The sequence below is a fragment of the Myotis nattereri genome (genome assembly GCF_964212035.1).
Source record: "Myotis nattereri genome assembly, chromosome: 13".
Lineage (NCBI taxonomy): Eukaryota > Metazoa > Chordata > Mammalia > Chiroptera > Vespertilionidae > Myotis > Myotis nattereri.
Window position 1 is genome coordinate 39,371,160 of NC_138088.1, and position 71,596 is coordinate 39,442,755.

At 44.2% G+C, this 71,596-nt stretch overlaps 2 protein-coding genes across 4 annotated transcripts; both read right to left on the bottom strand.

Annotated features, from left to right (window-relative positions):
* Positions 1–1,771: 1,771 nt before the first annotated feature.
* On the bottom strand, positions 1,772–34,604 carry ALDH18A1 (aldehyde dehydrogenase 18 family member A1). Of its 2 annotated transcripts, none has more exons than XM_081104360.1 (17): positions 34,489–34,604; positions 27,563–27,777; positions 22,649–22,798; positions 22,459–22,563; positions 18,392–18,544; positions 17,925–18,015; positions 16,413–16,537; positions 15,517–15,661; positions 14,783–14,856; positions 14,467–14,560; positions 11,810–12,030; positions 9,677–9,814; positions 7,570–7,765; positions 7,345–7,466; positions 6,162–6,348; positions 5,113–5,208; positions 1,772–2,753 (listed from the first exon to the last, which is right to left on the bottom strand). In XM_081104360.1, exons 1-17 carry the CDS (start codon positions 34,574–34,576, stop codon positions 2,572–2,574), a joined length of 2,382 nt encoding a protein of 793 aa, XP_080960486.1. In that variant the 5' UTR covers positions 34,577–34,604; the 3' UTR covers positions 1,772–2,571. The 2 variants fall into 2 exon arrangements, with proteins under 2 accessions (XP_080960486.1, XP_080960485.1); XM_081104359.1 differs by having other exon boundaries at positions 18,386–18,544.
* A 7,587-nt stretch (positions 34,605–42,191) lies between these two features.
* TCTN3 (tectonic family member 3) lies at positions 42,192–61,849 on the bottom strand. Of its 2 annotated transcripts, XM_081104362.1 has the most exons (15): positions 61,473–61,849; positions 61,177–61,300; positions 60,742–60,860; positions 59,010–59,137; positions 58,683–58,791; positions 58,480–58,595; positions 57,722–57,757; positions 56,855–56,935; positions 53,924–54,049; positions 52,705–52,809; positions 52,171–52,265; positions 51,460–51,613; positions 47,304–47,441; positions 44,459–44,488; positions 43,414–44,337 (listed from the first exon to the last, which is right to left on the bottom strand). In XM_081104362.1, the coding sequence occupies exons 1-14, from the start codon at positions 61,720–61,722 to the stop codon at positions 44,477–44,479; spliced, it is 1,593 nt and encodes a 530-aa protein (XP_080960488.1). In that variant the 5' UTR covers positions 61,723–61,849; the 3' UTR covers positions 43,414–44,337; positions 44,459–44,476. The 2 variants fall into 2 exon arrangements, with proteins under 2 accessions (XP_080960487.1, XP_080960488.1); XM_081104361.1 differs by lacking the exon at positions 44,459–44,488 and having other exon boundaries at positions 42,192–44,337.
* Positions 61,850–71,596: the final 9,747 nt, after the last annotated feature.

The window sequence follows — 71,596 nt, forward strand, 5'->3', positions numbered from 1 at the left end:
TGAAGACTGCCTCATGAGGAACACAAGAAACTTCTGGTTTCTTGTGAAGTGCAGAGTCAAGCACACAGTTGGGCAACTGAAAGCCACAGTGACCTTCTCTGGTTTATTGGGTGCTTGCTATGTGCCCATGCTGTGCCAAATATTTAAATTACTACCTATGTGGTGGGAGGTGTCAATATTCCTACAAGGAAACAGGCTCACAGAAGTCAGGCGACTTTGCCCAAAGTCACTTGTTTAAGTGAGAGAGCAGACATTTGAATTCAGGTACATCACCCCAAGTATTCGAAGGTGAAAAGGATAGAAATCCAACTCAAACTAGCTTAAGCAAAAAAGGGAAGTTATTGAATTGAGTCCAGGGGTGGTTTCAGGCACAGATGGAACCAGGTGCCCAGTCTCTCTCCGTCCCGTGGCTCCCTTTCCTCTGTGTGAATACTTCTTACACAATCTCTCTACGTGGAAGGATGGATATTATCGGCTTTAGTCCTTGAGAATTAGAGTTTACAACTCCAGAGAGTTTTTTCTAATAACCGCAGTAAAAATTCAATTCCACCAGTACGCTGTGTGTCCAAGTTTAAATCACATGCCCAGCCCTGAAGCAATCGCTGTTACAGCGAAACATACTTCTCAGACCCAAGTCACAAGACAACCACTAAAAATAGTCGGGTACCGGGACATCAGCATCCCTCCCCTGAATCACACAGACTGAGCCGAATTACTGCCAATGCAGAGATGGTTCCCTAAGATAAGGGGGACAGAGCAGACAACACCTATTGCAATATAGCCTGCAGCTGTTTGCCAGACCAAACCCCACCCCATTTCTTGCCCTAAGAAGAGTAGCTCCAGTCAAGATGATACCGTCAGCCATTTGGAAGTAATACCTTCCTGTTTATCCATGTGAACTTCTGCCCCAAATTGGAGTATTCACTTGTGTTCTGCCCCCACACCCGGACTCTTGCTTGCACAGTCCCCTGCCCGCCACTTCCTCATTCCTGTCCTCTTGCTTGGGACCCAGATCCAGGCCTGCCTTCTTGGTGTCTTCCCTGAGGGCCTCTTTGGGTCCCTTGCTATTCTAGACGCCAGGGACATTTGTTGTTTGGCTGTGCGCTGACGGTGGTATTCGCCATGCAGTTCCAGGCGGGATTTGGTTGCTTTTTCAGGCAAGCTATGCCAGAATTCCCCACTCAGAGGACCGCAGGCAGGGTAACTTTGCTAGCCCGTCAGGGTCCGGATGAGAGGCAGTTTAGAGCCAGCCTGGGAACATGATCCACATGACGCCGTAATTCATAAAACATCCTCCGAGGATAAGCAGCAGCAGCATGGAAGTGATGGCCTCCATGAGACCAGAAGTCTTTCAGCTGTGACACCAGGGACCCCAAGAACAGGAGCTGGGAGGAAGGTGAGGGGTGAGAGCTGCCAATGTAACAGGTGACCTTGAGGTGAGGGGGGCCAGCTGGGGCTCTGGTCATCCACGTGGACACTGTGCAGACCTGGCACAATGGTGGCATGCTCGTGTCGCACGCCCCGACTTCAGACCATCGCATGCTTTTAGTCCTTCAAGTCCTGGCATTTTCCTCTCCCGCCTCTAGTCCAGTCTTCCCTGGCACCTGCCAGGCTGCTTGCACTGGCGCTGTTGAGGCAGAGGGGCCGGCTGTCTCCCAACCAGCTTCCAGGGGAGACAATGTGTAAAAACAAGGCTGTGAGGGCTGCCAGACAGGGAAAGGGAGGGAGAGGGGAATCGCCAATGAGGGAGAAAATGTTAATCCAGCACACAGGCTTTTCATAAGAACTTTATTTCTCAAAAAGGGGGAAGAATCCAAAGTATTAAAATAATCCTCTAATTTTATTTTGGAGGGAAAGGATAGGATGACAAAAATTCGTATAAAAATTTCAAGCATAATCGTCAGATACTTCACCCTGACACCCACATCTCCTGTCTGAGCTCCAGGTTCCAACTGCATCACAAGTATTGCCAATCTCCTGGACCCGGAGAGGCTGCGAGTATCCGGAATGCTTATAGTTACTCCACAAATAAATACAAAAGATCAACCTCCCAGTGGAGATGATTTGGCCCATTTTGGTGATTGTTTTTGATGAGAATGGTGCCCCACGTCTAAGTAGCAGACCTTTCCTTTTCGAAGATGACTACGAGTGTGAAAGAAATGTGGAAACATGTATTAGGTACGGCTGGCTCTGGTACCAACCAAATGCCAAGGGAGACTTTACCTCACTGAGGCAGTAAAAAGGGAGAAGCGGCCATAATTTTTCCATTGCTTCTTACATTGGAGACCATACCTTTGTTTCTATCACTGAAGAAAACTGGACCATGCAAAGCAAAGTCCCTATTTAGAGCAATTAAGAAAGTCCCTATCCATAATAATTATTTTCTAACTTAAAAAGAGGAAAAGAAAACGGTGAGCTGGATTGCAAGTCATTAGCCGAGACCAATGCTGCCAAAATGAGCCCACAGCAGGGAGGCCTTTGGGAGCGGGAGCTGCGACCGGCTCAGCCCGAGGTCCCGAAGCGAGCTCAGCGGTGAGGACCTCTCGGAACACACGCTCTCCTCTGCGGCTCTCAGTTGGTGTTGCTCTGAGGAACAGGGAGGTTCTCGTGAAGGTATTTTAAAGTTCCATGCTCGGAGAAATCCGAGACCACGTGGTCCTGCCCTCGCAGCAGCCACTTAGTAGTAAGCAGTCCCTCAAGTCCTACTGGTCCCCGAGCGTGGATCCGTGAGGTACTGATTCCCACTTCAGCTCCTGCAAAGAAGCACGGATGAGGGTGTGGCATTTCCCGCCTCTGCTTCCTGTCTGCTCACCAGCCCCTCGCCCGCCCCGCTGCCCACACCTGCCCATCCTCCCGGCCAGCTCAAGCTTCTGTCCCCGTGTTCTCTGGTCTCTGTACATCATGCCGAGCCGCCTTCTTCTCATGAAACCCAGCGTGTGGGCTCTCTTGTGCTTTACCAGAAGTGCTCTCTCTGCTACCTGTTCAGTGTCTGGACTGTGCACCATAATTTGGCATTGGGGCATTTTCTGGGTTATATGACAATGTTTAATATGGAGGTTTCATCTCCCTAAATATTCTTCAAATCCTAGAAAAGGGTGTGTTCTCAGGATCCCCCAGAATTCTTAGCACTAAACTGAATACATGGAAGGGTGGTGCTCATCTCCCACCCCTCTCGCTCCTGGCTCAGACACGGGCATCAGTTCCTGGGTCTGGCTCAGTGTTTTGCACCTCCCACGGGGAGGCAGGATCCCATGTCCTTCACAACTGTCCCGAGCGCGTACTGGCCCGGGGATAAGGTGGTGAATAACTGGTACAGTCCTGTTTTTGTGGAGCTTATGTTCTTGTGGACAAGGCAGCCAAGAACTCATGTGTGATGGGTGAAGGAAGCTGTGACAGACTGTGCGGGCCGGTGGGGGCCACACTGGGCAGGGTGGGCAGGGAGCGAGCGCCTCCCTGAGAAGCTGCGTTTCTGCTGAAACCTGAACAATGAGGAGCCAGCCGGGGAGGGGCAGGTGCAGGGTGCTGCAGGCAGAGAGGAGCGAGGAGACCCGAGTGGGGACGAGCTTGGGGTAGTGGTTGGCAAGGAGCCTGTGAGCACCACATTCAAATTCTGTTAAATAATGTAGAGACCATGTGACTCTGGGCGTGTTGCCTTGATCATCTTTCATGCTTTGATTTTTGTCATTAAAAAAATGAGTAAAATAATAGATCCATTATGGAGAGCTAAGGGAGACACTGCATATGATGCACTTTACACAGTGCTGGGGACACAGTAAATGCTCAGTAAGTATTATCTGCCAGTGTTACTAATGCATTTGACTCAACCAGAGCCTGAGCTTCTGCTCTGAGCTGGGGACAGAAAGACGATGGAGGATCTCTTGCTCTCCCTGCATCTTGACTTTCGCTTCCAAGCTGGGCTCCTCAGCCCTTAAACGTATGCTGCTATTTCTTCTTCAAGACCATGGAATACAAAATTCAGTGCAAGTGATGTGATATTAAATCAAAACCACAACACAACAGAGTCAGGGAACTAAAAACAAAGTGTCTAATGACTAAGAATAACAGTAAAATTCCCTTTAATAACCTTTAACAATTCAGTGAGAACTATTTCTTTAGGCAGATCATCTATTCAAATGTTCAGAGGGATTGCAATGCTTCAAGTGCTGAAACTATTTCTCAGATTAGTTTACCTGCCTTATAGGAGCTTTGTTTAATGGCACCCCTGAACACCAGGATGGTCTGAAAAAGCCCTAACTGGGGCTAGAGATTTTTTTATTATTATTATTTTTAATATATTTTTTATTGATTTCAGGGAGAGAGAGAGAGAGAGAGAGGACCATCAACAATGAAAAAGAATCATTGATCGGCTGCCTCCTGCAGGCCCCCCGCCCCAGCCCTCCCCTCTGCCATTGGGGATTGAGCTTGCAACTTGGGTATGTGCCTTGACCGGGAATCGAACCATGACCTCCTGGTTCATAGGTCAATGTTCAACCACTGAGCCATGCTTTGGTGAAAGATGGAATGGGAGAAGGGTGTCTTTCAGAAGCTTTTATTTCAGGCTGCTTTAGAAGGAAACCTTGCACCCCTGGGCTTACCTGTCTGTTTTCGATGCTGACATGTAAGCCCAGCATAGGCATGAACACCTTCTTAGTCCTGTCCTCATGGGGAACTCCTAGCTCTGAGGCAACCTGGCTGTGTCTCTAAAGGAAGCCTGCAATCGCAGTGCTCTCAAAGGGCCTTGGCACAGACACTGCTACCACCGGTGTATGGAGACAGGCTGTGGTCTGCCTGCACTGCGGTGGGAGCGACCGGGGCTTTGGGCTGCACAAGTCGGGGTTTGAATGCCAGCTGCATGACTCTGTACAAGTTACTTCACCTCCTTGAACCTCAGTTTCCCCATCTATGAAAAAGAAAATCCAAGTACCTACCTTCTTAATATGTGAAACACCCAGAGCATAGGACTTTATCAGCTACTATTTTCTCTCGTGTACCCACCCTCCCACAGCTCTCTCTTCTCTTGACCAAGCATGTGACCAGAGGTGAGCTGTCTCCTCCCCCCTCACCATGCTCCTTGGACAACAGTGTCCTTTCTCCCATGACCAGAGTCCTTACCCAGCCCGAAGCGGTAGCCATCGGAGAAGCGGGTGCTGGCGTTCCAGAACACACAGGCACTGTCAACGTGCTGCAGGAAGAACTCTGCAGTTTTCTCTGCGGCAGGAAGAGAAGAAGCTGAGTTAGGAGGACCCACAGAGAACACCTGCTTCCAGCCCCTCACCTGGAACTGACCGGGCAGGGTCCAGGCACCACGGGGCTTCCCCGCGTGTTAAACACGGATTTGTGAAAAACCCAGAGGAAGAAGGAAGACCGGCTTCATCAGTCACTGCTGTGGAAAGCGCAGCTGCTTGGGAGCTCCCACTGCAGAGATACCCTTGCTGCTGCCATGGCCTGTCTACACTATTTATTTAGAGGCTCTGGACCCAGAGTGTTTAAGTCTGAAGTCCAAGTTCACACCCACTAGCTAGGTGACCTTGGGCAGGTTTCTGAACCTCTCTGTGCCTAAGTAAAATGGGGACTGACAATGACCTAGCTTACAGTGTGTGGAGAGAATAAGATGAACTGACCTCCACAAAGCACTCATCGCAGTCTAGCACACAGGTGCTCTGTAAATGTTAGCTGTTACTATTAGTGCTGTTGTGATTCCCCAATAAGTGAACTGTAAATTCCCTGAGGGGGCCATACCGGCTTCCTTAATCACTGGGCCTGAAACCTAGGCATGTCCTGCAATACGTATCTGTAGAGTGAATGAATGACTATGGCACTGGTTCTGCCCTTACTCTCCTGAACCTTGGTTTCCTCAGCTGTAAAATGGGTTTATTCCAATAACTTAGAAAGACTGTTGTGTGGATTAAATGGTAGCACCTCTAATGCAGGAGTGGAGCTAACAGTCTCTTTCCCGCCTCCTCCCACGGGACTACTGTCACTATAGGATGAGGTAACAGATGTGAGAGCACTCAGCAAAGCAGCCAATGCAACCGACAGCCAGCGTTATCATCCGTTTGCTCAGTTCCGTTTCCTGCAGGCCAGGAGGCACTGAGAGGAGAACCACTGTGGAGACGGAGGCAGAGAGAGCAAGCGCCTCCGCTGCAGCATCTGGCACTGACCGTTCTCCGTGACGATGACGTCCGTGTGGGAGCTGCCGTACTTGTGGATGTGGTCGATGGCCTCCTGGACGCTGTCCACCACCTCAATGCACAGCTCCAGGTCCCCGTACTCAGTTCGGAGGGACTTCACTTCCGAGGGGCTGAAGGTCAGATAGGAAGCGAACTTGGGGCCTGCGTGAATTTTCACCTGGAACAGAGGAAGTCCAGGGGCAACAACAGAAACCCCTGTGAGAAAGCAAGCTCACACCTCTCCCGGGATCAACAGCAGGCCCGATCAGAGGCCACTAGCGTACAGTGAGGCCCAGCACAGTGAGCATGTGCCCTGACTCCCTTTTAATTTGAGGGGTGCATTCTCATTTTCCCACAATGCTCTCAGGTTCTCACTGGGCCCATGCCATACTGATAGCTGACTGGAGCCTCTTTTCCAGGAAAGGATGGAAGGGAAGAAACACGTGCTGCAGGTCAAAGCGACCAAGGCCTGCAGTCCTTCTCCTGGCTGCTGCACAGAACTCTGCCAGGACATCCAATACATCTGACGGAAAACCTAGGCTGTCCATTTTTGTCTGGGGAGCATCTAGGAATGTAAGATGGAGCGTATGTCTATGTTGGAAACTTACTGGTATTGGTTGTTTATAACTTTAATAAAATAATCTCAGAAAAAGAGGATATTACACAAATTGTTGACTCCCAAATACCACTGTATTAAGTAGATTAATACTGGTAACTGAAGACATTTGTGGAGGGGCGGATACAATACATTTTGGTTTGAGAACATTTCTACACAATCTTTTCAAATCAAATCCAAACAGGAATGTGTTCAGACTCACAAACTTTAAACTATGCCACCTGAATAAATGTTGCCAGAAACAGTCCATTCAGCAGGCTGCCATGCGGCCTAAACCCTTATCCCTAAACCCTCTTAGCACTTAACACATTCCACTCGGAAATGAGGCTATTTGCGTGTGGGATTCTTCCACCCACTGGGCTGTCAGAGACAGAGGGAGGCCTGCCTTCACCTTACTCCTCTCTGTGTACTGAGCACAGAGCTCTGTACACAGCAGATGCTCACAAATGCTGCCTCGCGAATGGCCTCACTGGTGTGGGGATGCTCCTGGTCCAGTCCCACAGGCTCAGTCCCCACGTGGGAGGCAGGAAGTGGTGCGATCCTGAGAGCTTGTCTTACCTGTTCCACTCGCAGCATATCGATGATCTGGTCAAACAGGGGTGTTCTCAGCAGGTCTCGGTGGATCAACAGAGTCTCCAAAGCGTTACAGGCAGCTGGATATTCACATTTAGAGTCTCTGACTAAAGAAAGAGAACAAAGAGTTGTTTCTATTAACACGATCTAGCACCACAGAGGACCTGACAAATATTTTGCCTGTAGAACAGGGGACCCTGTCCAGCTCACCCAGTCTGGAGGCTTTATCGACACTGGCCTCTGAATCCACATACATGTGGCAGATCCCTTCACTGTGCCCCATCACCGGGATCCCCTTGGCGGCTTTCTGGATATCTCTGACCAGCTGGGAAGAGCCGCGTGGAATGATCAGATCTATCATTTTGTCTAGTCGGCAAAGATCTTCCACTTCTTCTCTGGTATTCACCTGAAGAGATAGAGAATAAAAAGATCAAGAGAGTATCTTCTAACCCATGAAACATCCCCATTACAGTCACATGTCTGCACCTCCTGAGCATTAATCAGGCACTGTGAAAACTTGTTCCAAAATAAGACTAGTCCCTGATCGTGGGAATCAACGCTATCTAGCAAATGCTCACCAAACTCTGCACACTAAGTGCTTTGCTGGGCATGACCACAGGCAGGACCCGGTCCCTGCCTCCAGCAGCTCAGAATCGAGTAGGGAAGAAGGGGCTAGGACACAACCAGCCATACACTGCTGGGCAGATAACGTTTTAAATGCCAGGAAAGGTAAAAGTTCCACCTCTGGAATTAGAGGAGGACAAACTATGCCATGTGATGAGGATCAGAAGAGGAAGTGGCTGCCCTGGTGATTCTCTAACCACAGACTTAGTGACAAGTTGGGTCTTGCTAGGGAGTCATGGTTCTTCATGGCTTCTGCTGACAACCTCAACCCTGGGATGCTGGCTGGGCTAACGAAAGTGCTTATGTTAGGACACTCACATTGTGGGTATCTTTTTATCTTCTTGATTTTTCATTGTCCCCTATATGGTCCTGTTACTTATAGGAGAAATACAAATATACGTTTACGAAAATGCTCACAGCAACTTTAATCTGCATAGTCCAAAGCTGGAAACAACCCAAATGTTTGTCAACAGAAGAAAGGACAAACTAGTATATGCATGTAATTGGAATAGTACACGATAGTGACAGAGAAGCTACTGCTAGGTGCAACAACGTGGATGAAGCTCATGGGCATCCTAATGAAGAAAAGAAATACAATGTAAAAGAGTGCACTGTGTGATTCCATTTATATGAAGTTCAAGAACAGGCAAAAGAAACTGAACGTGAAAGAAGCAGAAGAGCAGTTTGGTGGTGAGGGGCACACTGACAGGCAAGGGCACTGGGAGCCTGGGGTACTGGAAATGTCTTGTATTTTGATACGGCTGGTGGTTATATATGTGCATGTACATACGGACAAAATCACATAAGATCTGTATACTTACTGCATATATGCTGTACATCAACAGGAAGGAGGGAGGCAGATGCCTCTGAATTAAGCTAGGAGGTGGCAGAGCTGGGATTTGGATCCACCACCATGTTGCCATGAGAAAAACCCAGACTCTCATCCGTGAGCATGTGATGCAGCCGTTTTACAGGCCCTCACCCAGCAGCCCAAAGAACCCTGCAGTGTGGGAGCGAGTAGCCTCGACGGAACAGAGAAGGATCTGAGCCAGCCTAAGCCCAAATCTAAACTACCACAGGCTGTGTGACTTAACCTCTGTGCCTATTTTTTTCTATCTATAAAATGGGCCTAAAATCGATGATATTTTTCTCATAGGGTCATTGAGAGGATTAAATGAGAGATAAGAAAGTGCCTTGCCCATAGCAGGTGTTCAATAAATTGCAGCTCTTACTAGCTAGTTCAGAAATTCTACTTGACAATTGAGGAGTATAAGACAATGGTTAAAATAACAACAACAACAATAATAATAACGATAACAGCATGACCTAATATTTACACGCACCCATGATGGTTTATGACAAACTTTCATAAAAATTGATCTCATCTGACTTGGCCTAAATGACTCTGCCAGTGCGCAGAACCCAGGCCTCACACTCTAGTGCTGGTAGGGCTAATAGGCATTCTTATGAAGTCAATGGTGCCGGGACACAGTTATGTGAGAGCAGCCTTCCGAGCCACTGAAGACCCATCTGGCACTGTCCAATGTCAGTAGACAAACAGGACCTGCTGCCACTTCAATTAAGGCCGCCCATGGAAGTGGCTCAGACTCACATGGCCTAAGCTCTGCTTCAAATACCCAAAGACCTGACCTGGCTCCTCTGAACCCGACATGGCTCATTCTCAGGGACCTACCAGCTGTACGGCCTCCTTGACTCCATGGATCGAGAGAGCCTCCTGGGTCAGGACATGAAGAATCCGGTTGCTGTGTGCAGCCTCCTTCCCTCCTTTGAGTAACAAGCCATTACCACTTGCAATAGCCAAGGCTGCCACCTGTAGATCAAAGGGCAGAGCAGTGAACCAAAGGGAAAAGCAGTAATAGTGACAGCAACGTTAGCATGCACTGAGCACTTTTTCTGTGCCGAGCACAGTGTCAATCACTTCATAAAGCCTGTCCTGTATAATCTTGGGGACAGGAGACCCTGACTGGAACCAAACCACCCAGATCTTAGAAACTAAACTCTGAGTCTTCCTTAGCACCACCAGCAAAGTAACCTGAGTTAAGAGGCCAGGGTCACACGGCCTCTCCTTAAGGTGGCCACAGTGGAGGACAGGGTGCTCAGCTGCCTCCTGACCCAGGTGCTTGCTCCACCTGCTGAGCAGAGGGTGGGCAGCACTGCTGGCCACATCTTACGCTGGCCTGTCACGGTGCTGAGAGCTCTGAACGCCTGGTGCTGAGAACCTGGAGAGGACCAGGCTCCCGCCAGCTCTGGCGGAGATGCTGGGAACGGAGCACAGCCTGTCTGGGAAGGAAGAAGCAGGCCATCTGGGAGGAGGATCAGCCACTCACCTGGTCACCCAAGGCCTGGAGCTTAACCTTCTGAGTGCTCTGGGGTAAAGGAGGACCTACCTGGGTTTTTTTTTAAGTAGCGAAAGACACTTTCCTAAAAACACTGTGTGCCTGAAACTGTTCACCTCCAGATCAGTGGCTCTTAATCTTTGTTTTTTGTTGCTCATGAAGCCCTTAAAAAAGTTATGTATGTTCTCCAGATAAATGCACAAACCCACTGAATTCTGCATACAACTTTTAGGATTCAGGATTCTGTGATGCTATCCAAGCAAGGAACCTTAGTGGGCCAAAGAGGAAACCTTTACCGTGCGAAGTGTCAGCTAGTGTGGCTAAAAGGGAGCAGGGAGACTTCATGGACCCGGCTGCACAGAGACTGGGACTCGCTTCCACCAGCAGAGGGGGCTGTGCAGTTCTCCCTGGGGCACTGCGGAGACAGGTGAGAAGGGGCTGGGTGCTGAACAGCCTGGTTTTAGGTCCTCAGGGAGAATCCTCCACAGAGCATGCTGGACTCCCACGGTCACTGATGCCATGGAGTAAAGAGTGCTGCTTGTTTGTTTCTAAACAGACTTTCTCCCTGAGACTTCGCGGCTTGTCCAAAGAAAGAGCTGGTATCGTACTAGACAGTCCAGTGGGGGATGTTCTCAGATTTCTGGGAGAAAGTTTAGGGCAACAAGAACATGGCTGCTTGGCAAGCTCTTTGATACATGGTTTCTCAACATGAGCCTGTGATGTGTCAGATTCCTGAAAGAGGATTATATTACAGTTTACATCACTAGGCATTCTTTTTCTAAGATGTACCTTCAGGAAGCCATCTGAGACACTGATGATAAAGGGCCCTTTTTCGCATGGGCAAAACCAACTATGAGATGAAGGACCTGCAGGAGGCTAGCAGGGACTCTGGGATGAGGGAACAAAGTGCCTAGTGAGCTAATATACTTGGAGGTGGGCTCCCGTGGTCAGGGAGATTCATCTGGGGTTAAGGCCCAGATCCACATTAATAAGTTTCACAATAGTATTACCTCCTATAAACTTCAGTTTCTTCAACTGTAAAATGTACATATAAATACTTACTTTAGAATTATTGGTAAAGCCAGTAACATAAATTACCTTAAGAACAACCTAAGAATAAAGTCTCAAAAATTATTTTTTTGGCCCTAGCCGGTTTTGCTCAGTGGATAGAGCATTGGCCTGCAGACTGAAGGGTCCCAGGTTCAATTCTGACCAAGGGCATATGCCCAGGTTGTGGGCTCGATCCCCAGTGGCGAGTGTGTAGGAGGCAGCCAATCAATGATTCTCTCTCATCACTAATGTTTCTACTTCTCTTTTCCTCTCCCTTCCTCTCTGAAATCAGTAAAAATATATTTTTTAAAAATGTTATTTTTGGGGGGTGGGGTGGGGGGGAGATAAAACGTTCTTACTTAAAAAAAAAAAGAAGAAGAAGAATGTTTGGGAGATTTATCTCGACATTAGTCACATACCTGGGGTAGACAGTCGGGGCGAGACTCGAAGATGACCAGCAGGACTCCGATTGGGACAGTCACTTGTTCTAGTTCCAAGTTTTTGGCAACTCGGATCCGGCGCAAAACGCGCCCCACGCTGTCCTGGGAGGAGGCTGCAATCTGCCGCAGACCGATGGCCAGGCTGTTCAACTTAGACGTGGAGAGGCTCAATCGTTTCAGCAGAGGAGGTGCAAGTCTCCCTGGGGGTGTAAAAATGCATGATGATAAAGGAGGAGACCTGGGCAGCAGCAACTGTCCTACTGGACGTGTGGCACTGTCTTTGAACAGACATGGAATTAAGGGAAAACAAGGACATGCCATTTACACAGCTTTTCTGGGGGGTAATAGTTTGTCATATAAAGGTATGTAAACCTACACCTTTTGTGCAAGTTCGGCTCCAGAAACTTGTCATTTGCAGGAGTGAACTTGCATGTAATGAACTTCCATGTAAAATACTTATCACAGCATTTTTATATTAGTGGGAAACTGGGTTCTACCTATAAAATCTGGCAATGGGCTACCATGCAGTTAACATCAATAGCTATATGATATGATATGAAGAATACAGTTTGTGAAAAAGGAAAATTACAAAACAGTATGTATGGTAGGATCCTATTGATCAAACATGACATGTTTCTAAGTCTGGAAGGCATCAAGAACAGTGATGATTACTGTCTATGTTTCTGCATTATTTTAATCTTTTATAAGAAATGATTAGAAGCAATGAAGATGATTTCTTTTAAAATAAAAACAAATAGAATTATAAGTTCACATATAAAATTTTCTTTAAATTTAAATACAATGGTATGCATGGAGTGATCCTCTATACATACACATGTTCAAATATATGCATGAATATATATTCAGAAAAACCATATGGAATCACACATCACAAATCATCACTGTGGTTAATGATGACATGAGTTTATGAAAAATTTCCCTTTCTTTTTAATAGCCACAGCCAGCTAGATAATAAAAATTTCTTTTTTGGAGGGGAGGAACCAACCTTATATTAAGAAAAAAAAATTAAACCATCATTCTACCAAATAATATCAATATCATTTAATTATATATGGATTAATTTTCTTCACATTTTCCCATGTACTAAAAATCAAGTTTTAATTATAGTGCATGTTAAATGTTACACTCTCGTTTTTCACCTTACAATGCATGTACATTTTCCATGTTGCAAAAATTACTTAATGACTACTAAATATTTCACTGAGTTGATACAGGTTAATGCAATTAACCACACTTATATTAGACACTCAGGTTGTTTCCAGTTTTCAGCGTGACAAATAATCCTGCACTAAGAATGGTGACATACAGAGCTGTTTTCTCCTCCTGAAGTATTTTCTTGGGATAAATTTCCTGCAGTGGGCTTCCCGAGTGAAAGGGGATTACCATGCTCATGGCTACCCAGGACTGTTCTCAAGCTATCATGTGTTGTCACTAATTTCCAGAGATAACTGAGATAACTGGGATGCTAACCACGAGTCATGTGATTTTTGAAAAACAGCTCTAACCTCTGTGGGTCTTAATTCTTTTACTTTAAATTAATGGATAGGATGTCATCAAAGATTTCCATTTCTGAGAGTTTATTTTATGACTTGCCAATATTACAAAAATTCAAAAGACCAGATGTAAATTCTACAGGAAGTTCCAAAGCAATGACTCAAACATGTGTTAAGGAATGGGAATAATGTTGATGAGCTTTGCTAGGTTTCCTTGAAGGGCATAAAACTAACTTGGATGTTTAATTTAAGGCACATTTATTCAAGAGAAAATAAAATAAAAAAACCCATTAAAACCAATCCCCATTATTTTAGGGTACCAAAGACAGAGAACTAGGAAAAGGCCGAGACAGAGTGAGGGCCTGTCTGGCTCTACATATTTAGTTGTCAGCCCTCTCACTCCTCTACCATTAGCACCTTGAGGGCATTTCTGTCGGGGCCTGTTGCTAACTCTGGGCAGACCGCACACTAGGAGATGAGCTGTCTTTCATCACAGGCTGCATAAACTATTCTACAACTATTTTACAGACATAGTCCATTTGGGTTTAAATTCAGATATGTCACTGGCCATGGTTTCAGGCATGTGAAAACTGCTTCATTTTTCTCCTCTGTGAAATCGGGATAATACATAGTAGCTTCCTCACAGTGCTATATTGTGAAGTAAAATGAGATCCTGTCGGCCCAGCCAGCGTGGCTCAGTGGTTAAGCATCAACCTATGAACCAGGAGGTCACGGTTAAATTCCTGGTCAGGGTACATGAGATTCTGTCTGTTATGCCCTTAGCACAATGCCTGGCAACACAGAAAATTATCAAGAAATGTTAGCAACTGTTAGCTGAATGTCTAAAATGGTGAGGTCTTCAATCTTTTCTTTTTTTTGTCTTGAAATTGCCGTAATAGCCATACAGGGAATGAAAAAAGCTCCTATGGGGGTTGTGCTGGAATATCTTGGAAACGGGTGGGGGTAGTGTGTATAGTTTGAAAGAGCCCAGTGAACATTAACCATCAACCCTCAATAAATAGGATACAGAATATACAACTTCTTCTATAAGGATACTGACTTTAGGTAAAGGACTCAAACAAAACCCTCCTTAGAACTGACTCCAAGCTGCCAGGTATTTACCCTCTGCCTCCTCCAGGTCTTTCTTGTTGGCTGACAGGATCTCATCGCGATGGTCCGTCAACAGATCGGCTAGATGATGGATAATCTCTGCTCTCTAGAAAAAAGGTGAAAATTAAACAAGCAAACAGTATCCAAGAAGAAAGCATGCCTGCTCCTTTAAATCTACTCTTCTGACCATGCCAGGCCTTGCTACTAAACCCAGATAACTCTGGGGGACACGAGGAACAAAGGAGGAGATAGCAGGCTTGACTGTGGACTAACCCTCAGCATGATCCACTCTGAAAACAACAGAACGATCAGCTAGGTCGGTTATTACCTGCTCTGGGTCCAGCGTGGCCAGCATCCTTCCTCCTGATCGAGCCATTTCTCCCTGCTGCTCGACAGTGGGGCCTGCAAGCACAGTTGCAAACATCAGATCACGGTCAGCACAGTTCCCTGTTGCTGTCTCAGCACGTGCATAGGTTCCTCACATGCACGGGTCTTACACTTGGTATCTTGCTATGCTTGCTGCACATACAGAGACCACTCTGACCAGTAAACGGCAAAAGGACATACCAGACTAACTCGGGCATAAACACAAGAAACTTGTCTGCACTTCTGGGGTAGACAGTATAACTCACGTCTCCACAGTTCAATTCCACTTTGGCTGACATTTCCTAACGAGCCTACATGCCTGACTGTAGACTGTGACGCAGGTCTATCTATGTGAACACATGAGAGCACAAGCTATATCTTAGGCGTCTCTCATGTCTGCATCTGGCATCCAGTCGAGGCCTACCACAATGTTTGTTGATAAAATGGTTTCTTATATTCTTTAACTTAGTGATTTTAGAGAGAATTAGGAGGCCTAAGTAGGAAGGTTAGATAAATTTTACAAAAGCAAAGCAAAATTGTTTTGCAAATAGTGTTCAAAACACCACCATATTTCCTAATATCAACACATCAATTTTGTGATCTCTGTTCCCAGAATGACAGCTTGGCCTTTGGTCCCATCTAAGTCATGGTGTCACTAGCTGTCATCGACCACAGGACTCCATGAAGAATACTTACCTGCAGGCTTCACTTCGGAAAAGAAGGTGCCAACTTTCTTTCCCTCTACGATGTCTATGATGACATGCCCAGACACTTTTGGGTGGGTTCCATTGGCAATAACCACCGAAGTGCCACCCTGCAAAGCCCAGAGGGCCGCTTTCACCTAAAGGAGAGGTTAGACCCAAAGATGAGACTCAGATCTTTGTAGGGTCTTGTCACCTGCACTTTAAATTTGCAAAAGATTTAAAATGCAATGTGATACGGAACAATTTAAGAATACAATTTAAGAAGCTCTGAAAACACACCCAGCCCATCACTCTTTCCAATCCAACTGTAGCAAGTGCTGCCTAAAAGTAAGCCAGTCTGCCCTTCGTGCTCAACGTGTTCTCTCTCCAAGACTCTACACTGGGACTCCCCATGTCCACATCTGACGCACTGAGCCTCAACTCAGTGTCCCATCAGGTGTTTGGCCAAGTCTGAAGCTGAGTACTTTTAGCTTTTGTAAATGGGGCTTTTGTCCTCATCTCTACCATTGCTACATATGAGGCTGTACCTTAAGGGCATAACTTCTTAGAAAAATTAATTGGAGAGAAAAACTTTTGCAAGATGTCATCAAAAAATATTTGAGCTGATAACATTAGAGGATTTACAAATTATGAAAACTATACAGACCTTGTCCTTAAGGAGTTTACAATATGAACACTCACTCTATATAATATTAATAAAAGAGAATACATACACAAACATGACTAAATATAGGTACACAATATGCATTAAGCCCATATTTAGATATGTGCATACGTAATTGTGTATGTGCCTAGCATGTGCACCATTAGCCCATAAAGAATTACAAAAGTAAAAATGGTATTTTGGCTCTATAACTGTTACAGGCGGTAAAGGCACCAGATTCTTACCTTGGCTTCCATGCCACCCATTCCCACTCTGGACTTGGTGCCGAATGTCACAGACTGCTGATCTCCAGGATAAAATGTGTCAATGAGCTTTGCATCATCTGACCCTGGGGGGCTGTCAAAGAGGCCTAAAAAGTAAACAAGGGTCAACCATACTGCTTTAATGGAAGTCCAAGAGAGGCCTCCCGGGCACTGCCAACCACTCTGTACTTAACCCCTCCAGAAGGATTCTGTTCCATCAGCTCTACCCAGGAAGGAGAACGGGGGGCTCCAGGAGTCCACCCCGCTGAGGAACAGCTCCAGGACGCACCTTGCATATTTTATAACCAGCTTAATAAGTGAATGTTTGCCAGTGCCAGAGCATGGCCATGTCCTTGGCACAGGTTATCCTGCCTGGGGGGTGGGCTGGGCACTCAATAGGCTTTTCAGACCTCCAGGGAATGTAATGGAGACGTTAAGGATCCTGTAGATTTGGCCTATTTTGACACAGCTATCATGTTCTTTATGGGTCAAAATGTAAAAGGGTACAACTCAGCAAAGTGGAAGAGTGAATGGAGAGTCAACTGGAGCCACAAGGGGCCCCTCCCTGAGGAGGGAGAAAGGGAGTAATACATAAGCCAAGGTGGCCACACAGCCTGGATTTTCTGCAGTGGCTCCAATTTAAAACAATATGTCTTATGAATTACATTAAAAACTGAAAGTGATAAAAAGTAAGATGATGTACCACTCCACACCCACTAGGATGGCTATAATAAAAAAGGCAGATGACAAGAGGTAAGTGTTGTGGATGTGGAGAAACAAGAGCCCTGTCTACTGTGAGTGGGATTGTAAAAGGGCGCACTTTGTACCATTCTGGAAATGGTTTGGATGGCTAAATGGTATATACATGTTTTGAAAAACAGTCTGGCACTTCTTCCAAAGAGTTACACATTATGATCCAACAATTCTGCTCCTCAGTAAAATAAAAAATACATCCACACTAACACCTGTACATGAAGGTTCAAAGCAGCATTAGTGTATGGTTCCATTTATATAAAATGTCCAGAACAGGCAAATCAATAGAGACCATGTAGACTGAGGGTTGCATCGGGCTGGAGAGTCTCTGGCGAAGTGACCAGTGACTGCTAATGGGGATGGGATTCTTGTGGTGGGGATAAAAATGTTCTAAAATTGTGGTGAGGGTTGAAAAACTGTATGAAGACATTAAAAATCACTGGAATGTAAACTTTAAATAGGTGAATGGTATGGTCTGTGAATTAATTCTCTGTAAAGCTGTTATAAAAAACAAAATGAAAGTGCTGGAAAATGACAATCTCTCAGCATTTAAACTGCATTTCCCAGACTCCCCCACCTTCTTCTGAGCCATAAAAAACCCTTCGTCAGACCACATGGCTCAGAAAATTATGTCCCATAGAAAAAAAGATCAGAAGGATTCAAAGAAAGAGGAAAACTCATGCTCACACATGTCATATTTACAACAAAGGCTGGATAAAAGGAAAAGGCGTTACTTTGTACCTTCCACATCTGAAAGAACAATCAAGAGGTCAGTTTTCATTTCCACGGCCAGCCGGGCAGCCAAGCTGTCATTATCTTTGACACTAATAACCTGGAATGCAGGTAAAAAGTCGTGAGTGAACTACACAGTTCAAAAGGAAGTTCACAGAAGCACTCAGTCAGGCTCTGCAGGCCCCTCTGTCTGCAAAACACCATTCTCTGGCAACCCCCCTTTCCAAACATGCACCTTTCTATCCATTGACATACACAAGCCATGCTCACAGCAGCATCTTCAATCACGATCACACCTAACCTGTTGAAGGAAACCCTCTGACTCCAGGAGAGCTTGGGCCCCACTGGTCAGGACACCACTCGCTCCCAATTTCCACCCCGTTAGGGTCAGACTTGCGGTGTTAGTACATGCAGCATCTCGTGGCGTTAGTGTCTCTGGCATGCTCGACCCTCTGGAGCATTTTACCCACATTTACCCCCTGGAGATCACTATTGGGCTCAGCTGGGGGGACAACAGCGTCATTCGTGTTGACAATGGGGACGATGTTCATTCGGAGGAGTTCATGAAGTGTCCCATTGAGGTTCCGGCGCTTCTGTTCATCGTGGAAATCCAAATTGGTCACCAAAATCTAAAAGGTTTAAATAGATCAAAAACACGGGGGAGAAAAATGATGAAATTCCTAGGTATAGCTTAAAAAAATGCTAAAACTGGAGAAGTTAAACATTAGGATTCTGTGACCCGATTGGGATGGAACATACATCTTTGGATGCCTACCCAATTATGCTAGATATGACGGAAAAGTTAGAATGACTTGGAAGATTTAATGATGTTCAGGACTTCTTGTAAAAGTACTTTAATTCTCAGAGCACTACCAAATCTCATCCACTTACAAAATTAAGAAAAATTAATGTATCTACTTTGGAGGGCTTTGGGGGGAAGTAATGAATGTCATTAACTTCTAAAATACCTTTGTATCCTAGCATCTGATTCAGGCACAGACACATTTGGCGAGCGAATGAATGAATGGTTTTCCCTGCTGGGAAGTGTCTGAGATAAAAGGAAATAGGGCTGTGTCATCACTGTTCTCGCTCTGCAGCCGACCACTACTGGAGTTTACAAAGACTGTGAGAGCATGTGGGCTAATCTGAGAGGTGTGTGGAGACCCGTTAGTCACACACTGAAAGAAGGGCTCAATGTCACTTAGCTCAGGGGAGGGGATGGGCAGAGTGGAGAGCTGGTGGTCAGCTCTGCTTCCCTGCCTGAATCCAAGTTTTCGGCAGGGTTTAGCAGGGGAGAGAGGTAAAGGGAGATGATGTCAAGAAACTAAATGGCAACAAACCCTGAAGCTCATGAAAAAATGTTTCACCAAAAACCCTCTGATGGTTAAGGAAGGGGCTCTTGTGGTGGAAGGCAGAGGCTGAAGCAGGAAGGTTGGAGGCGGGTGGTCAAGGAGGAAGGGACTGAAACAGTGGGAAAGGCTGAGCCCTGAACTGGGATTGGGCAACGGTAACTAAGGTAATAGCAGCCTGAATAACATACAAACTGTGAGTGAAGAAGACAAAATGGTAATGTCTAAGGGAAGTAATTCACTCACTCATTCCATGAAATATTTATTGAGTACCTCTGGAATGCCAGGCCCTGTGCCAGCTGCTGGGATGGAGAATAAAAATGGTGAGGGTTTGGGTAAGATGGAATAGGGCCTGTTTTTTTAAGGATAGATCATGAACTCCTCTTCAGAAAAGCTTAGTCCTATAGAAAACAGGACTGAGTCAAAAGCAAACAATGGATTCTAGTGCTGGTGGTGAAAGGTCAAACAATAAAAGTAAACACATGTATGTAGGAGAGGTGAGCAGAAGGTATAAAGGTCCAGTGAAACAACTGAACAAGCAAGAGATAGCAGACAAGCGCCCCAAGGGAGGAAAGTATGTGCCTGGAGGACAACCTGTTACCATCCAAATCAGTGTCATGTCTATGAAGGAAAAATAAGCTGCTTTACTTGTTTTAAAGACTTTAACCTGATAACTTACTGGAGATTTCCACAGCCCCTGAAAATGGTCTTCACAATGAGATTAGTAAAGAAAACAAGGAGCCACAGGACAAGGTACAAAGGGCGCAGACTCCTGGGAGATGAGACAGTGGGGAGGCAGAGAGGGCCCAGGGCGCAGACTCCTGGGAGATGAGACAGTGGGGAGGCAGAGAGGGCCCAGGGCGCAGACTCCTGGTAGATGAGACAGTGGGGGAGGCAGAGAGGGCCCAGGGCGCAGACTCCTGGGAGATGAGACAGTGGGGAGGCAGAGAGGGCCCAGGGCGGATGCCTGCTGGGAAGTGGAAGGGGCAGAGCTCTTTCTTCCACATCCTTACTGGAAATGACGGTCACTGTGCACTGACTTTTAATGTAACTTTCTTTTTTTTTTTTAAATATATTTTATTGATTTTTTTACAGAGAAGAAGGGAGAGGAATAGAGAGTTAGAAACATCGATGAGAGAGATCGATCAGCTGCCTCCTGCACGCCCCCCAGTGGGGATGTGCCGGCAACCGAGGCACATACCCTTGACCAGGATCGAACCCGGGACCCTTGAGTCCGCAGGCCAACGCTCCATCCACTGAGCCAAACCGGTTCGGCAAACTTTCATTAAAAAAAAACAAAAACAAAAAAACAAAAAGCCTGACCAGTGTGGCTCAGTGGTGGTTGACCTATGCACCAAGAGGTTGCTGGTCTGATTCCTGGTCAGGGCAAATGTCCATGTTGCGGGCATGATCCCCAGTGGGGGGCATACAGGAGGCAGCTGATTGAAGTTTCTGTCTCATTGATGCTTCTATCTCCCTCTCCCTCTCCCTCTCCCTTCTTCTCTAACAGCAATAAAAACATATTAAAAAACTAACAACTGCCTGGCCAGCGTGGCTCAGTGGTTGAGTGTCAACCTATGAACCAGGAGGTTCCAGTTCTATTCTCAGTCAGGACACATGCCTGGGTTGCGGTCTCAATTCCTAGTAGGGGGCATGCAGGGGGCAGCTGATCAATGTTTCTCTCGTCATTGATGTTTCTAGCTCTCTCTTCCTCTCTGCAATCAATACAAATATATTAAAAAAAAACACAAAACACCAAAAAACCAATAACCAAAACACCTAAAAAAAAAAAAAAAATCAAACCTGGAAAAAAGCAAAACAAAACAAAAACATAGTTCCTGGCCCTAACTGGTTTGTTGGCTCAGTGGATGGAGTGTCGGCCTGCGGACTGAAGGGTCCCAGGTTCAATTCCAGTTAAGGGCATGTACCTGGGTTGCGGGCACATCCCCAGTAGGAGGTGTGCAGGAGGCAGCTGATCGATGTTTCTCTCTCATCGATGTTTCTAAGTCTCTATTCCTCTCCCTCTCTGTGAAAAATCAATAAAATATATTTAAAAACAAAACAAAAAAAAACAAACAAAAAATCATAGTTCCTGGACGTAAGTTTCCTCATTTGGCTCCAGGCATTTTAAAAAAATTAAAGACTTAAACTGTCATTGGACTGCAGCAGAGAAGAACTAATAAATGGTGACAGAAACTGGGGTTTTCACTATATTTACGCTAACAGAAAAAAAAATACAAAAGCTAAGATGACAGAGTAGGGTCTCCAGCCAGAGGAAACAAACAGATGGACAAGTCCACACCTTCTGTTTCAGCTCACTTTTTCAAGGACACGCTAGCATAATTCCAGAACATCACTGAATAACAACTGTGAAAATGAGGGGGACACAAAGCAATGGGAAGTGAAAGGTGCACATATAGCATCACCTGTGTAAAATAACCCTTGTGTAAGTGATCAGAGGCAGCAAGGGCGTCTGAAAAGCATAACCTTGGAGTTAGGTTATCTTCGGTTGTTTTGTGATATTTAGATTTTTCTATTCAGTGTGTAGTTGTTTAGTTGATGAAAAATACAATTTTTTAAAATTCTGGAAATTTAGGTAAAAAAGAAATAAGTTAGGAAGAAGGTTCTAGAACATTCAGAGGTAATCACTAAAAATTTCTAAATTCCATGGGGACTGGAACCATGGCTGACTTAACAGATTCCTTGGTACATCATAGGTACCCCCAAAATATTTGCTGAATGAATATAAGCCTAACAAATCACCAACATTCCTTTTGCCTTCAATGCTTAGCAGGTATCTAAGGCAACCACTACCAGGTGAAGCAAGCCAATGAAATAAAGATATCTATCTTCAGAAGAATTAGCAGCTGCAGCCCTAAGAGGTACTAGTACAATAACCAGAGCTAACACTTATTATTAAACACTGCATTAAATGCTTTTCACGTAGTATTTTCTCATTAAGCCCATCCAAAAACCCTTGGGCATAGGCACTGATATTATCCTCATTTTTCAGAGGGAGAGACAGGCACAAAAAGGTTAGACTGAAAGACTTTCTCCAGATCTCCCAGCTAGCAAGTGCTGAAGCCCAGACTGCCTCCTGGTGGCCTGGCTCCACAGCCCTGGTCATGATCTTCTTGCTCCAAGGGAATCACCCTCACGGGTCCCCCGCCCCCTTGGAAAGGCCAGCCTCTCACCTGGGCAGCACAGATGCTGTACTGGGTAAACATGGCTTCATACAAGGCCATCAGTCCACTCTGTCCCGCAGCTGCACAGGCTCGGGCTTCTAAGACAGGAATTGCCTGGAACATACCAACAGACAAGGTGTAGTCGAGAGAGGGAAGGAGGGCTGAGGGCCCATTCCAAGGGGTGGGAAGCAGCACTCACCATCTCCTTCAGCTGGTTCTGCCCCGAGTGCAGGGCCTGCCTCACGCTCTGAGACAGAAGGATCTCATGGCGCAAGCGTTGCTTGCCGAAAGCTACGGCTCCACTAGTTACCAGCATCATCTCTCGGCCTTGATTCTGTAGCACTGACACCTGACAGTGAGGAAGAAAAGGGCACCATGAGTCACTTGTAACATCTCTTTCCTCTCTTTACAAGAAATGCAGGTAGGATGGACAACTGAGTGGATCCCAAATGCTGGTTTATGGACCAGCGCTGGGCTGGCCCTGGCAAGAATCACCCCAGTCGTTTGGTAAAAATATAGATTCCTACATGCTAACTGAAATCTGGCAAGCAGGTGGCAGACAGAAATCAGAAGTTTTTAATGAGGGATTCTGGTGTGTAGCCAGGCTTGGCATCTACGGGGCTTGATGGTGTCTGTTGAAGTTTGGTGTCTGCAGAAGGCCTAGTTGTTACAGGCAAAAAAGGCCAGAAGAAAAGTTTGGAGCTGAAATTGCAACATAAACTTAGGGGATGAGTTCAAATCCTAAGGGGGTACGTCTGATACAGTCACCTTGGGCTGGACCAGAGACAGATGCTCACCCTGTTCCGCTCTGTCTGCCCAGGACCCAGTCACTTTTTTCCCTACCTTGGACAGATCCACGTGAAAGAACCAGAGTCAAGATGCAAATACAGTCAATATTCCTAACCCGTCCATTATTCCTGATGCTTGAACCCTTTAACCTGGTTCAGGAACTCACAAAGTTATTTTAAAAAATAATGTTTTATCACAGAAAGTCTCATACTTAACCAAAGTGGTAAGAACAGTATTATGAATTCCAATGTACTCATCACCCCTCGTCAACAACTATCTCTCACCGCCAATATCTCACTTTCCAATACTCCTTGTACAGCTCCACCATTATTTCAATACAAATCCCAAGGCCCCAGACATACGATTTCATCTGTAAATATTCTAGCAGTAATTGCTAAAAGACAGGGAACATACAGGGTGTCCCCAAAAATGTATACACACTTTGAATAATTATATATTCCAATGGGTTAAATCTGAAAGAAAAAAAGACAACATCAACTGAGCCCTAACCGGTTTGGCTCAGTGGATAAAGCGTCAGCCTGCGGACTGAAAGGTCCCAGGTTTGATTCTGGTCAAGGGCATGTACCTTGGTTGCGGGCACATCCCCAGTGGGAGGCGTGCAGGAGGCAGCTGATCAATGTTTCTAACTCTCTATCCCTCTCCCTTCCTCTCTGTAAAAAATCAATAAAATATATATTTTTTTAAAAAAGAAACATCAATTGAGTTACCAGCTGTTAGTGTATACATTTTTTGGGGATATGCTATACATATATATATATATATATATATATATATCCATAAAACCATCATCATCTAAAACATTTACTAGTAAATAATTCATTAATATCAAGTCGGTGTTCACAATTCTTCATTTTTCCAGCTTGCTCAAACTGAGATGTAAACTAAGCCCATACACTGCAATGAACTGAAATGTCTCTTACATCTCTTTTCATCCACAGGTGCATCCTCCAGAATTCCCTCCCCGCTTGCTACTTTTTGTTAAAGAATTGAGGTTGCTTGTCCTCTCAGGGTTTCCCAGCCTAAATTTTCCTAAAGCTTGTGTCCTTGTGGTGTAAGTTTGTTTTTAAATATGTTTTTTGTTTATTTCAGAGAGGGAGAAAGAGATAGAGACATCAATGATGAAAGAGAATTATTGATTGGCTGGCTCCTGCATGCCCCTTACTGGGGGTTGAGCCTGCAACCTGGATGTGCTCTGATGGGGAATCGAACTGTGACCTCCTGGTTCATAGGTCAATACTCAACCACTGACCCACACTGGCCAGGGCCTGTGGTGTAAGTTTAATGCTGTATTTTATATTCCTATAAACTGCTACTAGGTATGGAGGCTTGATTTGTTTTGTCAAGGATTTATAGGTCATGGTGTCCATCAAGGGGATACATAATTCCTGGTTATCTTTCTTTTTGTGATGTTAGCTACTACTTATGATTGTCACTAAGATCTCTCTTCATTATTAGGGCTTCCAATGGCTGCCATTCAAATTTATTCATTTTTTCTTCATTCAGAGGCTAAACACGTCCATAAGGGAGGTTTTCCTTCATGAAGTGTTTGGTCACCGTGAGGTGTGGTTTGTTTATGAAAGGCAGGACAGTTGTGTGCCTCTTTCCCTTTATTTACCAGTTTTTAAAGTAATGAGTAGGTCTTCTAGTATCCTCCAAAGATGACCAATGAGTCATTTTAAAGTATCATTATGAATTCATGGATTAAACATACTTCATGTGTTTAAATTTGTTGCAGTGATTATCTCTGCATCTTTGGCCAGTGGAAGCCAAGTTGGCTCCTGCGTCCAGCAAACATGATCAGGTGCTTTGGATAAGACATATTAGCACTGCCCTGATCCAGAAAGCCCTTCCGTTAGGTCCATGCATGTTTCTAGAAGGGGAGCTGGTGACCTAAGAAATCATTACCAAGTTCTCCCCACTGTTTTCATCAACTTTCTCTTTTGCTCAAAATCTTCAAACTGCTTGAGATTGGACCCCAATTCCTCTATCTTGCCAAAGCTCTGCCTGGCGGAATGCTCCACTTCCCATTCTCCCTGAAGAGATCACTGCCACTGCTCACAAGCTCCCCGCTCCCTGTCCCCCATGTGGGATCCACCTGCAGAGCCTCTTCTTCCAAGAAGCGCACAACTCCGGGGACGCCACTCACACTGTGCACAACTCCGGGAGCACCACTCACACTGTGCACAACTCCGGGGGCGCCACTCACACTGTGCACAACTCCGGGGGCGCCACTCACACTGTGCACAACTCCGGGGCGCCACTCACACTGTGCACAACTCCGGGGGCGCCACTCACACTGTGCACAACTCCGGGGGCGCCACTCACATGGTGCACTCAGCAGCATGGAACAGTTCCCCTCTGTTGGTGCAAATCCAGCCAGTTGTAAAGGCCCAGGCTGAGTCCCAGCTCTCCTAGGAAGCCCCAAGAATAACCACACTGTCATTTGACTTTCCCATCTCTGGACCCATCAGTGACTGTCATTTGGGCCTACTCATTCGAATACTTACTGTCTTCAACAATCACCTAATTGTTTCGGGAGTCCCAGTCCTGGCTCCCAAGTCCCTCAAAATGTAGCCCTTACACAAATACTTGTTAAGCTGAATTGATTTCATGGACTCAATCTGGAAGGCAGATTTGATCGTTGCTCAGTAGAGAAAATATAAGAAGATGCCATTAAATTTCAGGTTAGCAGTTTCCTAATACCAGCTCCTCAGTAAAGTTATTAAAAACGGAAAAGATGGTTATATAGGATCAAGGTGTGTTACAGCCAGAGTGGAAAAGCTCTTGCTTTAGCTCCAGGATGCCTGGTGTCTGCTTTTGACTTTGTTCAGGCACTGGCAAACTAGGGCCTACAGGTCAAATCTGTCCTGCACCAGTTTTTATAAACAAATCTTTACTGGAACCAGCCATGTTCACTGATTTACATATCGTCTAAGGTGGCTTTCGTGCTACAACAGCAGAACTGAGAAGACACAGACATGGCCTACAAAGCATAAAACATTTACTATCTGCCCTTTACAGAAAAAGTTTGCTGATCCTTGCTCTTGGCAAAGATAAGGGTAGTGGGATTTGTGACACGTTTAAAGTCCAAAATTCCTACTGTCAACCCCCAAGGTCAGTTTCTTTACTGATAATCTGTGGTCGGCCTGGCTTGACTGCATGACCAGTGGAGCATTAAATCCTCACCGGAAACTTCTGCTTTGAGCCCTTTTAAAGCCAATATTCCTTACACAGATATCCTGTGATTCAATCTGGAGTCTAAGTGTTGTCCCTGTCTCCACATAAGGTCCCTGAGGGGCATGAAAAAGGGGATTGTCTCTCAGACCCCCACTGTTTACTTGCACTCTCTCTCTCTCACTGCCTGTATTGCCTTAAATGAAAGCCTTACATTGGTATTCTCTGTGGAGTCTGGTGAGTCCTTTTTAAATATCTGGCCTTGGAAAACCTTTGCAATGATAGCTCCCATTTATTTCAAGATTATTGGACTAACTGAAAAAGAAAAAGCACAGCAAAACAGGAAAAAGTTCAATATTTACACACATCCATCCCCGAGTTCTCAACCCTAACTATATATTAGAGTCACCTGGGAAACCTTAAAAACAAGGGTGCTTAAGCTCCACCCTAGAGACACATCCTATATAATGAAAGCCTAATATGCTAAGTGTCCAACCGTTCAACCAGTCACTAGACATGCACTGACCACCAGGGGGCAGACGCTCCAATCGATAGGTTAGCTTGCTGCTGGGGTCCAGCCAATCGGGACTGAGCGAGACGGGGTGAACACGCCCTGGAGCCCTCTCGTGGTCCCTCCCCGGCCCCGATTGTGCACCAGTGGGGTCCCTCAGCCTGGCCTGTGCCCTCTCACAATCCGGGACCCCTTGGGGCAAGTTGGAGAGCCAGTTTTGGCCCAATCCCCGCAGGCCAGGCCAAGGGACCCCACTGGTGCACAAATCCGCACACCAGGCCTTTAGTATTAAATGACTGAGTGTGCAGCCCAGGCATCCCCAGGTCCTCAGAGAATTTTAATGTGCAGCAGGACTGAGAATCATTGACATATATGCTCCTTGTCACTAAGAAGCCTGAGAGATGAACTGCAGAATCAGCTCCACTCCTTGACATCCCCTTTGCTTACCCTAGGATGCTGTCTCCCACTGGCACCTTCAGTGGGAAAGGGAGTTTTCAGATTGGGTTAAATCTATTCCACTCAAATCAAGATCATTTGTACAAGCTGATAAACCTGAACTGACAGCTTAAAAACCCCATTTTATTTTAGGTCAGTAGAATTTTCCAGCTTGGCAATTACCTGCTCAACAATAGATGCCAGGCGTCCCAGTGCCAGGCCACATTCATCCCCTCGGGTTACCACGGCGCTTCCGAGTTTCACCACGATTCTCTTGGCATGCTTCAGCTCACTGCGGTGGGCAAAAGACTTGCCATGTGCGCGACTAAGGGGTACGGTGATAAATGGGATGTTGCTCCAAGAACGGACATTTCTGATGGTTGAAGGCTGGACAGGATCTGCAGCCCCCAAAGTTGAATGAAAAAAAGAAGAAAAAAAAAGGAAAAGAAAAACACAATATACTGTCTCATTAGAAGATACATGCACGGCATTAACCAGTTTAGCTATCAAAAAATAGTTTTATCAGTCTTAAACAAGTAAAACCAGTATATCAAGTCATATCTAGCACGTACCCACTACACAGGTCACAGGTACATTCAAACACTACTGGTGAAGAATTCAAACAAAACGATTTTCCCTGAAGATGTGTCGGCAAAATACATCAAAAACCTTAAAAACGTTCACAAATCTTTGCTCTGGCTGGTGTGGCTCAGTTGGTTGGATATGGTCCTGCGAACTGAAAGGTTGCAGGTTTGATTCCTGGTCAGGGCACCTGCCCAGGTTGCAGGCTCAATCCTAGGTAAGGGGTATGTGAGAGGCAGCTGATTGATGTTTTACTCTCACATTGATGTTTCTCTCCCTCTCTCTTTCCCCACACTCTTCTTCTCTCTAAAAAAAAAAAAAAAAAAAAAAAAAAAGTTTGCATCTTTTCATCCAGCAATTCCACATTCAGAAATTTATTCTAAGAAACTACTCAGAGATCAAAACAAAGAGATTCATCAGAAGGCTGTTCACCAGTGTTATTTATAATAGGAAAAATCGGCAGGTAAGTGTCCAAAAAAGGGCAGATGGATTAATGAGCATTTTTAGGATTTTTAATAACACAAGAAAATGCTCATGATATGTTTCCTAGACGTGTCTAAATGCACAGAAAAAAAGATGCAGAAAATAAATCAAAACATTAATATTTTATCTCATGGGTTATGAGTGATTTAATTTTCTTCTTTATTCCTATCTATGTTTTCCAAATTTATGCAGTAAAAATGCATTGCTTTCATAATAAAAATACAGTATATGTGCTTTAAAAGCCACATCACTATAAAAAGAGAGTGAGTCTGATTAGCAAAGGCAATTAAGAGCAAAGTAATTAGTAAGAATAATAAAAAATTATAACTAATCTAGCTACAAAGTTTCTCTCTGACAAGGCAGCATGAATCCAGGAAGAGTAATGTTGGAGTCAGACATTTGTTGCTATCCCTTGGGACATCTGCCCTTAAGCAACCGTTACTGATTCCTTTTGGGTGGGGGGCGGCGCAAAACTGTATAAGATTTCTAAGGAGGCAAAACAAAACAACAAACTACTTACCAACTACCCGTTTGCCCTCTCTCACAAATTAGGAGGTTTCCTGTTCTAACCAATCAAAAGGCTGCAGTTCCCAGACTTTCTTGCTCACCTCGACATGGCATGTGACTAAGTTCTGGTTAACACAGTACGTATGAAAATGTTATGTGGGACTTCAAGGAATTTCCTTAAAAAGAAAAGAGCTTCCTGCGTGAGATCTGAACCCATACTGCCTGGTTTCAGGCCGCCAACAACCACATCTATTTGGGCCAATTCATGGCTATTATTTGTCCCCAGATAAGTCAAGGTGCAACGCTCAGAGCCCTCCAATTACTCTACCCACAGAACCATTCTGCCTCTTAGAGTCTCCTCTCCTTCTTACCCAATGTTATGTTGCCTACTGATGCGTTTTTGACTGAAATTACATTAAAGGTAAATAAAAAAATGTAAAAAAAAAAAAAGGAAAAGGAACAGAGCTTCCTTCTTCCCTTTGTCCATCCTGCTGCTTGGAACGTGGGTATGAAAGCTGTAGCTCAAACATCCACTGTGGACCGTAAGAAACCACGGTAGAACTGCGGAGCAAAAGGAGCGCGGAAGCCTGATGATTTCACGGACTCCCTGGAAGCCCTGACTGCCTCCCTTCTTTGAGGACCCCAGGCTTCTCTCAAGGGAAAGAGAAATAGATTTCTATCCTGGTTGAGTCATTACTGTGTTGGGTTTTCTGTCACCCGCCCCTGGCCTAACTGTACCGAACACAGAAGAGAATGAGGGCACAGGCAGAAGGGCAGGTGAGGCCTGCACAGGGAAGAGAAGCTGGAAGTGGGCGTGAGTGGTTGACAAGTGGTCTCACTCGCCGCGAATGGACTTTCGCTTGGTGGGATTCCAGGTTGTAAGAAGCAAGACAACATGGGCAACAGGCCACACAGGCTCTCAGCAGACTACACTTTAGGCATCCCCTCCCCACACCAAGAGCTCTCTCTGTGTCATTACAGGCATTAATGAGTTACTAAAAGTAATCATTCTAAGTCACCTTTTGGATCATTCTATAATTATACTATTATAGAATAACTTCTTCCACTTGAGTCAAACATTATTACCTCCATTTATATTTACAGATTTCCTCAGAATTTCCCTAGACCCACTGCCTCTCTCTCCTGACCATGCACCACTAACTCTAACTGTAATCCAGCTTCTAGCCTTTTCTCTGGGCTGTAACAATGGTGGGGACAGCAGGCAGAATCTTATTCTTGGGGATCAGAAGATCGTTGTGTTCTCCTCCCTCTCTGCCTCCTTCACACACAAACCTTCCCCCTCTTAAATAATCACTTTTTAAAGTGACTATGTTTCAAGCCTGCTGGAGATACCAGAAAGATAACATGGTCTCCTTTCAGAATGGGCTTGCAGTCCAGTTGCTGGCAGAAAGCTGCTCACTAAGTCCATCATCTGGGACACCCCTGGTGCTTGGCACCCTTGCTAACAGGTGGTTTGTCTCTTCCTGCTGGGAGATCCCAGAGACCAAAGGACTGTTTGCTGTTGGGGCTAAGTTCCCTGGAGAACTCCCTTTCTTCATTAGGTTCATCAATATAGGTAGCCTGGCTCAGTCTTCAAGGATATTACCTATCCTAAGCAATATATACACCTAAGTCTAAGCTTAAAAGTTGACCTGACAGAGAGAGAGGTGGTGGAGGGAGAGACTTACTCCACTGGGATTTGGACCTGGGATCATCAGTGGCTGCAGAGCTCCAAGTTACTAGTACACCCAGTATCATGCACCCTTAGACAGCTCTCAGACCAGGCCTGCTGGCTATCTTTCTCTCCTGTCACTACAGGGCATCTCCTGTCCTGGAAGTGTGCTGACATGGTTGGAAGTAGTAGCATACATGTCAGTTCAGGTGATCAGATGACAGAAACCAATCAAAATCAGGCCAGGTTAGCATGAGACACCTGATGCACAGCCTATATCAGCAGAGGGTGGCTTGGCTCGGTGCCAGGCAGTCAAGGGTCGCTCTGGCTGCTGGCAACTGGGTCACAGCAGATCAGGGCTGACAAGGTTCAAGAGGCCACACAAGGCTTCAAGCACATAAAAGCTCAGTCACATCCAGTGGGCTAGATCACCAAGGACAGTTCTATGGAACCCAGGGCTTTTTGGGTTTCCTGTTTAACAACACTCTCACCTCCCAGATTGACCCTACCTTTCTTGGTGGCATTATTTTATGTTCTGCAGTGTATTATACTCTTTAGGGTCCATACTGAAGACTGGGAAGGCCTTGATTACTTTGGAAAAATCTAAGGCTTCTGGATGGGTTATCTCTTCCCATCTTCTAAGGAATCTTTAGGCTTTAAGTCCCAGAGAATAGCCATCGCTCCAAAGTATGTCTGAGGGGCTACAGAGGTGTACGTGCTGGGGGTTGCAGGTGGGGGAGTAAGGTTGTCCATATTCCTCAGAAGTGCCCTGGATCATACTCCAAGGGAGGATCAGCCCTTGACCTTTTCAGCATCAGAGCCCTTATGCTCTGCAATCAGTGAGGCTGTGTCCCAGGCCTGAACAAGAAGGAATTCTGACATCATTTATTTCTCCCTCCCTGGCTTTCCACTTCCCTGTGTTTGTATGTATATGCTTTCTCACTTTGCCCTTCTAATTTCTTTAGTTCTCTTCTGCTTATCATGGTCAGTGAACACAGGGCTCCAGGCTCCCAGAAAAATCTGGATACAAAAATAGAAAAATAAATCTAGGGACAAGATCAGAAAGTGCCTCCTTCTGTGAATGAGGCTACTGAGAATAAACAATATCACCAATAAAAATACTGAAGTGAATACTGAATATATACCAAGAGCTGTGTTAACTATTCATACACCTTTATAGGGAGAGGATATAGAAAAGGTCAAGTGTAGACTCTGGAGCCAGACTGCCTGGATTGGGATCTCAGCTTCCACTTACTTGCTGTAACCTTTACCTATGGCATAAAGTTGTGAGGGAAGGAAAGAGTTAATTCACTAAGGAACTGGCACAAAATAAAAACTCAAGTATTAGCTGTTATTATAAAAAAGTGTTAGCTATTGTTGTTGTCGTCATCATCATCATCATCGTCATCTTACTGAATTCTCATAAGTTAATACTCATGGCTTAGGTATTATGAGTTAGTTAAGGGAACTGAGGCCCAGAGAAGTTGAGTAACTCACCAACATTACCAGATTGCAAAAATGGCCTCAATACTTGAAGCTTCTCTCACCAACAGGTGGAGTCTACTTTCCCACCCCTTGAATCTGAGCTGGCCCTATGACTTGCTCTGTCCCCAACCATGATGTGAAGAAGCCATGGATAGCCTGCTGGAGGATGAGAGACCATATGGAAGAGAAATGATCTATCACCCCAGCAGAGCCCTCACCCTCACCCCTACCCCCACCCCCACTCTCAACAATCAGCCCTGAGCCAATGTGAAAACTAACACAGACACAGAACCACTGTGCCGCTGAGCCCAGTCCAACATGCCAACCCATAAAATTGGTGACCCACAGCTGCTGTCACTAAGTTACTTACAAAGCAAGTAGCAGAATTAGTTTTCAAACCCAGGGAGCCTACGTCCAGACCCTGACCTCTTTTCCACATTCCTGGGAAATAGAGATTTTTCCAGATAATAAGCTCGATTAGTTGATAAGCACGTCCTCTGCAGTAAGGTTTGGAGCTAGACTGTTGATAAGATTTAGGTGTTATCAAGGGGATAGCCAATTCAAAATATCATAAACGGCCTTTGAACAAATGGTGCTGCAACAACTACACATCCATAGGCCAAAAAATGAACCTTGCAACAACTAACCCTCACACCTTACATAAAAATTAACTCAAAGTGATCACGGACTTAAATGTAAAACTATAAAACTTTTAGAAAAAAAGAAAAGAAAATCTAGGGCTATTCAAAGAGCTCTTAGACGTGACCCCAAAAGTACAATCTATAAAAGTAAAAACTGATAAATTGGACCTATCAAAAAAATTTTTTAAAAACCCAAACACAAAAAAGCATAAACAAACAAAAAAACTTTCCTGTTAAGAGAATGAAATGACAAACTACAAACTAGGAGCAAATATTTCCCAACCACATATCTGACCAAGGACTAGTATCAGTAAAAAAACTAAACAATTCAATTAAAAATGAGCAAATGACATTTCACTGATGAGAATATACCAATGGCAAATAAGCACATGAAAAAATGTTCAACATCATTAGCCATTTAGGGAAAAGCAAATTAAAACCACAATGAGATATCATTACACACCTATCAGAATCGATAAAATAAAACATCATCAAAGTTTGGTGCGGATGAAGAGAAAGCGGATCACTCATACATTGCTGGTGTGAATATAAAAAGGTATAGCCACTCTACAAAAACAGTTTGGCAGTTTCTTATAAAACTAACTACCATATGACCCAGCAGTTGAATGCTTGGGCATTTACCTCAGACAAATGAAAACTATGTTCACACAAAATCCTGTACTTAAATGTTCATAGTGGCCTTATTCATAATAGTCAAACAATGGACACAACCAGCTGCCCTTCAATGGGTGAATGGTGAATGAAATACGATTCAGTAATAAAAAGGATCCAGTTTACACACACAAATTGAATGAGTCTCCAGAGAATTTTGCTGAGTTAAAAAAAAAAAAAAAGCCACCACCACTGGTCACATACTGTACGATTTCATTTGTATAACATTTTGAAATGACAAAACTATAAAAATGGAGAACACAGTAGAATTTGCCAGGGGTTAGAGACAGGGAGGAGGGGGATGGCTTGAAAGGACAAACCTGAAGGATCCTGTATCTTGACTCTATCAATGGCAATATCCTGGCTGAGAATATTGGGAGAAATGGGTAAAGGACATAAGGAATGTCTCAGTATTAACTCTTATAACTGCAAATGAATCTATAATTATCTTAAAATTAAAAATACTTAATTACAAAAAAAGTAATGAACAAAAATAGCCTGTAAAAAATCTAGGGGGAATGAATATAGATAACACTTTATTTAAATAAATTTTTAAAAATATGTTTTTATTGATTTTAGAGAGAGAAAAGGAGAGGGGAAGAGAGAAACATCGATGAGAGAGAAACAGCAATTGGCTGCCCCTTTCTGGGGATCGAGCCTGCAACCTGGGCATGTGCCTTGATCGGGAATGGAACCAGTGACCTCTTGGTGCATGGGATGATGCTCAACCAATTGAACCAGGACTACATTTTCATTTTCATTTTGAATTATTTACTTATTTGACATACAAAATGTTGGACACAATTACTGTAAACAACTGGGTAACTTTGGAGGGAAGTACATATCCAAGAAACGATCACCATACCCTATCCATAAAAGTGCCTATTATGTCCCAAGCTTCCCTTTCTCGACACCAACGCTTAGACCACTTCACCAGTAGGCTGCTGCCTTGCTGACTGTCTTTGTCCAACTCCACCATTTCATATTTTTCCCCTCCTTTAAAACCTTGTTTGAAACACAGGCCGACCAAACTCCCCACATATTTCTAAGTCTCCTATGGTACATACGCGATCTGGAGAGAGCTGTGGATTGAGCCCAGGGCAGGAGACGCTGGTTGAAGGGCTGGAAGCCAGAGCGGCAGACTTGACTCAACATGTTGCGATGTGGTCACTGATCAAAGTGCCTGCAGAATGCATTTTTAAAAAATTGAATAATGAAAAACACTAGACAATTCATTTCCTTTTCCTCTTCTTCCCCACATTCAGAATAAAAACTTGACCCTCCTGCTTCAAACTCCTCTATATTAAGGAAACTCCTACCTCCCCTGTAGAGTGTATAAAAGAGAGAAAAACACAAATGGTTACATCCCACACTCCAACTCAACCTTTCCTGTCCTAGCCTGCCTTAGTTTTTGTGAAAGTAAATGGCAATTAAGGATTATGAATATATATTTTTTAAAATATATTTCACTTTATTTTTTACAGAAAGGAAGGGAGAGGGAGAGGAATAGAGAGTTAGAAACATCGATAAGAGAGAGAAACATCGATTCAGCTGCCTCCTGCACACCCCCACTGGGGATGTGCCTGCAACCAAGGTACATGCCCTCGACCGGAATCGAACCCGGGACCCCTCAGTCCGCAGACTGATGCTCTATCCACTGAGCCAAACCGGCCAGGGCGGATTATGAATATTCTGAGTGACAAAAAAGTCTTTAAGGTATAGTGTTTATCTTCACTACAATTCCTATACCACTGGGGAGTCTCCAACAGATTAAAAGCAGATCCAACAGCCCGGGCTGCGTAGCTCAGCTGGTTAGAGCATTGTCCTGATACACCAAGGCTGTGGGTTCAATCTCTGGTAATGACACAAATAAAAAGCAACCAGTGAATGCATCAATGAGTGGAACAACAAATGTTTCTCTCTCTCTCTAAAATCAATCAATAAAATTAAATTAAAAAAAACAACCAGATCCAACATCCAAGAGCCACCTCCACCTTCTGCTATTACCCCTCAACAGACCTCTGAAAACCACATCCGTGACATGTCAGCTTGATTCCTGCTGACACCAGAAGAGGGAGGAAAGGCCAGAGGATGCTGCCACGTCTTTCTGCCTGCCATCCACAGGGAACTAAAGCACATTCTTACATCCCTGGGAGGGAGTGGTAATGTCCGTAAGTGGCTGGCATTTTAAATGACTGTGGGCACATCTCAAGGAGGATGAGAACCTGGCTAGAAACCTCAAGTTAAGAACATGGTGGTTGTGGGCATTTTCCCACCCTCGGTCCTACTTGAGGCTTTAGCCAAAGAATAATTTGTTTCACAAAACAGTTGGGAGCTCCTTCCTATACATAGACAGAGAATGAACCATTTATTACTGTAGCTGGTTCATTGCTGCTTTCACAAGATAAGAAAAATACTGCCCTTCTTCGCTAGCTGGGGCCTTCTTTCAACTTTTGCTCTATGGGTTGGTGGACATATTCCTCCCCTCTTAAATGTGTCTCAAAGACTAGCATTTAGGCCCAGGGTGAAGAGAAATAAGGAGTGGGGTGTACTGTTCTTCAATTTGTACTGCACAAAGGCACATAAAGGGGAGAGAAGAGATTGGCAGGGTCCATCTGTTGTAAAAGATATGGCATCTAATAGGCATAGAAAGTGCTAAGTGCTGTCTTTATTGCCTTCTGTGTTTGTGACAATCTGGAAGAGAAGATCCCAAAAGAAAATTATTTGCATAATAATGAAGCATGATATAAGCCTATGGTCTGTTTGCTTCTTGTGTAAATTCCTTCAGTAATTGTTGCTAAACAATTATTTCCATATGAATTCTCAAAATACTCATAGATAAGCCAAAAGGTAAAATAATCAAGTAGTGACATTAAAATTCCAGTTCCATCTCCTTCATGAACCTTCTCCAGCAACTTTAGCATTCAAAGTTGGGTATCATCCTACAGGTTACCTTTTAACTGGTTCCTCTGTTACTGTTGCGTTTCCCAGCAAGATTATAAACTGACAATAGGATGGGAACATGGGCTGTGAAGTCCGAGAGATTTGGGTTCAAGCTCTGTACTTGCTGGCTGGGTGCCTTTTAGAGGATGACTTGATCCTTCTATGCTTCGGTTTCTTCTTTTGAAAATCAGGGACAATAACAGCAAGGACCTCATACGATTATTGTGAGAATTAAATGAGGCAATGCATGGAATGCCTGGGTACAACAGATGGTCAATAAATATCAGCTTTCCTCCTCCTGTCTTTTAGGCACTAATGGTATCTTACAACCATTTCTTTGTTTCCTTCAGGCCCTATCACAGGCACAAGTAATTCTATAAATATTCTCTGATGGAGATAGTCACAATCACACTTACTGAGTGTTTAGCCCTCTCTTATCTAGGAGTAACTGAAAGCTCTGCATGCTTAAGGTCACTAAGATATTAGGATGAAGGCTGACCTGGAAACCACCCTCCTGGCCTCTCCCTGCACCACACAGCCTCTGGTTGACCCCTTCCTCACGGCATGGATGGTTCACCTGCCGGTTTATTATGCGCTTAACAAGCAGATGGCTGATTCCTGGGAGCAAAGGGTATGTTTGTCTGTGTGTCTAGACTCAACGTCATCAGCTGAGAAGCGTTTCCATGTTTTGACCCAGGACATTTCTCAAGTACCTTTCCATAGGTTCTAAACAGAAAGCCCTCACCTTATCGACTTGGACGGAGAACTGAACTTTAATCCTAGCAGACTTCACCCCGAAATACAGGCTCGGTATATGGTTCAGTTAATACACATGTCACCGCCTTAGAGAGCGGGGAAAACGGGGGTTGGGGGGTGGGGTGGAGTGGGAAGGTCTGGGTGCTCCCTGACAGCCCAGGACCAATCACAGACCACATGCCATCCTGCACGCACCCTGCAAAAGGCGGTGGTGGGCCGATGGAGGGGGGCCTGGCTTTCAGGGAGGATCGCGAAGGCCGCGGGCCACGGGGACCTGCACCCACAGGCCCCTGAGGTCAGCGTGTGGCCAGTTACAACCCAGGGTAACCCGATGCCGAGGCAGGTGCCCTGGACCGGAAGGGGCCCGCCGAGCCTTCGAGCATCTGCCTGGACAGTCCTCCATGTGGGGGGCCAGGGGGCCGGGTACCCTAGGTCCCCGCACACCCCAGAGCCTCCGCGCCCCGCCATATGGACCGCGCCGGGGCCGCGTGCACCCCTGGGCGGCCCGGCCCGGCGCCATCGCTCAGCGCGGCTCCTGCTGGGGCGGCGCGCCCGCAGACCCCACGCTGCCCGCGGCCGAGCACGCACGCCTTCCCCGCCCCGGCGCATCAGGCCCCGCAGGGGCGCAGGCGCCCCGCCATCCCTGCGGTCCCCGCCGCCCGCCGCCCGCCGCGTACCTGCCTCGCCGCCGCGTGCCCGGCCCCGCCGCCCCGCCGCCCCGCCCGCAGTCCACGCGGGGCCGATGCTGGCGCCGGCCGACTCTCCTTTTTCTTCCGTCCACGTCCCGCAAGATGACGTGACGTCAGCGGCGTAGGCGTAGGGCCAGGCCGTGCGGCCTCCGCTGTCGGCGTGGGGCGCGGGGCCGCCCCGGGGCTGCGCTGCGGCCGCGGCGTAGGCGCCTTCTGAGAATCGGCCGCGCTCCACGTGGCGGGCCCCGCCCACCGAGCCCGGGGCGGCCGGCGGGAGGCGGGGCTGGCGGTCTGGGGCCGAGCGTCCCGGTCCCGGGAGGAGGGCCGCCAGGGGGCCTTCCCGGGAGGCGGGAAGATGCCGGGGTGCCCCCGCTGCTGGGGGAACTCATTCGGGGTGTTTCCGGCGCGGGGCCCACACCTCGAACATCGGCGGAGTCTATGCACACCTGCAGAGCCCACAGCCCGGCAAACTTTTGCTGTTGAAATGGGAAAAATGTGGGCACCGAGATACAATGACTTGCCCCCTAATCGTCTGGGGGTTTTCCCAAGGGTCCCAGCCAACTCTTTTTTTTTTTTTTATTGATTTTTTACAGAGAGGAAGGGAGAGGGATAGCGTTAGAAACATCGATCAGCTGCCTCCTGCACACCTCCTATGGGGGATGTGCCCACAACCAAGGTACATGCTCTTGACCAGAATCGAACCTCGGACCCTTCAGTCCCTAGGCCAACGCTCTACCCACTGAACTAAACCAGTTAGGGCCCCAGCCCAACTCTTGTTGGGCAAAGGCATTGGTGAGGATATTGCCCTTAAATAGCTGTATTTCATCCTAGGCAACTGGAGCTATTTCAAAGGCGAATGAGGATCCACCCTTAAAGTTAGAGCGCAGACTCTCGGCCTCTCTCTACTTGCTGTGCATGGCTCAGAGGGCGCATTCCCGCAGGGGCGCGGACAGGCCGCTGGGCCCAGGGAAGGCGAGGCGGGGAGGCAGCACTTGCGTGGCGCTCGGTGACAGGGAAGCCCTCTGGCCCCTTCTGTAGTTGTCCCTGAGGACATTGCCGAGCCTGCTTGTTCAGTCCCTCATTCATGGCGCATTGGCTCCTTTCCGTGTTATGCGTTCCCGAGAAGACACTGTCCCCTCCCCGGTGGGTTCACAGCCTCTGGGAGAGACAGACACGTGAGCGATGACTGTGAGAGAGTGTGATTCACTCTAGAGCAGTGGTTCTCAACCTTCCTAATGCCGCGACCCTTTAATATAGTTCCCCATGTTGTGCTGACCCCCAACCATAAAATTATTTTCGTTGCTACTTCATAACTGTAATTTTGCTACTGTTATGAATCGAAATGTAAATATCTGATATGCAGGATGTGTTTTCATTGTTACAAATTGAACATAATTAAAGCATAGTGATTAATCACAAAAACAATATGTAATTATATATGTGTTTTCCGATGGTCTTAGGCGACCCCTGTGAAAGGGTCGTTCGACCCCCAAAGGGGTCGCGACCCACAGGTTGAGAACCGCTGCTCTAGAGGAAGGGGTGCCCAGGGACGCAGGCCAGGCTTTAACAAGAGAGTAGACATTGGACGTGTGCTTTGAGGGACAAGAAGCAGTTCATCTGGAAGAGGGAGCAGGATCCTACCAGGAAGAGGATGGAATGTGCAGAGGCATGAGCCATGCCCTGCATGTGAGACAAGGCAGGAGAGGTGTTTGCCACCGTGGGAAAAGATGTCTGAGTCATGCTAACGAGCTTGAATTCTATTATCATCACTAGGGAGATTGGATGTTAGCCTATTGCAAAGGCCCAAGAAATGATGGCTGGAAAAAAGGCTCCAGCCGGGGACATGGAGCATAAAGGAAGAGCTTATAGCACTTACTGCTGAAAGTGGGAGGGTGAGAGGAGAGGAGGGGTCCCTGCAAATTCGGTGGTGCTGCAGGTCACTGGGTTAGGAAACATGAGAGGAGCCATTCTTTTGGGTGAAGGATGAGAACACGTGTTGTTTTGAGCACGTTGGGTTTGAAGTAGGGTGAGGGATATAAAAGAAATGAAACTGCCCTCCAGTAGTTTCATTCAGTACCTCCCCTTTTAAGAGTCTTCTCATGAACTTAGAATGAACAAGGCAACTGTGAGTATAGCTAAAGCCATTAGGGACAGAAGCCTTGTCCACTCAGGAAGTCCTGTCCTTAATGTGTCCTTAACCCACATGTCACCTTATGGTGACTGCTTGTCTGCCTTCCCTGCTAGAATTTAAGCTCCTGAGAGCATGGAAGTATATTCTTGGCACATAATAGACACTCAATCTACACTTGGTAAATGAATTTAATTTCGTTGGGCTTAGTTTTCTCAAATAAGAAATGGGCTAATAACACTGTCCTTATCTATTCTATATACTTGGCTAAAGGGTTGTTAAGAGGATCAAATATGAAAATCTTTAAGCATTGTGCATTTTTCCATTTCATTTAGTACTGTTCTTATTTTCACTATTATTTTACTATGAATATTCTACTCCAGTAAAGAGAGAGGAGTGCGGTATGTGAATTATGAATGGGAAAAATCAAATACCAGAATTATTAGCTAGGAAATGATTCAGTTATGGTATCTTTCCTGCATGTGATTTTTATTAAAAAGTGATTTGTTTTTTGATTTTGGTCAATCCTCACCTGAGGATCTTTTCCCATTGATTTTTAGAGAGAGTGGGAGAGTGAGAGAGACACATCAATTGGTTGCCTCCACGCACTGCAGCTAGGGCTGGGGATTGAATCTGCAACTCAACTACATGCCCTTGACCAGGAATTGAACCTGCGACCCTTTGGTGTGCAGGCTGATACTCTAACCACTGAGCACACCAGCCAAGACAAAAATGATTCTTTTTTTTATCGGAGGGATTAAACTTTTGTCTCAGCAAATGGTAATAGGGCTGGACAAGACTAGAGTTGGGTAGGAAGTGGACTGTTTAGAATCTATAATAATAAAAGCATAATATGCAAATTGACCGAACAGCCAAACAACCCGTCCTGATGACCATGCTATGACAACCACTGGTGCCAGGCCAGCCAAGGTGGGTGGGACGTGATTGGTCAGGGGCCCAGTCATCATCCTATGATTGTCCTGCAGAGGGAGGCCCAGGCCATCAGTCAGTGGGATGATCAATCAGGGGGCTCCATGATCACCCCAAAGAGGGAGGCCCAGGAGGTGTGTGGATGGCAGATGGGGGCAACGCCAGGCCAAGGCGGGTGCTGGTGGGGGGCGGGGGGTGTGGCCGTGAGGCGGCCGGGGCCGCCGAGGCCTACCCTTGCACGATTTCATACATCAGGCCTCTAGTTGGACTATAAGAATGCAGGACTGAGGCCTGCCTCTTTACATGCTATAAAGTACTAGGTTTAAGTTATTTAAGTCTTAGCTTCTTTAGTTGTTAATAATAGAATCTTATTCAAACAAGGCAATTTACTGAAGAAGGATTTATAGTCTCTACGAGCAGGAGGTAAAGTGGATCTCATAACAGGTGGGTACAAGGAACTGGAAGTTAGGAACTAAGACCGTCCCCATCTCTCAGTCTCTTATTTACATTTCTCTGCACATCTGCTTCTTTTTCCTCCTTTGAAGATAGACTCTTCATTAGTGAATATTTGCTGGAGAATGGCTTCCTCAACCCTAAAATATTCTTAGTGCCTATTTTTGACTGACTTCTGGACTTGGTTCCAGTTCCAAATTCCTGGAGAGAAAATCTTACTGGCCTAACCAGTCCAGAACTCCATTTCTGGTGAAATCAGTGGTGGGGTGGGGGGGGGGGGGGCACACAGGTTATGTGAACACTAAGCTGAGCACTGAATGATGGGAATTCTTAGAGACAAGGAAGTAGGGTAGGTTGGTAGATGTATTATGTGAGTTGGCGATGATAGGACAAACCTTTAAATGAACCAGTTTCCACACACTATGCAACGTTACTTTGTAGTTTCACAAACCAGGCTGAAAGGACAAAGCAGAAACATACTCCCCTCCCTCTCCCCTATCTTGCCTTGTAGGGCTGGGCCCTCAGCCCAAGCCCCCTCCTTTTCTGAGTGACCACAAGAATGCCGGTATTGACCTAACTCCCCCAACCACCACCTGAGTGGACCAATGAAGCTCCAGGAATGCAGCTAAGGTCCTGATAAGGCTATAGTGGGGGACGGCCCAAGCCTCAGAATGTGCTGGTCACTTCCTGACCTTTGTGCTGTAAGACCCTGATGAAAAACCCTGACCTAAATGACCAATCTCTGTAACCCACGTCACCCCCTAAGCCCACCCAAATAACTAGCCCTATATAACCTTTGTTCTCTTGGAACTCGGGGCTCTCTCTTGCATCCAGTAATGGAGGTAGGGGGGGGACCAAGCGAGCTTGTATTAAAGACACTCTGCTTTTGCATCGGATTTGGTGCTCCCTGGTGGATCTTTGGGGGGTCTTGAAATCTGGGCATAACACAGGCTACACATCAGAAGCACCAGGAAAGCTTTGGATAAATACAGATTCTTAGAGCCCCCACTTTCCACCAGTGAATTACAATCTCCAGGGCCAGGGCCCAGGAATAAGCATTTTAATGAAACATTCCCAAAGATTATGTGATTGCTTTATGTTGTTGATTTATTGATGATAGCCATCTGACAGGTGCAAGGTGTTATCTCATTGTGGTTTTAATTTGCATTTCTCTGATGATTGGTGATGTTGAGCACCTTTTCATGTCTGTTGGTCATCTGTATGTCCTCTGTAGAGAAATGTCCACTTAGGTCCTTTGCCCATTTTTAAATTGGATTGTGTGTTTTTTTGGTGTTGTGAGTTTTTTATAAATTTTGGATATTAACCCCTTATCACATCTCATTGGTGAATATGCTCTCATAGGAATCCAGAGACTAATAAAGAATCTAGAGATGAGATATAATTTTGAAAGGCATTGGGGGTCAGAGGACCTTCAGCTAAAGGAACTGAAGAGTCCCTCCTTGTCTAGGACCCTTGCTTTTATTCACACAATTTGTCCTAAGGCAAGGTGGAGATAATACACTTCAATGGGTAAGGTTTCAAAGGGTACAGAAGCATTGTCAGTTTGGGGAATAGCCTACGGCTGTTCAGGTGTTTGGCCAGTAGGAGGCAATAACATGTAGATTAAGATGCCCTTTAAAGGTCTGACAGCCACAATCAGTTTCCTATTCAGGTTTGGGGAAATGCCTTTAGCCATTCCCAGATGGTGACTACATGTGTGACTCAACCCTGTTGAGTCCCCAAGTTTCATCAACCTTTTGATGGAACTCTTAAAATTATGACATGCTGGAATTGGTCTACGGCAATGAAATCTTACATTAGTGACAGCACAGATGGACCTGAAGGGCTATGCTAATGAGATAAGTTAGTCAGAGGAAGACAAATACCATATGATTTCACTTATATGTGGAATCAAAAGAGCAATATAAATGAACAAACAGAATAGAAACAGAGTCATAGATACCGAGAACAGACTGATAGATGCCAGAGGGGAGGGTATTGGGGAACTGTGTGAAACGGCGAAGTTTGCGTTGTTTTTTTACCCCTCATATATGTAGAAAAATAATCACGAGGCAGACCACGTCAGTCAACTGGTGTGTGCCGCTGGGATTCATACAACTGAACTCTCAATCAGTTTTACTTCTCCACCACAGTGGAGGAAAGGAGAAAACACAAGCAGTAGGTAGGGTCATTTGCTAGTAGGAAAGGGGGCTGGGATTCTACATTCATTTTGGAAACTGTAGAAATAATTGCTTGTGGGAAGACTGGCCCAAGGGAGTAGGGAGGAGCCAGATAAAATATATAGCCAGTAGTTTTCTGTTCTGAACAGTCAGCTTCTTTCAAGTCCAGAGGGCAGCTATTCCCAAGTTCACGTGGGGGACGGCAGGAGCATGCTCCTTTTGATGTTGAGCCCAGCTGTGCCTGTGAGCAGATGGATGAAGGTTTGCAAACCTTTTGTCAGGCATCACACACTGAAGGGCTGGAGGAAGTTGCACTCTTTCCTGCCTGAGGAGTACAGAACTTGATGTGTAGCTGGTATTCTGTAGGTTATATACTCAATTTTTGGAGCAGATCTTTGCAACTGACATTACTGAAGCATGTTCAAGTTCTAAGCAGAGAGCTAGGATGAACAAGATATTTTTAATGCTTTTCTAAAATGTCTTCTCTCACGTACAAAGGCTAGGTCCACTCTTCTCCTAAAGGCTCTCTGGTCATTAGCCAACAGAAGCAGGCTGCGTAGGACTTCCCACAGGGAAAATTAAAATCCAGTTCCTCTCCTTTTGTTACTTAGTCTCTAGGCTGAGAATTTGAAGGAGTAAGAGACACAGGATAAGGACGGGAGAGACTGAGTCTTTCTGAGAGTCTGCTCCTTTGCTGAAGGCCACTTTGAAAGGAAAGAAGAAGTCGAACGGCAATTTCCAGTCGGTTCTAGGTTGGCCCCGTGGAGGCTCTGGCTTCTGGGTAATGTCCACAAAGGTCACAGTAGTTGTCAAAGACATTTCCGTTACCTGGGGATCCTGCAGGAAGAAAGTGCATGACAGGTCTGCCCTTGGTACCAGTTTAAATAGCCCTCTACTTGACTTATTATAACTTTCCCTGCAGAAAGACCCAAACCAAATTGCTCTAAGCAAGATATACCTTTTTCTCACATTGGTCCTATGTAATTTTCTATGAGACACAGGAAATGAATTTGTCAGCAACAGTCCATGACACCAGAACTGTCAACAGTTATACCTACCTAAAGACTGATGCTAGCTTCCCCCAACTGGGGAACTGCCTGATATCAGAGAGGCCAGATGGCAAAACTGCTGTGACGTGCTTAGCAGCTCCACCTTATCAGGCTCCAGGGGGATCCAGGCTCACAAAGGGAAAGAAGGCTGAACCTAAAAGCCTCCAGAGACTAGAGCAAGCAAGTCTTCGTAGACCCGAAAGGCTCAGTAACAGGAGGCAACAGGGCGGCAGGGACAGAACATGGTTACTGAATGGGACTCCCTCAGTGCAAACAAGCAACACCCCCTTCCCCACCTCGAGAAGAGACTGGACAATTCAAATCAGAGAAATTCTGGGTTTAGAGACGTTGGGCATAAAGAAGGACTGAGTGAGGCACAGAACTGAAAATAAGGAAATTACTCTGTATGATGAAATGCCTTTCCTCATCTAGTTCCAAAATGTTGACTGATGGTCTTACAACTATACCGTTCGTTCATTAGGGAAGGCCTTTTTCTGAAGAACATTAGTAGTTCCACAGAAAGACAAAGATACGGACATCTGGCAGTTCCACAATGTTTTGGTCAATGACAACCATGTGTATGATGGTGGTCCCTTTAGGTTATAATGGAGCTGAAAAATTCCTAGTGTCCAGTGATGTAGCACTTATAAAGTCATAGCACAACAAATTACTCTCGCATTTGTGTTAATGCTGGTGTAAACAAGCCTACTGCGCAACGGTACCTCAAGGCCACACATCAGTCCGCTCACTCATGATCCCAGAGCTTTAGGTCTTAATAGCTTACTCTTTTTCTTTTTCAGTAGCATCTGTGTAAGAACCCAAGTTTATTCATACATAAAAACAAGCTGGTCTCAAACACACTTGAGAATGTAATACAAAATTGTTTTAGTCCTGTATTTCCACATAATGCAATGAGAATAACTTATTCTGAGTGTATCTCTGTTTTCTTAGTCCTCATAAAGAACAAGATTTCTGAGGTAAGTTCAGTCAGTGTGTTATATTTGAATTCTAAAGTCTAAATTTTTTCTATTTACATTTAAAAAATTATGTATAAGCAAAATTTGAAAATTCACTGTTTAGCATGAGCAGCAAGAACAGTGAAAAAATAAAAACAAAAAATGAAACCAAAGAAAAAAACAACCTCTCTCAAAGTCTAGTTATCTAAATTCTTTTATCAAAACAACAAAAGGCACATAGCCAAGTCAACTCATTTCTTTTAGTAGAGATTCAGTTGTCATATATGGTTGATTTATTTTATTTTTACCTTAACCTACAATATTTTATGATATTACTTCAGAAATTGCTACCGACATTCTGTTTTAACATTTTGTGAGATTTTAGGGGATTTTTTTTCTTCAATTTAGTTTACATGCAGCAAATTCCATTTACCCCAAATAAGATTTACTTTGTAAAAACATGAAAAGTTTGCATTAGGTTTTGTTTGGCTTTGGTAATAAAAAGTACATCATTTGTGTGTGTGTGTGTGTATATATATATATATACACATATATATATACATATATATATATATACATATATATATATAAAACTATATTACATTTTTATAATCTCAATTTTTAAACCATTATATGTAAACTGCATGTCGAATCATTTCAAATAAAAACTCATTATCAGAGAAAAAGCTGTGGATACCACCTCTTTATGTTTTGTAGCTACATATTTCAGACTATGAACTAGGACACATTCCTCTTTGATTCAGGTTTGTAACTCATTATTGAGTTGTAAGAGTTCTTTATTCTACATACAAGGACTTTGCCAGGTACGTGTATTGCAAATATTAACCCCTAGTCAGTGGCTTTTTATTTTTTGTCTTTTTGTTTCATTTTAACTTTTTCATTGAAGTATCATTTATATACAATAAAATGTACACATCTCAAATGTTCAGTGTAATGAGTTTTGACAGTTGTATATGTAACTAGACCACCAACTTACACTATACACAAGAATAAACACAGATAAAAGACTTCGTAAGTTGTGAAACCATAACAATCTTAAAACATAGGCAGTAAAATCTCAGACATCTCTCAGAGCAAAAGGCTCAGAGACTAAAGCAGCGGTTCTCAACCTGTGGGTCGCGATCCCTTTGGGGGTCGAACGACCCTTTCACAGGGGTTGCCTAAGACCATGGGAAAACACATATATAATTACATATTGTTTTTGTGATTAATCACTATGCTTTAATTATGTTCAATTTGTAACAATGAAAATACATCCTGCATATCAGATATTTACATTACGATTCATAACAGTAGCAAAATTAGTTATGAAGTAGCAACGAAAGTAATTTATGGTTGGGGGTCACCACAACATGAGGAACTGTATAAAGGGTCGCGGCATTAGGAAGGTTGAGAACCACTGGACTAAAATGTGTGACTATCACATTGAATATATAGTTATGGAAAATATTTTCTGTGGTTGAATCAACCAATATAGTAATAGTGGTATGATAATTTAAAAGAAACTAACCTACACTATAGTCTGGATTCGGGATATTAAAAAATCAGTAACCAGGCTGGGAGGGATCTACTTGAAAGTAAATTGTGTCAGCTCACTGTAACCAAGCATTAGCTGGTTACATAAATTGTCTCTCAGAAGTCAAAAATTATATAGTCATCAAAAATTATATAGTCATCAAAAATTATATAGTCATCAAAAATTATATAGTCATCAAATGGCTGATAAGACAGTCTAGGCTTTGCAAAGATTAGTGGTCCTTTATGAGCCATGACTTACCTTTATGGACTGACACTGGTACAGGAATCGTGCTCCCGACACATGAGCTTGTGGGTTCGACTGGAGGCCTATATATGCCCACAATACCTGGATCTCCAGGGACACTGGTATGATACAGCAAGAAGTGCAACCTGTAGCCTGCAGAGGGTAAAGAAGCATCTGCTTGAATTTCTGATGGCCACCTATAATCCATCACCATGCACTGAGTAGCCATTATTTCTTACACAGTCTACATTAACAGAGAAAGCAATGTGGCTTCTAAGTTCACATAGACCCTATTACTGTCCTTGATCATAGGAAAATTAAAATTCTAAAATGGAAATTACTAATATAGAGATTATAAAATGAAAGCCCATTTACAATGGCTATAAGGAGTGCTCAGTATGTCCAGTGGGACTGGCACAGTTGGTTGGAACATCGTCCCATGCACTGAAAGGTTTCTGGTTCAATTCCTGGTCAGGACACGTATGGAAGGCAACCAATTGATGCCCCTCGCCCTCTCTCCAAGCATGTCCTCAGGTGAGGATTAGAAAAATAATAAAAAGAAGTGCTCAGTGAGTGGTGCGCAGTCAGTATTGTGGAATGCCAGAAGAAGAAGAAACAGCCATTTCTGGTTGAGGATGGAACTGGGATGAGTAATATCTGACCAAGAAATGGCAATTAAAGGAGAATTCAGGTAGAGAGATGGCATATAACGAGGTATACAACTAGAACAGCACGTGATGCCATGGAGGGACATCATTGATTCATGTGAATCATAGTTACTGAGTGTCTCCTATGTGCCTGGCATGTACGAGGCACTGGCCTTGAGCAGACACTTGCCTGAAGCAAAGGATTGAACACAGGAGCAGTGAAAAGTTAAGGAAGAGGCATTTCAGTGATTATGAAGTCTAACAAGTCGTCTGACCCTTGGAGGATTAATTCTAAGATGCAGGAAGGACTGATGGAAGTGAGTACTTTAATCAGTAGGTTACTATAACTTAGCAGATACAAACTATCCTCAGATATGCTTTGTGCTTTTCTAGCTTCATACTTCTTTATAGTAAGGCTCAGATATAGGCAATAACGTGCATAAACTGGGAGCAGGAGAAGACAGGCCATGTTTATGTTTATTAAGTAACAAACTGGTTTTTAAGTGGCTGCACCATTTTGCAGTCCCACCAACAATGTCTGAGGGTTCCAATATTGCCTCATCCTTGCCAACACCTGTTATCCATCTTTTTAATTATAGACATCCTAGTGGGTGTGAAGTGGTATCTCATCATGGTTTTGCAATTTTCTAATGGCTAATGATGTTGAATATTTTTTCGTAAGTTTGTTCCAAATATTTTTAAACATTTTTCTTTTCATTTATTCTACATTTGGAACATTTTCCCATGTTGTCAAATGCTCTTTGGAAATGTGATTTTAACATGCAAATTTAAGAATAATAAAGAGTAGTTCCACTAGAATCTCAATCCAACCCCTTCCTGTATTCAGCCAGGTAGCATCCAAAATCCACACTCCCTCAGCATGGCTTTGAAGTTTAAGAGAACTCAATTTGACTTCAGTTGCCTAAAGGCTGGATCAATACATGTGTTTACTTATCCCCCAAATCTCCGCAAAAGGAAAGAAGTATATAAGGATTAAAGTCAGAATAGTGCTGAGAAAGGGAAAAACATTACTTAAAAATAGTATCTAAGGGGAAAAGTCTTTCAAAGTCTGAACTAAAACGCCAAGGTAAAATAGAAAAAGGACTGATAAGTTTCACAACATAAAAGTCAACTTCTGCATGGCAAAAAACACCATAAACAAAGTCAAAAGACAAATGACAAACTCAGAAAAAAAAAATTCTGCAAATCAAATCACAGGAAAAAAAAACATTTCTCAAATATGCAAAGATTTCCTGTAAGTCATAAGACCAATAATTCAATAAAAATGGGCAAGTGATATATATAGATCACAGTGAAGAAAACACAAATTGTCCAACCATATGTCAAAATACTCAACCTTATTCATAGAGAAAAATAAAACTACACTGGAATGCTATTTTCACTTAGAAGAGCGAAGCTTAAAAAATTCAAAAACACAGTATTGATGTAAGTTTGGGGTAACAAGCAGTCTCATGGATGGATGGAGGGACTACAGATTGATATAACCTGTATAGAGAATGAATTGGCAGTAGTTATTAAAATTTTAAATGCCTATACCCTTTGATCTAGAAACTCTTACTTCTAGGATTTAACATATAGGTTTATTCTCACATGTATGGTGTGGTAACCTGAATGAGGTTATAAAATGCCGCATTGTATATAATAGCAAAACTCGAAAAACACCTGAATGTCCATTCATAAAACTGGTAAAATTATGGTTCATCTGTACTTTTTGAAATTTTCAAGCCAAGTGTATGTATTACTTATACAGAAAAATAAATAATTTACATTTTTAAATAAAAAGAAAATTAAAGGTACAGCAACCTAAAGAGAGGAGGTAAGGGGAAGGCAAAAGAGGAAGAAAATAGAAGAACACAGCAAATTTCCTTATTTTAGTCAGACTGCAGTCAAGAGAACTCATCTAGTGGGCCACCCGAAAAAGTAAAAACATAACAGCTGGATGAGGTGAGTTCAGGGGCAGGGGGTATTGAGGTTTTTAATTTAATAAATTAAATTTCTGACTTGGTAATGTATTGTTATTAAATGTAAAAATACAAATTTTATAACAGAAAGAACATAATTTCAACCTCAAAGAAAGAATCTGTGCTGATCAAATATTCAGGAATGCAAGAATATTTGAAATATATATGTAATATATTTTTCTCTTACAATGAGGAAGGTTGATTTTTTCAAATATTTTTATTGATTTCAGAGAGGAAGGGAGAGGAAGAGAGAGATAGAAACATCAATGATGAGAGAGAATCAATAATCAGCTTCCTCCTGCACGTCCCACCTGGAGGATCGAGCCTGCAACCTGGGCATGTGCCCTTGACCAGAATCGAACCCTTCAGTTCACAGGCTGATGTTCTAGCCACTGAACCAAACTGGCTAAGGCAGTAGTTTGATTTTGAACCACAGAGCAATCTCTAGATTTTCTACCTTCAAATTTTTCTCTCAGGAAATAAGTTAAATATAAACCTAACCTGAAATAATGACATCAAATGGGCATGATTTCTTATATTCTTACTAGAAGCCTGGTGCACAAACTCGTGCACAGGTGGGGTCCCTCGGCCTGGTCGGCAATTGGGGCCAATTGGGGCTGTCTTGCCCAGTCCCAATCGGGCCAGTCGACTCAGGGGAGGGACCGTGGGAGGTTGGCTGGCCATAGGAGGCTGGCTGTGGGAGTGCACTGACCACCAGGGGGCAGCTTCTGCGCTGAGCGGCTGCCCCCTGGTGGTCAGTGCACATCATAGCGACTGGTTGTAACAGTCACTTAGGCTTTTATATATATAGACTAGAGGCCCGGTGCACGAAATTCATGCACTGGGGGCAGGGGAGTTTCCCCTCAGCCGAGATGGGCCCTCTCGCAGTCTGGGAGTGCTCGGGGAATGTCCGACTGATGGCTCAGGCCCGGAGGGAGTGGGCCTAAGCCATCAGTCGGACATCCTTAGTGCTGACGTGGAGGCGGGAGAGGTTCCCGCTACCACTGCTGTGCTCACCAGCTGTGAGCCCGGCTTCTGGCTGAGCAGTGCTCCCACTGCGGGAGCGCATTGACCACCAGGGGGCAGCTCCTGCGTTGAGCGTCTGCCCCCTGGTGGTCAGTGTGCATCATAGAGACTGGTTGTTTTACTGTTCGGTCAATTTGCATATTAGCCCTTTATTATATAGGACTAGAGGCCTGGTGCACGAACGCGTGCACGGTGGGGTCCGGCCAGCCTGCCTCAATCGAGCCGGGCTGGCTGGGAGGAAGGGCTGTGAGAGGTTGGCTGGCCAGCCCACCCCCAATCAGGGTGGGGGGGCGATCAGGGGATGGGGCCGGCCAGGGAGAGGGGCTGTGGGCAGTTGGCCAGCCAGCCCCATCCCCTGGCCGAACTCCCGGTTGAACTTCTGGTTGAGGGGACAATTTGCATATTAGCCTTTTATTATATAGGATGATAACCACATTATTTATGGAAATAGGGCTGGTTTTAATTTCAACAGAATGGGGATGCAAGTCCTGGTCAGACAGGTATTTCTCTCCTTACTGAAACACTGCAGTTCCTGCTGAGGATCGGGGTCCACTCTGCCTTCTGAGCTGGGTCAGCGTTACCAAAGATGGCAACATGTTCTGGTCTGGGCCTCCCGTGAAGAGTCTGGTATATCTCTTGCTGTAAGTGGTTGCAGTCCACCTTTTTCAGCCTGAAATTAAATATCATGGAAGCTGCAGTCCAATGCTAACTCAATAATGTAACCATATTCTCATATTAATCCAAATATTAGAAACTAGAGGTCTGGTGCACAAAATTCGTGCACTTGGTGGGGGGGGGGGTCCCTCGGCCCAGCCTGCGCCCTCTTGCAGTCTGGGAGCCCTTGCCAACCATAAGCCTGGCTTCTGGCTGAGGGCGCTCCCCCTGTGGGAACGCATTGACCACCAGGGGGCACCTCCTGCATTGAGTGTCTGCCCCATGGTGGTCAGTGTGTGTCATAGCGACCGGTTGTTCTGCTGTTCGGTAGATTTGCATATTAGCCTTGTTATTGTATAGGATAATAGAATAAAATGAATTGGAGGGAAAAAATCTTCGGTAGGTATAGAGGACTGTCAGAAAACTCTTAGCATTATGAATATCATTTAGATTCTAAGACTATTCCTAACTAGCAATCTCTGAACTCTCATTCAAAATATAGAAGTTACCATATCAACATAATCCCTAAATAGAGACAAAATTGTGGGAAATGATGGGGGAGCAATGAATTACCTGAGTTTGCATCCAGACATTGCATTCACCCCAAATTGTACTTTGTGTCTCCTGACAGAGCAAGTTCCATCACCCTGGCTCTGCAAGAGGGTCATCTGAGTTAGGAAGTGATGGTCAAGGAGGTCATAACAGAAGAAAAGTAGGCAGACTGGAAAATGTATGCTCTTATTGTTTCCTTAATACTACTTACATTTTATTAATATCATGGTATCGTTCAAGTTGCAATTCGTTTTCTTCTTTTAAGAATTAAAAAGCACACAGAGATAGTGTTTTTCCAAAAATGGTTAAGCACACACCAGCATATAAATACCTCATTAAATAAAATCAGTCACGATCTTCACCTTCAGCCAGTCTAAGATGTTTTAAAGCCTTTGGTCGTATCACCATTTGAGAATACACTGAATTAATGGCTTGGTAAAGGAAGTCCTGGATACCTAAAAAATGGGGGACTGCAGAATTGGGAAATCCAAAAGATCAGCAGCTGTAGCTTTTCTCATTAGTCTGCAACAGGCCACTCAGCCCCAGAAAGGATACAGAGTGACTTACGTCACCAGTTAGAGCCAAGAGTGGCTTCCCAACAATGTAGCCAGGATTCCCACTTCTAGGACCAGGAAGGGAAGTGGCTGTGCTCTGAAAAGCCTGCAGAAAGAGTAAAGAAAGTCACTTATGGAGGAAAGCATGCTCTCACACCTTCCTCTGCTTTCTTCACTCCCTTCCTTAAGGCAATACAGGAAGTTAGCTGCACTGGGGGCCTCCTTCCACACTGTAGGATTTTGCAAAAATTTCTATTCCAATGACTTCCATTTGTATCCCCTGAAGTAAATCCTGAGTGATCGGAATATTAAAATTTACTATATAATTTCACTGTATGGCACTGCTAACAAGGGTTACAAGCAAAGATCTATTAACCCTGTTTTTAAAAAATTACTATCAATTTAGGTCTATGTTCAGCCTGGCTGAAAGGAGAAGAATTTAAATGTAATTCATAAATATATTTTAATTAACTATAGATTTTCCAGAGATGAACTCGGAAAGACGAGACTTGGTTGATCACTTGGAGGCAGAGCTGAGAAAAAAACTGGACTCGGCAAGGTTCAAAAAGTAGCAGCAGAAGAAAGCCAAAGGTGGTGATCAAGATTGGGAACTTAGGTTAAGTGAGGAACGATTAAAACACTGAATGCCATTTACATTTTTGACAACGTTCATAAATACACAGACAAAAATTCATACTCACTGTAAGCACGTAAGCTCAAATAATACATAAATATAAAAGTGAAAAAAGTATCTACTGAATGCACAGAAATATGAGAATTTCTGTGAGATGATGGCTGAGTTTATGATTCAAAATGACTATTTAAAAAGAGTTTGGATTTGACATTGAATTCCTGCTTTGCTGGGGGCCAAGTAGAGAATCAGAGAAAATGTTAATGAACAGGCACTGCTGAATCCCTATCACTAGTAGTTCAATTATGGCAAACTAGATGTGGAGGCCTCTTGCACAGTGACACCAGTGTGCTCTATGGTTCCCTGGGCCTTGACTCTGTGCTATAGCAGTGTCTGTTCTTTTCCTCTGTACTGAAGGGATTATGTATCCTTGTAAATGTATTCAGGAAGTGCGCACACTATAAAAAGAAATGCCTCAACTGACAGACTGAAGTAGGCCTTCATATTCTCACTCTACTTCACACGTGTTACAGACACAGAGGAACTATATTCCTTCCCGCTCTGTCCCCCATAGGAGAAGGGCCCTTACCCTGAAGTGAATGATGAACTGCTGCTGTAAGGAAGCGCCTGGCTCAACAGTCAGGTTGGTTTGTCCAAAACTGACAGAGACCTTCTGGATTCCAAAAGTCCCATTGGTCTCTATCTCATAGATGACCTGCAATACAAAAGTAGAATTGATTATAATAAAGATTATTTAGTGGGCCAATTATGTGTAATTTAAATTTTCTGTCTTTAAGGGTTTTATTATAAACTAGAGGCCTGATGCACAAAATTTGTGCAAGGAGCTTGGCCCTCGCAGCTGCGGTGGCTGCCTTGGCCCTCACAGCCCCAGCTTCCTCCAGAAGATCGTCTGGCTGTCCGGTCTAATTAGCATATTATGCTTTTATTATTATAGATGAATGAGGGCACAGCATGGTAACTACTGTGAACAAATCTGTATATCTGAACGTTGATAAAAGAGTAGATCTTGAAAGTTCTCATTGCAAGAGAAAAATGTGTAACTGTGTGGTGATGGTCGTTAACTCACAACTGTAAACCTACTTTTGCCCACCCTGTTACATATATCAAATCATATTGTACACAATATTGAAACTAATTCAATATTATATGTTAACTAGAGGCCCGGTGCACAAAAATTTGTGCACTTGGTGGGGAGGGGGGGGGGGGTCCCTCAGCCCGGCCTGTGCCCTCTCACTGTCTGGGACCCCTCGGGAGATAACGACCTGCTGGCTTAGGCCTGCTCCCGGGTGGCAGAGGGCAAGCCCAATCCCTAGGTGCAGCCCCTGGTCGGGCTCAGAGCAGGGCCGATTGGGGAGTTGGGGTGCCGCCCCCTGTCATGCACAGAGCAGGGCGGATCAGGAGGTTGCGATGCCACCCTCAGTCACGCTCAGGGTAGGGCCGATGGGGGGTTGGGGCACCGCCCTGTCACACTCAAGGCAGGGTCGATGGGGAGGTTGCGGCGCCACCCCCGTCACGCACAGAGCAGGGCCAATCAGGGGGTTGGGGCGCTGCCCCCTGTCACGCACAGAGCAGGGCCCATCAGGGGGTTGGGGAGCTCCCCCCGTCACGCACAGAGCAGGGTGGATCAGGGGGTTGGGGCACCGCCCTCTATCACCCACAGAGCAGGGCCGATCAGGGGGTTGGGGCACTGCCACTGTCACACTCGGGGCAGGGCCGATGGGGAGGTTATGGCTCTACCCTGTCACACACAGAGCAGGGCCTGTGGGGGGTGGTGGGGGGTTGGGGCGCCACACCCTGTCACACACAGAGCAGGGCCGATGGGGAGGTTATGGCTCTACCCCATCACACACAGAGCAGGGCCCGTGGAGGGGGGGGTTGGGGCGCCGCCCTCTATCATCCACGGAAAAGGGCCGATCATAGGGTTGGGGCGCCGCCACTCTCACACTCAGGGCAGGACCAATGGGGAGGTTATGGCTCTACCCCGTCACACACAGAGCAGAGCCAATCAGGGGGTTGGGGCGCCGCAACCTGTCACACACAGAGCTGCAGGGTGATCAGGGGTTTGGGGAGCTCCCCCCTATCAGGCACAGAGCAGGGCTGATCAGGGGGTTGGGGCGCCTTCCCCTGTCACACTGATCCCGGTGCTGGGAGGCATATTACCCTTTTACTATATAGAATAGAGGCCTGGTGCGTGGGTGGGGGCTGGCTGGTTTGCCCTGAAGGGTGTCCTGGATCAGGGTGGGGGTCCCCACTGGGGTGACTGGTCAGCCTTGGTGAGGGGATGATGGCTATTTGCAGCTGGTCACACACCCTTCAGGGTGGGGGTCCCCACTGGGGTGCCTGGCCAGTCTGGGTGAGGGGCTGAGGGCTGTTTTCAGGCTGGTGGGTGACTGAAGCTCCCAACTGCTCCTTTTTTTCTTTTCTTTTTTTTATTCTGGGCCAGCTTTAGCTCTGGCTCCAGCTCTGAGGCCTCTGCTGCTGAAAGCAGGTATCTGGTTTGTTTGGGTTCTATAATCGAAACACTGTATCAACTCCAGCTCTGAGATCCCAGCGGGCTGAAAGCAGGTTTCTGGGGTTTTGTTTAGCTTCTATACTTGTAACAATGTTTCAAACTGCAAGCTCAGAGGCCGGCAAGGCAGGCGGGGAACGTTGGTTTCCTCCGTCACTGAAACAAGCAAGCCTCATGTTAGTTTCAAGCTGCCTGGCTGCCGGCCGTCATCTTGGCTGGCAGTTAATTTGCATATCTCACTGATTAGCCAATGGGAAGGGTAGCGGATGTACGCTAATTACCATGTTTCTCTTTTATTAAATAGGATTATATCTCAATTAAAAATATAGCCAAATGAGGGCGAATAAACAAGTAGTCTTAAAAACACATGAGAAAAGAGACTGGATAGAGCTCTTAAAAGGTCCATGGGAGAGGGGAGTTTTAAGATTTGAAAGGGAAGAAAAATAAGTTTTGATTGTGTGCAGAGGAAGGTGAGAGAAGCACAGGTAGGTGGATGGAAACCTGGTTTACTTGGCTGTCCCATGTCTGAGGATGAGGAGAAATAGCAGCTGGAGATGGAAATTATAAGCAATTGATCCTTAGATTTCTGTACATAGTCTTTAAAGTTACGCTTTAAGGTAATTTTTACTTCTGTAGGTTGATTAGAAGAGAGAGAACAGAGGAAAAGTTGATTTAGTTTATTTCAGATCTTCAGATGATACTGACTTCGCTAACGGAAGAAAACATGGTCAGTAAGAACCCTAAGAGACTGCCTATCAACAGAGGAGTCAGAAATACTCTTAATGTTCACGACACGCAATACTGGAGGACGGTAGCAGTGGAAACGGCTGAAACATGGTAGGGAGGAAGGGGATGGGCTCAATTCTTGACATGTTAATTTTCAGGTAATGCACAAAACTTCATGTGGGGTCGGTGTGGTACTGAAGATGAGGTACCTCAGTTATGGCGAACAACATTCATCAATCCAGAACTTGAGGTCCCCATTCCTACCTGGGAAACAGCATTCTGACAAGTGTTTCCAGCCAACAGAGGAGAACCAGCCTGTGAGACGGGTGTTACAGGAACCTGGAACTAGCAAGGGAAAGAAGCAAATCAACTAAAATTGAAAGCAGCATTTTCTCTTTTAGCTACATGTCAGCTAAAATGAGTATTTTTCATTTTGACCAGCAACTTTCTTTCTCCTTCCGCTGCCAGACTACAACTTAAGTTCAAGTCACTGTCATTCTAAGCCAGCACATCTCAAAACATATTTCTCAGAACGTTGATTCTGAGATATAACATAAAGGTTCCATAGTCAATTAAATTTTAGAAATATGTATTTGATACTTGCCTCTTAGGGATTACGAGGGCCCTTAAGCCTATTAAAGACTCCAAGAAGTCCACCCTAAATATAGTGTTAATATTTCCCAAACTTATCTAACAACCTTTTTTTTTAATATATATATATTTTATTGATATTTTACAGAGAGGAAGGGAGAGGAATAGAGAGAAACATAGATGAGTAGATGAGAGAGAAACATCGATCAGCTGCCTCCTGCACGCCCCCAACTGGGGATGTGCCCGCAACCAAGATACATGCCCTTGACTGGAATTGAACATGGGACCCTTCAGTCCGCAGGCCGACGCTCTATCCACTGAGCCAAACCGGTCAGGGCCTAACAACCTTTTGAATTCTTAATTCATATAATACTTATTAATCGTATAGAACACATGGAAAACATTGTTTTAGACTCACACTTAACATTTTGATACATCACAAATGCATTTTCTTTCACCATTATAATCAAGACTGAAATTGCCTTAGATGCAAAGGGACCAAATATTCACTTTACTTTTTCCTGATGAGCAGCATCATACCTTCATACTCTGCAGATCAGTCATACCTCTTGGCACCTAGAATAAGAGAAAAGCAAGAAAATGAGTATGCACACATCTTAGAGAAAATCTCCAGGAGCTTGCATTTTCACATTTGGGGGGGGGAAATAAATCAACATATTAGAATCATTTGCTTCCTCTCTTCTACCTGACTCTTCTTTACACTAAAACGCCAGGAGAAAGCAGAAGGGAGGTTGGATGGACTGTGATGCCCATCTACTCTGAGCTCTACTGAAGTTTTGATGAAACAGTGAGATGTCACCCTTCTCACCCTCCCTAGCCAATCCCATTAGCCAGGAGGTTGAAAATCTCTAATCATGGCCCTAACTGGTTTGGCTCAATGGATAGAGCGTCGGCCTGCGGACTGAAGGGTCCCAGGTTCGATTCCGATCAAGGGCATGTACCTTGGTTCAAAGCACGTCCCCAGTAGGGGGTGTGCAGGAGGCAGCTGATCAATGTTTCTCTCTCATTGATGTTTCTAACTCTCTATCCCTCTCCCTTCCTCTCTGTAAAAAATCAATAAAATATATATTATTAAAAAAAAGAAAATCTCTAATCATGGCTATATAGCCCTAATTCTTTCATCTTTCTTCAGACAATAGGACTTCCAGGCCCTCTGCCTTTTATGTAGCTCTTGGGCATTCTGACTTCCAAGTTAGTGCTTTGCCCACAACCCAGCAGTGGGCAGCATGTTGACTTTAAACCCATAGTGCTGACAGTGGGAGAGAAGGGATACCCACCTTCAAGACTGTGAAGTTGTAGTAAGAGACAGCATTGAGGGCTGGATCCAAGGTGCAGCTGTTTGCCAGATTCTTGAAGAAACGGACACAGGTTGTACTTTTACTCTCCAAGAAACCTTAACGCACAAAGAATTAAGGGGGTGGTAAATGAGAAAGCCTATTCTAACTTGAAGAAAAAGGTTGGCACTTCTGCTCTGACTCACCTGCAGGATTGCTCTCGATACAGAGTCCCCCAGCTCCAACTCCTGCAGGCTGCCTCAGCAAGCTTAGTACAGACCACTCTGAGAAGTAAGTCAAAATGGGGTCCCCAGCCTGAACAAAGCATAGCAGAAACTTATTCACCATGAAAGTGGACAGAAGTCCACCAGAAACAAAAATTAATTCAGCTTGTTCATGTGGACAACACCGCTCTCCCAAAGAACGGACAGCGGTTTACCTCACTGCAGTGGGGGACCTCAAAGATACCAGTCACTTGTTGGTTATGAGGGAAACATCAAACCCAACAATCCCATCCCCTTCCCCTGGCTCACCCTGTAAAAAGGTGCTGGCGACTGCGTCTGGAATGTTGAATTGAATGAGTTGCCTCCAAACTCTGTAGCTGGGGTCTGGAAGTTGGATGCATTGACTTTTTGGGGCTTCTGGAAGTAGTTTAATTTTGCTAAAATGTGTTTAGAAATAAAAGGGTTTTAGATAAAAGCAAAATATTTATTTTTAAATGGTTTGCATGCCAAGTAACTAATATTTTTATTGAGGCATAATATACACACAGTAAGCTTAAGTATACAAACGCAGTAATCTTAAGTGTAAACTCAAAAGAATTTTTACAGCCTTAACCGGTTTGGCTCAGTGGATAGAGCGTCGGCCTGCAGACTAAAAGGTCCCAGATTCGATTCTGGCCAAGGGCATGTGCCTTGGTTGCGGGCACATCCCCAGTGGGGAGTGTGCAGGAGGCAGCTGATCGATGTTTCTCTCTCATCGATGCGTCTAACTCTCTATCCCTCTTCCTTCCTCTCTGTAAAATATCAATAAAATATATGTTTTTAAAAAAAGAATTTTTACAAATCTACATAATATTATTACTACTACTCAGATTAAGTTATAAAACATTTTCCCAGAAGGTTCCCAATCAATACTCCATCTTGAGTTAACAATTCTGATTTCTATCACCTTCTAATTTATTTGTAATCTGTTAAATGAATTATTGTTTTAGTATTAGTTTCAGAGATAAGAATATAGCCAACACAATAGAAAACAGTATGGAGGTTCCTCAAAAAATTAATAATAGAGTTACCACATGACCCAGCAACCCCACTTCTGAGTATATAATCCATCCTTTCTAGAAGCTGATCATTTACCTTGGGAGACACAATGTTTATATAAATGGAACAATCCTAAGTATCCTATAGTTTCCAAGGGAATGACTCTCCTGTGTTGTTGGGGAAAGAAAGTTCAAAGCTACCGGTCCAGAGCAGTAGCAGGAAGGTATAGGAGGCAGGAGGGGAGAGCAAAAGCAAGGAAGGCCAGTTGGATGCTATTGCAATAGCTCTGGAGCAGTAAGGCTGGAACTAGAAGGCAGTGGGAGATTTAGAAAGGATGGGGCAGCCGCAGCTAATGTGTTATAGCTATCATCAGCACATTCCCAAGTCTATTTAAAAACCTTAATAATAACCACCACCCCTCATTGCTAGTGCACTCTAACGTTAACAGAGCACTTTCACATCCAGGGTTAGTATTATTATTATTGCTTATTTCGCAACGGAAGAAATGAGACTGGAAATGCCAAGGGATTTGTCCAAGTCTGAGCAGCTGGTAAGTAAATGGCAAGGCTGAGATCTGACTCTAACGCTCTTTCTCCTACTTCATTGCTTCATAAAATAAAAACAAGGTTGGTATATAGGTCATTTTTCAAAGACATTCATTCATGTACTATTTGGTGCCTCCTATGTATCGCTTGCTGGAGATTCAGTGAGAGCCTTCATGGAGATTGTATCAAGTAGGGGAACAGAATCTACCTGGAATTATCTGGGCCAACAGGGATGATTGAAATTAAACTTCTGTATGGGTTTTCTGACCCATAGTGAATAGGGCATTAAAAACCTGCAAATGTTCACTAATAAGGGAAAGAGAGAGGGGGCAGGTGGAGAAGAGGATGATAGAAATTCTCAAAGGAGAAAAAAAAGTTTAAACCCAAAACAAAAGGACAGAGACAAAACCAGCTTTCCATGAATGGTAGGCAATAAGAACCAACACGCTTCTACTCACAGTTGTTCACGTGGACACAAAACTGCTTAATTCCATTTACATCCACGAAAACTCTTGAAGGAAATGGGGAATTACTCCTGAAGATAAGGGAGTTGTCCACACAAACCCAACTTGAAGACCTGGGAAGACACAGGATGAAGGAGGTACATTTAGAAGCACGGGGCTAGGTCCAAACAAGGCTGCCCCATAGATGTCAGTCAGATGGCAGAGAACGGCTCTTTGGGCAGCCACCGGACAACACGAAGGTCCCAGTCTCTGGGACAGCCGGGCTCTAAAGATCCCGAAGAGCAAAGTCACTTCTGGGAACACCAGGGCGATCCCACCCACGGTGGAAAGGAGGGAGGCAGGCAGCAAGGATCTCTCTCCCTACTTCCAACTATTACCCACTCCAGGGCCCCCACCCGCTCTAGGGCTCACCCTGCACGGGCAGCTCACCTCACGCTTCCCGGAAGGCAGAAGGAGAAAACGGTCCTCGGGTGGAGAAGAGAGCAGTCTCTGTCGCAGCAGCAATTTATATCGCAGGTTCCAGGAGTCAAGTCGCAGACACAGACCGGTAAGACTACGAAGGTGCAACATAAAGGAGAGCGAAGGGGATGAGGAGCCCTGAATTCTTCCAAGTGCATTCGAATTCCCCTCTTCTGGCAGCCCCAAACCTCACTTGGTAGCAATTCACTTTGCTCACAGAATGTTAGAACGAAGCCTGTAGTTCCCATCACCCCCCCTCCCCTCACCTGGGAAGAGGTCCGTGGCCCCATCTCCAGGCGCTGAAGGGGTCCCCAGCGTAGGGAACACGGAGGAGGTCCCAGGCCCAGCCCGCGGAGTTTCAGTCCCCTCCGAAGAGGGTTCAAGGGTCCCGCCCTGCGACCCTGGCCCCAAGGAGGTGGGCCCCGGCCCTGGCGGGGAGGAGGACGGCTGAGGACGGACGCCCTCGGGGACCAGCAGGAAGAACACCTGCAGGAGCGCGAGCGGCGAGGTGTGCATGGGGCCGCTGAGGTCCCCGAGTGTTTGCAGTGCCTTTCGGCGGTCGCCGGACGCGTCGCTAGGGGATGGAGGGGGCTGAGGGGAGCAGTCGCAGAGCGTCTGACATCATCTGTTTGCCTCTGCTCATTGGCTCATGGTGGTGGCTGAGAACTCTTCAGCCAATAGAAAGCGGCGTTGTTACAGCTCTTTGGGCATCGTTTAGTGTGCGCCCTCCTCCTTAGGCCGGGCCCCGCCTCCGTCGCTTGGCAACCGCCAAACTGGCGAAGGCGCCCTCGCCCCGCCCTCCGCTAGGTGGCAGTAGAGGTTCAGCGGAAGGACCAGTGCCGCAGGGGCCGAGCGGGCTTCCGGGCCCAGAGGCCTGAGCCCTGCCTTTGATGGAGGGAAACCCCAGAGTCTGGAACGAGAATTGCGTATCTTTTCCACCCGGATTCTAAGCAAATATAATTCCACGAAGGAAAATACAGCAAAGATACATACCTTAAAAAAAAGAGTCTCACCTAAATTTTGTACTGGGGAGCGGGGGGAGAGAATATATTAGAAAGATTCAGCTTCTTACATTTTAACACTGAGAAATTACTAAAACATATCAACCTCAATAAATGTGTGAAATCATTAAATGTGGACGGCTTGTTTGTTACTACAAAAAAAAATAGAGAAGGGGGTTGAAACAATGGAGTGGGGAAAAATGTGAGAAGATAGAGAAGGAGTAAGGAAAGGAGACATTTTCTAGGGGGTGAAGAGAAAATAAGATTCGGGGATGGAAATAGCCACGGGATGGAGAAGAAAACTTTTTTTTTTTTTTTTTTTTTTTTGCTATTACAAACCGCTCCTTTCTGTGGCCCTCTTTGGGAAATGTGTGGCTCTTCTGCTTTTCTAGAGCAGCACTGCCGATGGAACGCCCTGCAATGCTGGACATGTTCTGTACCTGCACTTTCAACATAGCAACAACCGCAGGCTCTGTGTGGCTTCTGCGCCCTTGAAATGTGGCTGCAGTGACTGCAGAGCTGAATTTAAAGATTTTCATTCCAAGTTGAATAACTGCATGTGACTAGCAGCTACCATGCTGGGTAGCACAGCTGTCGATGATGAAAATCTTGCTCCAGCTGGCCCAGTGCTCTCCTCAGCCTGCCCCGTTCTCACCTCTGGATCATTTCCGTGCCTTGGTTTTCTGATCTAGATGAAGGCCTGGTAAGAGTTACCTTAAATCTCGTACACTTAGCTAAACTCTAGCAATAATGCCTCCTTTTCCAAGTGAACCACTTTAGGCAGATACATTTTAGGATAACTGATCTTGTTCACATTCTCTGACAAGATACTGATATTCTAATGTTTTGAAGTCAGTAGCTAAATGTATCTCTGTGTTATAAATGTTATCAAACATATTTTTATATGATTGGGTGATGCTAAGGAGAGTTTCTATATTTGAGTTTGGGTATAAAACATTTATCTATTTTGATAGTAATTTCTGTAGGAAAAGGCCAAGTTCAGCTTATCTAAAAATATATGTAATTACTAGAATATGAGGTCCACAAAACAGGAGGTTTTGTCTGTTTAGTTCACTGTTGTGTCACATGGCTAGAGCAGTGCCTCGGGCATATGTTCATTAAATATTTTGTAAAAGCCCTTGCCAGTGTGGCTCAGTTGGTTGGGCGTCATCTGTGCACCAAAGGTTGCTGGTTCGATTCCAGATCAAGGGCTTGATCCCAGGTAGGGGGTGTGCAGGAAGCAGCCAATAGACATGTCTAATCAGAGTATGTTAAATTTCAAAGTTTGGAATTTACACCATAATTCTCAATGAATGGTAGATTATTCCTAAATTTATTAACATTGGCAAAAGAATCTGTTGGTTGAAGTAATTTCAGGGGTGAGTGTAGGGAAATTACATTTCAGGATCTGTGTTGCTTTTTCTTATTCTTGAATTTCAGCACTTTACAAATTTTTTGGAATAATTATTTTTCTCTCTTTGTTATAGTTGGAAAAAAATATCACTTGTCCTCTGTTGACACCAGAGATAGTAGCACTGGTGTATTGTTGCTGTTACATGCTTGTAGGAATCTTTGTAATATAGAACCGGACATTCTTTTGGGATCTAATATTTAAATCTGAAAGATAATTTTGAGGAAGGAGAATTAAATCTATTCACATGTGTCATGCAGATGCCAGTTTTAACATGGGGACCAAGTCTTCAATTGAAATAGCTTAATATGACATCACCTCAGAAGCAGAGGTTTCCAAATTAGATCATATGATACTAGCAGCTGTCTGTGTTTGGTACTGAAAAGTTCAATGTGTTCTTAGAAATTTAGCCAAGAGATTGGATCAACATGGCAGATGGAGAACAAATTCTATCCTCTCCTCACTCCTCCCCTCTTTCCTAAATCTCTAAAAATTACAGGAAGGGTAGATGAAGACACACTCATGGACATCCATGCACATACCTTGATATTGAAAAACACGAAGGGGTGCTCTCAATGGGCTAGACATTATGAGAATCCTTGAAATATAGAGGGTAGATGGGATTGAATTGAAGGTGGACAAATAAAAGTTGCATAACAGAGGCTTACTACAATCTTAAGAATGTTCTAAGCACACAGTAAGAAGCTATTTGTATCAGTAGGGCCCTTGGACAATTGTATGAGTTATTGATTGAGGTACCACTGTGTCCGTTTAAAGATAACACTTTGCAAAACTACAGTACACTCAACCAGAGTATTGGCATTGATACAATGCATCCATCTTCTGATTTTCCCAGTTTGACTTTTGTGCATGCGTGTATGTGTGCATTTAGTTCTATGCAATTTTATCACATGCGCATTTTCATGTACCCACCACCATAGTAAAGATACAAAACAGTTCCATTGCCACAAAGATCACTCCTATTATCTTTTCATAACCATTTCCACCTCCCTCCTCCTACTCCCTCTCTCCAGGAAGCATTTTTAAACCATCATTAATCTTTGTAATAACCATGATTAAAATAACTATGTAAGTTAAACAGTGGTTCACAAGCAATTATCCAAGTAAATAAAATAAATGAAAGTTGAGTAGCTCTGAGAGAATTTCCTTGCTTATTAGATTATTAAACAAAGAATACATTATAGAGGGAAATATGTTTTCACTTTGAAATCTGTTTTAAAACTTTTTCTTTAGCTATTTGTAGTATTTTAGCTATTAGTATTAATAGCAAGCACTGTACTAACAATACACTACCTACCATTCCTAAATTGAAACTCATTTGTGAATTTATAATGTTATCTTTTTCCTTAATGTAAGAGGGGGAATCTATTTTTGTTGTTGCTTTTTGTTTTGCTTTTCTTCATTTCATCCTTTGGAAACTGTCTGTGGTTCCATCTTTTCTCCAGTCTGAGTCTGTGTAAATTTCACTTTGTGGCAGAGACTGCTAGTTGCTTACCACAGGCCCATTCTCCCTTCTCTCTCAAGTAAACAGAACCTTACTTCTTAACTGCATACAATGTAGCCAAAAGATGACATTTGCCAGCATCCTTTGCAGCTAGTTGGGATTATACATGTAGTCTTGACCAATGAAAATTGATGGGGCTTTGGGGAAATCTCTTGAGAAATTCAGGCTGTTCCCTTTTTTCCTTCCATCCTGCTGCTTACATTTTTAGTGAGATGGCTGGAGCTGCAGCAGTCATTTTTGAACTTGAAATGAGACGCTAATCAAAGGTAAGCAGCAAAATGGAAGAAACCTGGATAGTGACAACCATGGAAACCTCATGCCTGCCCAGCACTTCCTACCTATGGACTTCTTTCATGTACAAAAGAAATTATTTCATAAAAGACACCAGCTGTTTAAATCATAACATATTTTAGTGGGTTACCCATACTTACATAATAATTTGAACTCTCAAAGACCAATTCACATGATTACTTTAAATATATTTACACATTTAAGCTAGAATTTCTATTAGAAATTAAATTAGAATTTAAGCTAGAATTAAACTAGAATCTCTGTGTTGGCATCTATCGTCTTTTTAAAAATTCGGTTTGTGATATTCCTGGTTATTGGTATAAACCTATACCTTTTGGGTATTCTGTTATGAGACTCAAGTATAAAGATCCTACTCTGGCAGCGGAAGGAGGCTGCTGCCCCATAACGTCCAGGGGGCAATACAAGTCCATTTCCTCACTTGGCCTCTGTTGACACCAGAGGTAGTGGCACTGCTTGTGGCTGCTGGCGGAGATGGCGGCCAGCTTTCTCCAAGTCTGGGATATATGAGGCAAAAAGAAAACCCAGGGAACGCACTGCTCTGTGTCATTTTGGGGTCCCAAGGTCACTAGCCAGTCTTCCTTCCTCTCTCCACTTTTTAGGTTCTTCTTATTTTATATAGTGTCCAAGGTTTCTAGTTATACTTACTGATGGGAATATGGAAAAATATATCTACTCCATCTTCCTCAAAGTGGAAGTACATTCTATATTCATTTTATTATTGAGTAGAATTGTCAACTCCTGCATGCTGCCTTAACTAGAAGTCTCTTTACTTTTGTCTCAATCTTTTTTCCTTCTCTCCACTTTCATATTTTCTAGTTTAATTAATAATCATTCTCAGTGATCTAAGTTAAAAAATAAAATGTGACTTTATTCAAAGCGTGCTAGTTATCTTCTGGTGTGTAACAAACCCCCCCCAGAGTTTCATGACATAAAATGACAACTATTTTATTGTCATTATGGATTCTCTGGGTCAGGAAGTAGGACAGGATACAGCAGAGAGGACTTAACTCTGGTTCGTGAGGCCTGGGGTCTCAGCTGGCAAGACCTGGATAGCTGGAGGAGACTGTACTGGCTCAAATCATCTGTAGGTTTCCTGGACTGGTGCCTGGACTGGGAATACATGAAGGTTAGGTTGAGTTGGGACTATTCACTGGAATGCCTCCTATGACTTAGGCTTCCTCACAGTATGGCAGCCCCAGGACAGTGGACTTTTAAAATGGCAGCAAGGAGTAAGTGTGCTGGTGGACAAGGCAGAAGCTGCACGGTCTTTTTGGATCTAGTCTTAAAAGCCATATAGTGTCACCTCCATTGTACTCTATTGGTTGAAGCAGTTACAAGCCCACCCAGAGAGTATATGGACCCCCCACCTCTCAACGGGAGATATGTCAAAAAAATTTGAGGCCAATTTTTAAAACTTCCACAAAAGCATGTAAAATATGAATATCTTTTAATACAAAATATATCAGTTAAAGTAAATGTAAGTGTGTAAAATATTCAGTGTCTTCAAGGAATTATTTTTCTTCTAATATAATCGAAATTATCTGCTAAATTCAAAGGCAAAACATAAGTGATAATTAATAAATATAAAAATTTAAATTTGTTTAAATACAATTGAAAATTTTAATTCTGTTTTTTGAAATTTAATTCGGTCTTATTAAATATTTCTAAACACCAAAAACTTCATAACTATGTTACTAATGTGAAGAATAGGTGTTGTGTTTCATATGTATTATATGTAGACTTACATACATGCAAGTTTAGGATAGCATTGTTTAATATTGCAAATTTTCCCTTAGTTGCCATGTACAGCTGTGGTAAAAGCTGTGCTAAATCGTGGATAGTGGATATAAAGAGTTCAAGAAAATGAACACTATGCTCTATTGGCAAATATTTTACTATTCAAAAATCTGTTCTAGTCATGGTGTTTGCGAGGGAAGGGATAATGAGCTAATTTTTTCTTGCCCAATTATTTCTCCAGCTCAAACCCTCCTCATACTTTGAAGTAATGTCCATTTCTGATACCAGCAGTGCCACAGGCCTCAATTCTTCATTTGGACACAGTCAGCTTTTCTGTCCTGCACACGGCAAGAGATGTGGCAGAGCGCTGCTATGGGGCTTGGCTGGTGTGAATCACAGTAGCAGACGGGTAGGATTGTGAGCTGCCCAGTGCCATCACTGAGCATTGGGTCCTGGGTGCAGGGGTGCCCCTGTGATTGTTATCAAATTCATCATTTGTGGCTTTCTGGTTTAAGGATCCCTCTAGCAGGACTAGGGCAGGGGCCCCTTGAGTGGGTTTGAAGGTGGTGCCGCTTCTCAGGGAGCATGGACGTTCAGACTTTGGTCACACTCACTTTAGCTCTAATTCAGAATTTATAATCCAAGGGGCTCCCAAGAACATGAAGCTCCTTCAACAATGGGGTTCCATAGTCAATTATGCCCTAGGTCAGGTTCAGAAGTTGATAGGCTGCCAATTTGTCCCAAATAGTGCTTAGTCCCAGGAGGCCAGTCAAATTATGGGGTTTGTTTGGGCAAAACATGGAGTTCTAACATCACACTTGGTACTCACAGATTTCCTGACCTTTGATTTCAGCCATGGTTTTGGTACACGGAATTCTTTTATTTATTTGAGTGGGGAAAAGGACTCGTTTAATCAGGAGAAACTCTTGTATTAAGAAGCCTAAACAACCTCCAAAACATAAGGCCTTCATTTGATTTATTCTGTAGAAATTTCTTCTCCATATCTGAGAATGGTGATCAGAATTCAGTCTGGAGATGACCTCAATGTCTCTACCTCCTCTTTTCAAGTTATCTAGGAATTTCCTCCATATAACTTGTATGCAATTCATACTTCATAATCATAATTTTTTTTTAAAATATATTTTTATTGATTTTTTTACAGAGAGGAAGGGAGAGGGATAGAGAGTTAGAAATATCAGTGAGAGAGAAACATCGATCAGCTGCCTCCTGCACACCCCCTAATGGGGATGTGCCCACAACCAAGGTACATGCCCTTGACCGGAATCGAACCTGGGACCTTTAGTCCATAGGTCGACGCTCTATCCACTGAGCCAAACTGGTTACGGCCATAATTTTTTTTTATAATTAATACCCTTTCTTTGTGGAAATATTCTCCCCGCCTCCTCTCTCACTATTTATTGGTCAGATTAGTATTCATAATCATATCAATATTTAGAACTCATTTAGGTGTAGGCATTTTCTTCTTTTTTAAACCTAGAAATTGTACCCATTATTGTTACTTTTCCCATGGCTATTTACAACTAATTGTGGAGTAAAATTTGTCCACAGTTAAAGAAATCTAAGATATTTACAAGCAGGTGGTAGAGGTGTTTTAATTTTGATTGGGGCTCTCTTAGTACCCTAAAATAACACCAAAATAGTATTACCTATTTATTTGATTACTCCTAGCAGTGTGATGCAAAAACCCAAACCAATCTAGAATTTTCACATTTGCAGTGACAGCTGTGTAAACATCAGAGTATTCACATAAGCATTCTGTAAAAATTAAATTGCGTATAGCTCTGTGAAATATGCTGCTGGTATTTTAATAGGGATTGCACTGAATCTGTAGACTGCCTTAGGCCACTAAGGTTTTTCTCTCCTGGAGTGGTCAGTCCTGAGCGGCTGTATCTGTTATGCTTCTTACTGAAGTTCAGGAGGGCAGTATCTGTTTCCTCAAGGTGGTGTGATAATGGAGTGTTACAGCTTTCCTGATGTCAACCAGAAAGCTAATTAAAATAGAGTGGACTTGCTTTAAGGAAAAGGGCAAAGCCTTTTCCTTCCTTACACTTATAAATCATCCTGCTCCCACCCACCGCAAACACTTGAAACAATAGAGCCAGCAGTAAGAATGACATCTTTATGTTCCCTTAAAAATGTCTTATTTTGTTTCCTTAATGACTCCGTCTTCACCTTGCTCTACCTTGTTGTGTGGGTAAGGCCTGACACCGGCTTGTTTTCCTGGTGGTGGTGCATTGAAAAACAAACAAACCCCCTTCCCTAAAAATTCTTTTTGAAAACTTGCCAAATGCGTGATTACACTGGTTGGGATCTTAAGGCAGTAACGGTGTGACAGCCATAAAGGAAATGTTGCCTTTGTTTTATAAATTTCTCTGGGTTAGTGATATCCTGATTTGTAACAAGGCAGAAATACTGCAATTTCCATTTAGAAGCAATAATTATAGTCCTGGCCAGTGTGGCTCAGTTGGTTGGAATGTCGTCCTGTGCACCGAAGGGTCTCACGGGTTTGATTCCTGGTCAGGGCATATACCCAGGTTGCAGGTTCGATCCTCAGTCAGGGTTTATACAGGAGGCAACTGGTTGAATTTTCCCTCTCACATCCATGTCTCTCTCTCTCTCTCTCTCTCTCTCTCTCCCTTCCCCTCTCTCTCAAATCAATGAAAATATGTCCTTGGGTGAGGATTATAGAAAAGCAACAATAATTATAATTTTATTACTTCCATGGATTTGGTGAATGTACATAAAGACGTCTGCCTAGTATTTCTTACTATAAACTAACGGTGCCTCCATCATTCACATTCTACATTAAAGGGAAGTGAATAGAAAATGAATTTTGATCTTGGGCATAATTACTAGATTATCAGAAATGTTGAGGTACATGAAGATAAAAGAGGAAGTGGTTAAAGGAGTAAAAGCACACTGTCAAAAATAACTAGTGAGAATGAGTGAAGAAAACAAGATGGAGTCAGTACAGCTAAGCTGATTTAAAAGGGAGTCTGTATAGTCAAGCTGACAAAACTGGTTCAGACTAAATGGGCTGAAGCATGAGGAATAGACTTTATTTTACTTTAACTAGCTCAAGGACTTAAACTTTTGAACTTTTCAGCTATGCATCAGTACCTGGAGATATATAAATCCTATAGATAACCTTCTGAAGAACTTAGGGAAGACTGTTCACATGACTAGACTATCTGACATCCATCACCCAGGCCATCTGACATCCACTATCCAGACCATGGGACATCTGGAAGATCACTATCTCAGACCGGTCTAGAGGCTAAGAATGCAGGACTGAGTCTTCTCAAGAATGTACGTTTGCTGTAAGAACTCTTAGCTTTTCTTTCCTCTTCAGAACACTGGGAATTGCCTAGTTGTGTTTTTGGTTTGCAAACCCTAAGATCCTTGAATAAATCTTTGCCATTTATTTCTAGTCAAAGTCTCCTGACTCTTTGTGCTCAGTTGACACTAGCGGAAAAAAAAAAGGACTATGACTATTTATTACAAACTGATGTATAATTAATTGAATGTAGATCATTTGGGTGGGGGATTAGTGGTAAGAAAATGCCTGGATGTAAATACATGTTATTTGTTTATATTCTTTCTCATTTAATAAAAAAAAATTGTGGTGAAAGATAACTATGAAAATGTTTTACTAATTGAAAAAACACAATGAAACAAAATACTGACACTTTCTTCCTTAATGTGGTTAACCATGGCATTGCTTCTCATCTGTCCGAAACAGGGAAGGGATACTAACACCTCACATTTGTAATTATAAACACCTTTGTAATTACAGAGCATTTTTCACAAAAGTTTTGTTAGGTCAACAGCACCTTGTCCTATCATAGGATGAAGAACAGCATGAATTGCTAAGTGACCGACCCAAAGTGGCATCCTTCTTAGTTATTAGAGCCAGAACTAGAACTTAAGTCTCCTCTCACTTAGGTAGTGTTTTTTCTATTGCTGGACTCACAGAGCTTTCCAAGGTCTTTTCCAGTCACAACTTTCTCTGGTTTTAGTGAACATATAAAAAATGCATTGTAATACTTTTAGAGTCAAACAGTGCTGGTGCTGCCTGAGATTTTAAACAAAGAAATTTAGAGACAGTGGAAGGCAGATGTACTGGGCACTCTGGTGCACAGATCCACTGTTTACCTCCTCCACCCAGCTCTGTGTCCTGGGAGGGAGTCCGGAGTGAACGGCATCAATGGGCTTCTGGTTTGGTGCAGCAGGAATTGGAGAGTGGGTGAAGGGAGAGGTTGGGTATTTAGTTCTCAGTTCCTTTCCGGATGGCAGTAGCTATACACCTTAACTGAAGCTGTAACAGGCTCTGTGGCCCCCGCCAGATGCCATCAGGGCTCACCACTGCTTATAAACACCTGC

Coding starts and splice junctions, on each gene's coding strand:
- TCTN3 (XM_081104361.1), bottom strand. CDS start 61,722: ATGCACACCTCGCCGCTCGCGCTCCTGCAGGTGTTCTTCCTGCTGGTC. Junction 54,050..56,854: donor GTCAGAATGCTGTTTCCCAG/GTAGGAATGGGG, acceptor TTTGTATTGCAG/GTCATCTATGAGATAGAGAC. Junction 47,442..51,459: donor GCAGGAACTGCAGTGTTTCA/GTAAGGAGAGAA, acceptor TACCCTCTGCAG/GCTACAGGTTGCACTTCTTG.
- ALDH18A1 (XM_081104359.1), bottom strand. CDS start 34,576: ATGTTGAGTCAAGTCTGCCGCTCTGGCTTCCAGCCCTTCAACCAGCGT. Junction 22,564..22,648: donor AGAACCAGCTGAAGGAGATG/GTGAGTGCTGCT, acceptor GGTATGTTCCAG/GCAATTCCTGTCTTAGAAGC. Junction 9,815..11,809: donor GCCCCGACTGTCTACCCCAG/GTATGTGACTAA, acceptor TTTGATCTACAG/GTGGCAGCCTTGGCTATTGC.